At 40.8% G+C, this 60101-nt stretch overlaps 5 protein-coding genes across 10 annotated transcripts; 3 read left to right on the top strand and 2 right to left on the bottom strand.

Annotated features, from left to right (window-relative positions):
* Window positions 1–1624: 1624 nt before the first annotated feature.
* Window positions 1625–10965, top strand: trpa1a (transient receptor potential cation channel, subfamily A, member 1a). Its single transcript, XM_062480903.1, has 27 exons — window positions 1625–1753; window positions 1889–2039; window positions 2265–2440; window positions 2639–2746; window positions 3078–3186; window positions 3452–3597; window positions 3921–4057; window positions 4163–4211; window positions 4376–4475; window positions 4568–4668; window positions 4964–5133; window positions 5501–5665; window positions 5807–5921; window positions 6165–6331; window positions 6754–6853; window positions 7051–7110; window positions 7205–7303; window positions 7433–7503; window positions 7670–7829; window positions 7928–8017; window positions 8161–8330; window positions 8549–8678; window positions 8797–8979; window positions 9262–9330; window positions 9506–9610; window positions 10109–10218; window positions 10344–10965. Exons 1-27 carry the CDS (start codon window positions 1682–1684, stop codon window positions 10579–10581), a joined length of 3351 nt encoding a protein of 1116 aa, XP_062336887.1. The 5' UTR covers window positions 1625–1681; the 3' UTR covers window positions 10582–10965.
* Window positions 9996–18117, bottom strand: dnajb6a (DnaJ heat shock protein family (Hsp40) member B6a). Of its 2 annotated transcripts, XM_062480905.1 has the most exons (10): window positions 17949–18117; window positions 15729–15822; window positions 15498–15607; window positions 14871–14936; window positions 14575–14685; window positions 14010–14153; window positions 13662–13887; window positions 13452–13522; window positions 11377–11676; window positions 9996–11275 (listed from the first exon to the last, which is right to left on the bottom strand). In XM_062480905.1, exons 2-10 carry the CDS (start codon window positions 15791–15793, stop codon window positions 11211–11213), a joined length of 1158 nt encoding a protein of 385 aa, XP_062336889.1. In that variant the 5' UTR covers window positions 15794–15822; window positions 17949–18117; the 3' UTR covers window positions 9996–11210. The 2 variants fall into 2 exon arrangements, with proteins under 2 accessions (XP_062336889.1, XP_062336890.1); XM_062480906.1 differs by lacking the exons at window positions 9996–11275; window positions 11377–11676 and having other exon boundaries at window positions 12357–13522.
* Window positions 18118–26705: 8588 nt separating this feature from the next.
* shhb (sonic hedgehog signaling molecule b) lies at window positions 26706–30682 on the top strand. Its single transcript, XM_062481292.1, has 3 exons — window positions 26706–27193; window positions 28213–28474; window positions 28873–30682. Exons 1-3 carry the CDS (start codon window positions 26894–26896, stop codon window positions 29547–29549), a joined length of 1239 nt encoding a protein of 412 aa, XP_062337276.1. The 5' UTR covers window positions 26706–26893; the 3' UTR covers window positions 29550–30682.
* Window positions 30683–39663: 8981 nt separating this feature from the next.
* cnpy1 (canopy FGF signaling regulator 1) lies at window positions 39664–47815 on the top strand. 5 transcript variants are annotated; one of them, XM_062481683.1, is made up of 9 exons: window positions 39664–39808; window positions 41125–41215; window positions 41346–41380; window positions 41495–41543; window positions 41924–42029; window positions 42207–42322; window positions 45538–45747; window positions 46546–46642; window positions 47437–47815. In XM_062481683.1, the coding sequence occupies exons 5-9, from the start codon at window positions 41927–41929 to the stop codon at window positions 47475–47477; spliced, it is 567 nt and encodes a 188-aa protein (XP_062337667.1). In that variant the 5' UTR covers window positions 39664–39808; window positions 41125–41215; window positions 41346–41380; window positions 41495–41543; window positions 41924–41926; the 3' UTR covers window positions 47478–47815. The 5 variants fall into 5 exon arrangements, with proteins under 5 accessions (XP_062337667.1, XP_062337668.1, XP_062337665.1 ...); XM_062481684.1 differs by lacking the exon at window positions 41495–41543 and having other exon boundaries at window positions 41351–41380; XM_062481681.1 differs by lacking the exon at window positions 41495–41543.
* A 5057-nt stretch (window positions 47816–52872) lies between these two features.
* Window positions 52873–56935, bottom strand: LOC134036426 (homeobox protein engrailed-2b-like). The gene is made up of 2 exons (XM_062481378.1): window positions 56129–56935; window positions 52873–53965 (listed from the first exon to the last, which is right to left on the bottom strand). The coding sequence occupies exons 1-2, from the start codon at window positions 56592–56594 to the stop codon at window positions 53646–53648; spliced, it is 786 nt and encodes a 261-aa protein (XP_062337362.1). The 5' UTR covers window positions 56595–56935; the 3' UTR covers window positions 52873–53645.
* Window positions 56936–60101: the final 3166 nt, after the last annotated feature.

Here is a 60101-nt window from a genome sequence, read left to right as displayed (position 1 = left end):
TGCTCTCTCTAAGTATGTGAATGTGTCTGTTTTTATTCCCTGCAGTTACAGATCCTGTCATATCAAATTAGTGATTTTACAAGTCATTCATATATGTTACATACAAATATATTAATTAATTACAATAAATCACATTAATAAAATATTGTTAAGACTGTATTTCAATGCAGTTATTGTAAAAGAAGGATGATTAAGTGATGATTAAAAGTGTCTTAGAGATGTCTTGATGAATACATCTAAGCAAGCATATACCTCATATTGTACTAGATCAGCATAAGTATTTCCGAGCTAAGAAATTTGATGCTGTGGCAGTATCAGATTTTCCATTGAAAATGTAATAATAACTTATTTTTCCCATGAAATGGCAATGGGACAACAACCAGGCAATCAGATAGCCTATATCATTATTTCATCCAATCACAAGAGATATTTCATGACTGTGCATGACATGACGTGTGGGTTATTTAAACACCAACTATATTGCCAATCAAAGATTAAATAGTACATGTTAAGTACAGGGAGACTACCGTAAACCTGCCTATTTGATGATGAGGAACAATATTTACATCACCACTGCCTCAAGGCTATAAGGTTCAACTCAATAAATATTTACATGGATTTGACTCACTAATGAAGGTTTCTCCTTGATAATGAAAATATTGTTGTACCTATCAATAGATCATTACTCCAACTCCACAGACAGCATTGTTGTCGTCACCCAAGTGCATTAAACATCAGTGGTAGAAGAAGAAGGAACCAGCTGTTCCACCAACCTTTGACTGTTGAGTATTGGATATGAGTGTGCATTTCATGTGCAAGGGTTAAATAGCAGCCTTTGTCTATCTGCCAACGTGAGAAATGTAGACTAACATAGGCCTACCTAAATGTCACAACGTCTGTTTTGTCCTGTTTGCTACTTCACAATTGGAGTATTTTGCTAGCTAATGCTATATAAAGTACCAAACATTTACGAATCGGGGGACAGAGCATTTTGGAAATAAATTCCATTATCAAATTCACGTTGTAAAATTCAGTTATAGGCTATACGAGCCTTTGCAAAGTGACAATGTGTTCAGGCTGCTTTTTTCCTCATTAGCTCTTAGCAGAGCTCATTAGCTCTTAGCAGAGCTAATGTGTCTCTAGCTCTTAGCAGAGCTAATGTGGGTTCAGAAGAAGGATTTTTGTACAATTAGGTGCATTATGGAATCCATTAATACATTTGTGTTGGAGTCCTGTGGCTCTTGAGTGTCTGACCAAAGTTCACCAGAGTAACCATTGTCATTTGATCTGCCAGATGGATCCGTCTATATAAATGCCCACTCTGGTAGGAACTGACTCTCAAAAACTTTCACACCACTCCCAGTCAACCACAAGGTAAGCTGTATCAGAGATTGGTAACTTTATGGTATGATATATTTTGTATTTACATTGAGTGTTTTCCTATTCAAACTGCCACACCAAACTACACTTTGTATAGTTTTATGTGGTTTACTGTATTTGTGTTTTGTAAGTTTATATAATTAAGATTGTTGTGCACTGGTTTGAGAGGTGTTCAGATGCTACAATATAAATCAATGCGTATTTGTCAGAGCTACAATTGTAATCCCATAGTTTATTAAAGTATACACAGAAATGTAGCCATGAGCTGGAGAGCACAATAAGCTGTTCAAAGACCAGTGCAATGGAAAACAAGATCTACCACAGTTTGATTTCTGGGGATTACGCAAACGATATTTCTGCCAAAACATTCGACGTAAGTACAATTTTATATTTTTACTGACACTCAAAATGTATGTGACAAAGAAACATTTCAGTTTAGATTTTGCTTTTCAATAAAATAGCTATTTATACGGTTTTATTTCTAAAACATCCCTCCACCCCACGTCAGTGGGCTCGTCAGGGTAACACTGCTGTTCTGGAGAAATATCCTGAACACATGGGCATCAGAGACCAGTCTGGGGCCAGCCCACTGCACCACGCCTCGGCAGAAGGGCATGTGGGCACCATACAAGTCATAGTGCAAAGAGCAGGAGCAAAAGGTCAAATGCATTCTTCACAATACCTCCTCTCTTCTTCTTTATCGACTGTTGTACATTCAGTGTAACAATAAACGTGTCTTCAAAATGTGTTTGTGAACGGTTGGATGACATCAAACTCGTTAATGCCCTGGTGTACGTTCTAATGTACGCTCTAATGCACGTTCTAATGTATGGCTCTGTGTTTCTGCATACCCATATGTGCCTGTGGCAATCCCATGTGTGCAGAGCTCAACTGCCGTGATAATGAGGGGAACACCCCGCTCCACTGGGCAGTGCAGAGGAATCAGAAGGAGAGCCTGCTTTGTCTACTTGAGAAGGGAGCAGACCCCAACCTCCTCAACCGAGGCCTGATGTCCCCTCTGCACTTGGCGGTCAACCAAACATACAACACCCTGGTCCATGTTAGTCAGCTGGACCTTATAGTACAACACATTCTATATGTGTTTCACAGCCTCTAACTCTGATTCAAAATCAAAAGTTGTATTCAAAATTTATGTTTACGTAATAGCAGTAATCAGTTGGCTGTCATAGTTGACGGTTCTAAAGCATAACTGACTAAATGTGTGTGTGTGTGTGTGCGTACGTGTGTCTATGTACAGTTGTTACTCTCCCACAGCGGCACTGACGCCAACCTGGAGGGAGATCTGGGGAACACACCTCTCATGTTGGCCTGCTCGGTAAACAACCACAACGCCCTGCAGATACTGGTGAGGACATCACTCACAAACACTCACACACACACTGTCCTGGCACTCACACACATACACACACACACCTACACACACTGTGAGAGATAGAGCATGTTACATTACAAAGCAGGATATAAAAAGTCCATATTGACTCCACGATGGATGATTTACAGATATTCAAAGCTATCAGTTATTACACTGATAGGACTGTTGATGAAACCATATTAAATCGGAGCGCTGATCTGATTTCAGGCTGTCATAAAGCCTGTTTAATTACACGATTACTCCATCTCCTGTCCCTTCAGATCTTTTGTTATGCAGGCTTGATCCTATACCTGTTGTTTTGCAGTTTAAACATGGAGCCAAGCTGTGTCAACAAAACAAGCTGGGCCATTACCCCATTCACGCTGCTGCCTTTGCTGGGGCCAAGCAATCAATGCAGGTGATTCTCCAAAAGGGTAGGTCAATCATCCATTTAATATAGTCTGTAAGATTTTTCATTACTCCAAGTTACTTTAAGACAATTACATTGTACATGATGGTTTGGTCCTAAAACATTATTAAGTGATAAGCAAAAATAGATGACATATTTCCAATCTCAATTCCTTTGATTCGACAAGACCATTATCCGCCACTCTTAGTGCTATTGGTCATATCTGTAGTATGCATCGGGTGCAAAGATGGCCAATTAAACACATTTTCTTTCAATTCTCTCTCTATAAGGTGATGCAAACGGCCATTCCATAGACTCCCACATTAATTATGTGGACAAGTTCTTCAGCAGCCCACTCCATCTGGCTGTCCGTGGGGGAAACCTGGAGGTCATTAAGATGTGTATTGACTATGGAGCTCGCATAGACCAGCAACAGGTAGATTTTTCTCATATCAGTTTAACTGTTCTCGATAGTCCTGGGTTCAACAGAAAAAAAGCCGGATAAGTCAACTGGATGGCAATGCTTTAATAAGGAAATACATGATTAACAATAGAATGATGTAATGTATTCATATGGGAGGGCTCACTGTGGGCTTTTGAGTGGTAATGCCACATACTCAAGTACAGATCCATTATCAGTGCCTTATGAGATCTGGTTTCATCTATGGTCAACCACTCACAATCACATCTAAATCATTGCAGATTTACCTCACATCCGTATTCATCATAAGTGTGTGAGTGCGTGTTTTCCTCTCCTAGTGTGACAAGTCCACGGCGCTTCATTTTGCCTGTAACCAAGGGGCCATGGAGGCCGTCAAGCTCATGCTGTCTTCCTATGACAGGGTCTGTGATGTCATCAACATCACTGACGGAGCCTCCCAAACACCTCTACACAAGTACAGTCTGTTTCTACTGAAGAAAAACTTTGAAAATATAAGACAATTACGAAGCGACAATTACTTGGATTCTAACATTTTTGTTTTGTCTTATTCGAACTGAAGGGCAACACTATTTGACCACTTTGAATTAGCTGAATACCTGATATCGAAGGTAAGCATAATGTTCAAGGGTTTCAAGACACATGAATAGCTCTGACTAATAACCTGTGAAAGTTTTACACATTTATAGTAGTTCTTAGTCATTACAATATAAACCAAAATGTAACATACAAAGACATAATAAATGATCTTTTACTCATGATTTGACTGTAACAGGGGGCAGACATTAACTTCATTGACTGTAAGGGTCACACACCACTGCTCTTAGCAACAACCTGTGGGGCCTGGAAAACTGTGAACCTGCTCCTAACCTATGGTTTGACTCCTAAAACATACACCTACAATTGCCAACCACATTTTATGCAATCCTAATTCTAATAATCCCTGTTTAAACGTTCTTCTGTCTAGGGGCCGATTTGAAAATAAAAGACAAAACTGGCTGTAGTTTTCTTCATCTTGCCATCTTGCAGCCCAAAGGTCTTAAAAACCTCTCTTCTGGGGTTCTTCAGGTAATTGTGTATTTGTGCCCACAAAGCATTTCAATGCCAGTGATAAAGACTTCTCACTGATCAGCAGGTCCATGGCTTAAGGTTAGTTTTGTCTGAAAATGTGGCGTCTTTATCAAATCCCAAGACTAAATGCACAACACTGCCATCTAGTGTTCATTAGGGTGACAAACACATTTTCTCCAACACAATTGAAACACATGGAATACACTTTTCAGACTTTATACATTTCATTAGATAGGGACCTATGGTCTGGAGCTGAAATAGTTATGTTCTGCTCCCGTGTTTCCTGTCCCAGCTGAGCAGTGTGAGGGAGCTGCTGGGAGCGGAGGACCACGAGGGCTGCACCCCCCTGCACTACGCCTGCAGGCTGGGCATCCCCGACTCTGTCAAGAACATTCTGAACCTCAACGTCTCACTGGAACACAAGTCCAAACAGAAGAAGTCTGCCCTGCACTTTGCTGCCGAGTGAGTAACTGTATGAATAGGAAGATCAATGTGGCCGCAGAGCCCTTCAGACCAGGCGTGGAGGTTTGGTTTAAGATGTCGGTGAGACACACCGTGACTGGGATTTGTGAGGGGGACTATTACAAAATGTCTAGATTAGAGGTCAGGGGGCCCCCCTCTACCCCTGTCCCCCTGTACCCCTGTCCCCCTGTACCCCTGTCCCCCTGTACCCCTGTACCCCTGTCCCTCGGGTAATGTACACCAATCCTTCAGAGTGTTCAGTTCAATAAAAAAACAAACATTTCGATACGTGTCCAAACTTTTGACTGGTACTGTATTAGAGTCGATTGCATTTGAATCGAAAGGTTTCTCTCTTTCTCTCCGTCAGGTATGGGAGGATTAACACATGCCACAGGCTTCTGGACAACATGGCCGACACACGACTGCTTAACGAGGGGGATGAGAAGGGGATGACGCCCCTGCACATGGCGTCCCGGAGCGGCCATGTCAGAGTGGTGGAACTGCTGCTGAGGAGGGGGTCACTCTTTCAAAGGTACGGCACATTGTGAAGCACTTCGCTACAGCAGTCCCTGTCAGAAGTCAACTTCATTCACCAATACATTGTCACTGACTTGGTATGAATGTTACTGCTGACAATTGTTTGTGCGTGCATGTGTGTTTACTTGCGTTGTAGCGACTACAAGGGCTGGACATGTCTGCACTATGCGGCAGCCGAGGGCTACACCCAGACCATGAACACTCTTCTGACATCTAATAGCAAACTGCTGAACAAGACTGATGAGGAAGGGGTCTGGTCTCTCTCCTACCTCTGCTCAGGAATAGCTCACAAAGCAAAAAGGCTTCTGCACAGCCAAAGCTTGAAATGATAGAACGTGTACATTTGGATAATACACTCGTCACATACACAAACTCTATAATGTCATCATTAGTTGCAATACGGACTCGAGATTCAAATCAACAAACAATCCCCAAAGACGAGTTAATGGTTGTATCTTATTCACCCCCCCAAAACCCATCACTGTGTGTTCCAGAACACAGCCCTCCACCTGGCATCTAGGGAGGGTCACACTGCAGCCGTGATGTTGCTCCTGGAACGAGGAGCCAAAGTCTCCCTCAACAAGGCGGACAACAGCTTCCTGCACGAGGCCGTCTTCAGCGGGAGGAAGGAGACCACGGACAGTGTCGTTCTGAGTGCCAGGTGGGCCCACCGTCCTGGTGACACCACTCGTCTGCCATAACCCCAGTCTCCGGCTGCTTCTATTGGCTCTGTCATACCTTGCATGTCTGTAGGCATGTCTGTGTTAGGTTTCCTGGCTTTATGACGGTCACTTTCTGGCTGGTTGCTGGGCAACCAGCCAGCAGGGAGTGTGACCTTGAGCAAAGAGGAACAGAATGTGCTGTCCCATTGGAGAAATATTGTGTCTTGACTGAAGTGTTATGTGGAAGCCATGGTGTTTGGGCCCGCCTGATGAATTGTATCTTTTTATAGTGTCAACCAGGCAAGATCCAAATTTGGTCAGGAAATAACCTGCCTAAAGTTGACCGTAGTATGAAATTCAGACAGTAGGCGTCAAGGACAACTCAAAATATGGTGATTGTAATTTTGTTTTCCATTGGCAGAGGTGCAGAATCTCTGATGGTGCACAATTTTACTTCTGAGGACCCAAACAAAAGATGTGTTGTCATGGATATCATCGAGTTTCTGCCAGAGTGTTTTAAGGTCTGTGTAAAAGGATCTTAGCAAGTCATTCATACAGCTATGCTGTTCTGGAAAATAATAATAATGAAATGACTATCGTTACAATATTACAATATTGTATTTCATTGACTTTGTGAGTTTGAAATGTATGCTTTCCAAATCGTTTAACTTGTGTTGGGAGTATGACAAGTGCAATTGCTGTGCCTGATTCTCTGCAGACTGTTTTAGACACCTGTATAAAGGAGTCTGAAGATGATGTAAACAGCGCCAACTACTTTGTAAGTCTGACTTAAATTACTTATTTAAAATTCATGTTTTCATATAGCGCTTCTTAAGATGTCCATGTTGACAGCAAAATATTTCAATAAACAGATTGAATACGACTTTAGATGGCTTCAAGCTCCGATCCATGTCATGAAGTTGGCAAGAAAAGACCAACATTACACATTTGAACCTCTTGCTGCCTTGAATGTAAGCCCTCATATTCCATTGCTTTGAGGTTTAGAGTATTTGGTAATGATATTCAAGATATGTGTTTAGGTTAAATGTGTTGTTTTCTGTTGCATTTGTAATTGTTGTTGTGCGTGATTGTGAACGCAGCACATGGTCAAGTTTAATCGTGTGGAGCTGTTGACCCATCCTGTCTGCAATAAGTATTTAGAGATGAAATGGTGAGTGACAGAGGTCAGAAACCTGCACTTATAACCAGCATTGTTATAAGTTACAAGTTATTGTATGTTGAATAGGGGGATTATGAAAGACTTTGGTTTCATGAAACAAAATGAACACATTCTAGAATCCCTGTACATCCATAGTGTCCTCTCCCCTTTTCCCCAGGAAGGCCTATGGGGTGAAGATCCACCTTCTGAACCTGGGGGTGTACTCTCTGGGCCTGCTGCCGCTAACCCACCTCATCATCAACCTCAGGCCCGTCGCCAACAACAACACAAGCAGTAACAACACCTACCTCAGTATGGTCACCAACTCCTTTGACAAGGTAAAGAGTCCCTGTCCTCTGGATATTACCGATGTACTTATTACACTTGCATTTGAGATTTGAATTTCACCAAACATTGTTTTAATACTTCTTTGCAGCAATGTTATTATATCACAACCTGCATGTTTTTGGTTCTGGCTATGAACCTGTATGCAGTTGGTAAAGAGATCATGCAGATATTTCAACAGGTAAAAAACCCAGCATTCTCAAACTAACTCACTAACTTCAATATACGGTACATGTCTGCAAACCCACCTCTACAAACGATTGAACAATTGTCCAACATTATAGTTGTTGTTTTTGGGGACTGTTGTTGCTGCCATCTCAACAGCGTTCCAGGTACTTCCATGATAGGACTAACCTGCTGGACTGGTCGGCTGCTTTGAGCTCCCTGGTGTTTGTGGTTCCTCTGCTGCTGGATCAGAAGGACACCTGGCACTGGCAAGCAGGAGCCCTCGCTGTCCTGATATCCTGGCTGAACTTCCTTTTCTACCTGCAACGGTACACACACTCCACCTGCTGGCTCAAATATATTTGACCACATTTTGTCAACGTGAAATACTGTCCTGATAGTACTCTTTCCAAGTTACTGCATTCACGTTTTTATCAAGGTTGCAAATGTTGAATCCCTGCAAAACAACTTTGAATGTGGAACGTACGGTGTATTCTATGACTGGTTTAGGTATTTTGTTGGCTCATTTCTTGTCTGTCCTGTCCAGGTTTGAGCGTTTTGGTATCTATGTTGTGATGTTTCGAGAGATCTCCAGGACCCTCCTCAGCATCATTTTACTCTTCTCCTGTCTGATGCTGGCCTTTGCACTCTCATTTTATGCCTTGATGATAGATCAGGTACTTTAAATTAAGAATGATTTTGACCCTGAATCAACATGGTAAATAGCACATCACTTTCTGGTGAACCACTTCCCGTGGAATACAGTTGATGAATTCACTTGTTTACCATCCTCAGAATCAGGTCAACAAGTTACAGTTGTCGGTGATGAACACGTTTGTCATGATGGTTGGAGAGTTTAACTACCAGGAGAACATTCTGAAGCCGTACCTGGCGGATCATCTGCCCTTCCCCTATCTCACCTTCGCCATCTTCATCTGGTTTGTCCTGCTCGTGCCTATCCTGCTAATGAACCTGCTGGTAAGTTTATCACTAGACATGACAGTAACACATTTGTGTGTAAAAGTGCACTTGTAGTAAAGTCGTGCTGTCTTGGACTGGAAAGTCCCAAGGACCAGCCTCGGACTGGATGCTGTTTGGCCTATGGTTATTTGTGGGATGTTTGGTTATTTTGTGGAGTTGGCGAATTGGATCTCTTCTGAGACACCATTCAACAGTCTGAAATACAAACATTCGATACAGCACAGGATTCTTTTTTTGGTCATTTTTTCACCTAGACTTCTAACCTTTGTTGTAACCTAGATCGGTTTGGCTGTTGGAGACATTGCGGAGGTCCAGAACAATGCTGTGCTTGAACAGATTGGGATGCAGGTGTGTCTGAAACGTCAAAAATGTGCTACATTCAAAGTTTAATCAAGTAACCCCTACAGTAGACATGACAATCTGTTCCAACTAATAAGTTCATGGAATCACTAACTATCTAATAAATGATCTCCCGTTAAGGAACTCATTTTTTCCTTTTCCTCTTCTCCTGTTCCCCCGACAGATTGATCTCCATACCAGTCTGGAGGAGAAGCTGCCCTACTGGTTCATGAAGAGAGTTGACCAGGATTCCATCATCGAGCACCCCAACAAAGCCTGCCACGGAAAGGTGTGTGTGCATATAGAACTACAGTGTCCAGTCTTGCTGTACACAGAGGGTCCCGGTTGAACATGGGGGTCAAGTATAATAAAAAAACATTTCGATATATCAGTCAGTCAGGTGGCTAAGCGGTTAGGGAATCGGGCTAGTAATCAGAAGGTTGCCAGCTCGATTCCCGGCTGTGCCAAATGATGTTGTGTCCTTGGACAAGGCACTTCACCTTACTTGCCTCGGGGGGGGAATGTCCCTGTACTTACTGTAAGTCGCTCTGGATAAGAGTGTCTACTGAATGTATAGTGAGGGTTGTTTCTATGACTGGATGGATCTGCTAAATGACTAAATGTAATGTGAACACACAATACATTTGAACCAGTAGCAAAAAGGAAAAAATAGAAAATGTCAAACTATTTATTACAACAAATATAGTTAAAACACTCAAGACTGTCATCCCTTGCCTTAGTTAACTTTCCCAAACCCCATCTAGCTGTCCTGTCTTTTTTTTTCCAGAAAGGGATCTTCTGTTTCTGGAATTCTGGAGGAACCGTACATGCTCGTTTAAAGCCTTGCACTAATCAGCCCCTGCCACTGGAACAGGAAATAAACAAACAGAAGTACAGGTAGCCTCAGCAACCCAGAACCTCAGCTTGCTGAGTGATGTATTTGGTGTGCAGTTTGGAACACAGTAATGCTGTGACCTTGCCGGTTCCCCGTTTCACTATATCCGTCATCACACCTCCTACAGGCTGAAGGAGATCTCAAGCGTGATGGAAAAGCAGCATCACCTACTGAAGCTCATCATCCAGAAAATGGAGATCAGCTCAGAGGCCGAGGAGCACGACGGGCCTCAGCTGTTCCAGGGTTACCGCAACCGGGACAGGAACAGGCTGGGGCTGCAACTTTCCAGCAGCACAAGCCGTTGGGACCCAGTGCTACAGGCCATAGCCGCCAGAGAGTCACCTTTATGTAGGGGAGGGAGTTAGACATACAGGCGGGGCTGGAGGTCTGGATGGACCAGACTGATCTGGATGATTCACATTTTGCTTCTCTTCCCATGAAGTGACGTTAAATTAAAAAAAGAGTGTGCAGCAGTCCATATGGGTCCACCAGACTATGGGTCAGATGATGTCAAAAGTACATACTGCATGTGTTCTGGTCAAAGTATAATTCTCACCAAAGGTGTTGGAAAAGTCAGTCTTTCAGTGTCATGAGGGTTGGTGAGACGATCACAATTATATAGGTGTCAGTGAATATAGCAGGATCAGCCTTAACAGCCACAGATCAGATCATCTGTGACATTAGTATGAAGCTAGTACCTACCACCCATACATATGTGCAGCTAAGCAGCCTAACGCATTACAGTAGAACCTAAGAAACCTAGTACTTTTTCCACTTAAAGCATCATAACATTACAATGTGAATGCAAAATAATTTGGTCAAATTCCCTATGTAGGGTTACAATTGCTGTAGATAGGCAGTCGAGATTACAGAATTAATTGAATGTATGCATACGTAATGCCATTGCCCCTGTATTAAATCATGTTGTCTTGTTTAAGCAGTAAAAGTGTGTGTTTGAGGTGTTTGTATGCGTGCGTGTGTGCTAAGCTGTGTTTCATGTTCTTCTCTTCTTGGCATCTTCAGTAGACATGGTTCTCTTCCTCTTATGGTCAGGATTTCCTGGAGACACAGACAAGAAAGATGTTTTCAAAACGTTCACGCAATACTCATTATTGAGATATGACAAAAAATTTGATCCAGCTATGACATTTTGCTCCAACCTGACGCTGAGCTCCGCCTCTCATCTCTGTCCTGATTGTTTGTACAGGAAGAAGTCCCTGTGCTCCGCCCCTCCAATCTGTCTTGGTTGGGGGTGTGGTAGGACGTGTTTGAACTCCGCCCCTCCTCTCTGTCCTTACTGGGTGTGTGGGAGGAAGTATTTGAGCCTCGAGTCTCCTCTCTGCCCTGATTGGGTGTGTGGTGGGAAGTCTTTGCGTGTTGGACATGAGGGAGGGGGCGGGATGTGTGTGCGGGTAGCCCATCCCCGTCTCCCATTAAAGCAGGTGGGTTGCTGGGCTGGCCTGGGGAAGGGGAGAAGGGAGGGGGCATGGGGTTACTATAACATAGAGATACAGTGACCCAGGTCTAAAAGACCCACATTCATAGGCATAGGATATATGCTTCATGTTAGGGTCACATCCATTCATCGATCAAATTCATTGACAGTCATGGTAATAGAGGTGTGTTGTAGACCAATTGTAGTGCCTCACTGAAATGTGCTTGAAACCTGTTCCGAAGTGCTAACACTAGTTCCTTTAGACTACCAACAAATAGGGACACAGACCTCTTATGTGGGTTAGTTGGTCACTACATTATTTAAATTCTCAATACTGGTGCTACTCACTGTGGAGTGTGATCGAGTGCAAAGTCATCCATTTCAAACGTAAGGGTCCACATATGCAAGTTAGTACCAAGCTGGCATGCAATCACACTGAAGAATATGTTAGCAAAAGCATCACTGAATCCCAAAGCAACTCTATCTGACCCCAAAGAACATCTTTTTTTTCTGACATGCTGGATTAAGGCAAGTTTCTAATATATTTATTTTAGTTTAGACCTCTCAGATCTAGGGAAAAGGGGTTGATAAATGATTTAAAAGCCACATCAAGCAATTCTACTCCTTCGGAGGAAATTTGTGAATAGCTTTCAAGAGTAAAGTTGCTTCTTCCCAGAGAAAAAACAGCACAAGCCACCCAAGATCTCGACATCCCCAAAAAAGGAGGAAATTCCATATTTATTGATTTCAAATTGTTTTACAAAGTGCACAAAATTCTATGTATATATCATTTATATAACGACGACTCCTTAATTTGTGCATGGTTATGCAATAATAACATTAAGACTCAACAACATTTATTGGCATACATGCTTCTTAAAATAAAAGAAAAACACTTGCATTAGAACAAATGAAACAACATCATCAACACATTCTACCAGCATGTACAAAAAAGGAAATGTCACCAACAGGAGGTTAGAGAGACAAGCAGTAAAGTAGTAAACAAGGTTTGGAAAGCAAAGGGTTACGCTTTTTTTTTTTTTTTTCCAGTTCCAACACTCTATTCAATATCCAGACGAAAAAAGCAGTCATGCTTTAATCCAAATGTACAATGTGTCCCATGTCCAGAACATGATCAAAGGCTAAGCGCCAATTGGAGGAAAGAGAGGGCGACAAATAGAGAGCACTCCAGAGACAGACTGTGATAGGCTGAAGAGCATACAGAAAGACAGTGCTGAAAATCAAAATGTTGAGGGTCGCTCCATTAGGCAAGTCTAATAAATCAGCCAGCTAATTTTGAGAACTATTTTTTTCTGGGTAAATTATGAGTGATAACCTGAATATGATTTAATGGGAGTGTATCTTGTTGTCCTAATTCTACACAAAACGGTTCATCAACTCACAAATACAAATGTATGTCTATTTCAAAAGATACATTTTGGAAAATTAGCTGGTTGACCTTTCGACCCTGCATACTACAGTGCCCTCTGTGGTCCTAAAGAATACCATGGTCCCCAACGCAAGCAGAACACCACCCTGAGCCAATCACTGACAGCTCTAATAAATACATTAACAAAAAAAAATGCATAGAAAGTGTCATCTAAATAGACACCTTAACCTACCAAGAAACGCATAACTTGGGGGGGGGGGGGGGGGGGGGGAGAATAAAAAAACTAACATACATCCAAACAATGTCAATTTAGCATCTGTTTTTTTTTTAGCTCAAGTTTGTTTGTGCTGCAGCCAGGTAAAGTTCCAGGGGGTATTACTTGTTATCCAGTCGCAGAAGCTGTTCCTTACCATTGATGGTTAAAGATCTTAACTGTCCATCTTCCTCCACCTCCACTCGCTCCTGTCCATTCTCCACGATTCTACAAGAAATCAATTGAAGAGAGAGAGTTGTAACTATTTGTATGGATACAAATTAAGTAGTTATGTTTGGCAACAACCGCTCTGTTAAAGCAACACTTTTGGCCAAACACAGAGCATAAAGACAGCAGGTGGGTGTACCTCTTAGTGGTGATCTTCCTGCCATTGATGAACTTGGTTGAGGTGGACACAGAGCGGAAGTTTCCCATGCTGCTGACGCCTCCTCCTCCGCCCCCTCCCCCACCCCCAAACGAGCTGGAGGAGAAAGAGGTGAAGCCGCCGCCGCCGCTACCACCTCCCAGGTGACCCATGTGACTCATATGACCCATGGAGCCCATGTGACCCAGGTGTCCAAACGGTGTGAAGCCTGTCGTGGAGACAGAGTGGGACGAGATGGGCAAAGCAGAGGAGATGGAGACGTAAAATAAACAAATACACATTTACACAACTTTTTTTCTCCTGAATATCTGCTGGCTTGGTGTGTCTCACCTGGGTCGAAGGGGGCAAAGCCGGCACCAAAGGGAGGAAACCCACCAAACCCTCCAAAGAAGGGCCCCCCAGTCCGGCTCCGACTCACCCCCCTATGGTGCCTCCGACCTCCACCGAAAAACTCATCACCAAACGGGTCCCTGCCTGCCATGGAGAAGAGGGTAGCAGTACAGCGGTCAATTTAAACCCAGTTTCTCATCCCACCTGCACCTGCCATTAACTTAATAGCCCTCGCTCGATACAGTCTACAACTAAATACAGTCCTCGGTGGGTCTGTGTACATATCCAAATGTAAGCTGTTTATGCTGTGAATGGTAATCTAACCAGCCAAATATGATCCTGATCAGGGATGTCTTTCTACTGCATTCTTCTGATCCGACCTTTCCTGGTTCAAATGATCATCTCCCTCTCCCTGAAGGAATCTCTCAACTCCATCCAATGAAACTTAGTATAACAATAAATCCTTGTTCCTTGAGAAGAAACCCCTACTGAGGTCACATCAACATACCTTGGAATGAAATCCAACAAAGAAAACAGCCTAGTTTACATAAGTTAGCTCACTCACCAAAGAAATCTGCAAATGGATCTCGCCCTCCAAAGAACTCCCTGAAGACGTCCTCAGGGTTCCGGAATTGGAACCCTGTGTTAAAGTGGTCGCCATTGTGGTAATGCCCTCCTGCAGATGCACCGAACCAAATAAAACATTGACGAAGCTGTGATTACTTCACACACTGAATCTTCTTGGTGGCCTCAATGTGTAAGCTGGTTGAAACACAGTCTAAAGGTTACATCTCCCACTATAGCCTATAAGGGATCGTATTTAGACAATCAAATATGAGTTCCAACTGAAGCCATACATACCGCCTCCATCAATGTTTCCATTGAGTCCTGCCTTTCCATGGCGGTCGTACAAGCTTTTCTTGTTCGCTGCAAGATCAGGAAAAACAACAATTCACAACTAACACTTGCATATCACTTAATATACTCTGTTCACAAGGGGGTATCATTCTGTAAATCCTCCCTTAACTGCTCAAAAGATGCTGCTCTTCAGAGGAGCCTGAACTAACCCTCTGTGCATACATCAGTGTGTCCATGGGGATGGGGAATCTAGGAACCAGACGAATCTGCCAGCGCATGTTATTTTTGCTCTGGCAGATGGGTCTGGCCACCCTCCCATTCAAACACATTTCCTTTTCCGACCAGAATCTGGTTGGGTCAATCATTGGTTGGGTACAGGCGAGCACCGGTAAGGCATTTTCCTTAAAAACCAAGACAATGTTTTGGTGCATCTATCCAAATATATCCAATTGCATTCAGAGGGATTTTGGTCTGCGCCAGTTGATAACGCCCCTTGGAATTAAAAAGTAAACTGACAGGATCCAAAACAATTTGCGACTTGGTCTTGCTAAAAGATGGGTATTGTGAAAGCCTACTTTCCAATTGCAAAGGGACCAACAGCTAGGAATTTCATTATGGAGTTCTACCCACCATCTGACAGAACTTCATAGGCCTCAGACAGTTCTTTGAACTTCTTCTCTGCCTCCTCCTTATTCTCTGGGTTTTTATCTGGGTGCCATTTCAGGGCCAATTTTCTGTATCTGCATGGAGAGACGGAGACAGGAAGTGGGGTTGAGTGCCTGGTGTTGCGTGTGAGAAGGACACCACTTGAGAAAACAACAGCCCACCGATGAACTCTATAGGATCGAAGGTTAAACTCACGCTTTCTTTATGTCCTCCTGAGATGCATTTCTTTGCACTCCTAAAATATGGTAATACTCCACCATGATTTGGAGTGCTTTCCAAACCGTACAACCTAGGAAGGAAATCAAAAACTGTCAGATTAATTTATTGTGCAGTATAACGTACACTACCGTTCAAAAGTTTGGGGTCACCCAGACAATTTTGTGTTTTCCATGAAAACTCAAACTTTTATTTATCAAATAACTTTCAAAATGAATAGAAAATATAGTCAAGACATTTACAAGGTTAATTATTATTATTAGAAATAATTATTTTTATTTGAAATATACATTTTGTTCTTCAAACTTTGCTTTCGTCAAATAATGCTCCATTTGCAGCAATTACAACATTGCAGACCTTTGGCATTCTAATTCTAATCCTTCTAATCATCCATTAGTCGAACACATACAGTAATAGTTGCTGGAAATGGGCCTCTATACACCTATGTAGATATTTCATTAAAAACCAGACGTTTCCGCCTAGAATAGTCATTTACCACATTAACAATGTATAGTGTATTTCTGATTAATTTTACGTTATCTTCATTGAAAAATAAGGACATTTTTAAGTGACCCCAAACTTTTGAACGGTAGTGTATATTAAAACCAAACAGTGTTTCCCTAGAGCTTCCCCAAACTTCTGTCGCAAATTCATTTAACTTTTGAGGCGACGAGCAACAAGCGAATGGCCTATGTGTAAAAACAGCTTTATCTCGCGTGTCAGTTTTTTGGGAATATACTGCCAAATATATATTTTGGCATTCTTTTGAGGGGGAGGAAGTTGTTTTGGGGGGACAGGCCGCCCCTTCAAAACAATGGTAGGGGAAACACTGAAACATCACCCCTCAGCAAACAAACACACAATGGTGAAATTCCTCAGACATTAGTTTATTGCAAATCTTCCATGAGAATCCATTTTTGGTCATATCGGCAATTAGACTAACCTAGAACCAGTTCCTCATTACACATTCTAAACTGGTGATGATTGAAAAATAACACTCACTGAAAGAACAATCAGCAGGAGTTTAAACTTTACTAATCTACTACACCGGCATCACTAATCTACATGCACTGGGGCCCCTTTATGACTAATCTTGACAATGCAAAACCCAACAGTAGCTTAATTTATCGCCCCACAGGACAGTTGCCTGCTGCCCTAAGGAGTTAATTGGACTGTCAGCTGGATAGCGGGAGTGTGGGGTTAGAGGTCAAGGCTTAGACAACCCACAGCCGTGTGGCGCAGAAACACAAGTAACTGATGGGCCGAGGCACATCAATGCACGCAACTTAAAACTAGAACCAGTACACAGTGTTCCCCAGGTTCTGCCACAACAATGTGTCTCTTACACAGGCCTTGCACGATTATACAGCAACCTGACCAGTAGCATGTACTAGCTAGCAAATTACCTAATTAGCTAACTAACCTTCATAATTTGAGCTGTTATCTCTTTAATTAAACTGAGAAAACGACGCAATTATTTCGGGTTATCCATTCAGTAAAAGAGTAGCTATGGTTATGGTTGCCTAACGTTAGCTTGCACTGTCTAATCGTTTAAGGCATAGTTGGAACACCGTAAACCGTTATGTCTCCGTCGTCAGCCCGGTACTAGCATGTAGCTACATGATACCAAAACGTTAGCACGGCTAGCTTCTTGTATCCATTTTGGGCTGGGACTGATTGGTTATCCAGCTAGCTCGATAGCTGCAACTTAGCCTAGCTAGCTTCGTGGATTCCATGGTATTAGCCAGGTGACTTGCTCTTATTAACTATGTAACTAGCGAATGTAATACGAGTAAGCAACTTGAGCAAGAGTTTGTAATTACACAAATCAAAATTATCTGCTTACACACGTTAATAGGTTTCTAGTAGCGATATCTCGCGCATGATCTGGATAGCAAGACTCCCATCTTCGCGAATGGTCAATTACGCTAGTTGGCAGGCAGCTAGCAAGACATTTTTCTATTAACTACTAGTAGTTTGCTCGACAGATCAGATCCCTCCGTACAATGTAATTGCTAGATGTCGAGCTCTTAATGTATGACTGAAATCCCTCGTCGTAACCAGATGTTCTCGTTCGCCAACAAGCTAAAGTAGCTAACTGCGCTCGTGAAGCGTCCAGCTAATTAGCTAGCTAGCTGCAGTCCATGTATGATCATCAAAAGAATGCACCCCATAAACACAATGCAGCAATTAACTTACCTTGTTCTTCAGAAGTCTCCCTTTCCTTTCAGTTGAGTATAGCTATGGAAATCTTAGCTATTTGTTCGCTTGTTTCTAGAAAATACTATTATTTGGTCATGGTCAGCATCAGCCTGTATGGTTGTTTGTAGCAAGATTACACGCAACATCCGGTTACATCGCTCTTCCTCTGATTTACGTCGCTGTAGACAAAAATCCGGATGGCGCCCCCATGCCTCTGAAGTTTGCGAATGTAATTACTACAGCAGAATGAGCGCAGATTTCGTAGCCTGGGATCGATTCATGATTGATTATTGTTATGTTAATCTGAATGATGAGCACAATACAGGGGCATCATGCTCAGTAATTATTTTTTATTTGGAACGAGTGATTGCAGAAACTATACAACTCAATGTATACAAAAAATAGAATGGAATAGAATATTTTAGAACTGGGGAGGAATTTAGAGACATTTTACTTGTGATATATCACAACATTAATCACTAATATAGTCATCCTAATCTACAAGATATGTACAGTCTACTGTAGAGTGATTTGTGTTTATTGCTCTACCTATCTATTTGTACTACCCAACATTCTTATTACAAAACTACAAAAATATATGAACCAAGAAATGACCTTTAGACACCCACAAAATCTTAAACTGTTCTAATTTTCCCTTCTTAGCTCATTCAAACAAGGACTTATCTATTTTTATCTCTGGTCATTAAATAACAACTCCTAAGAATCTCCAGTCGGAGTCCGTCTGATTAATCGATTCTGCCATCTCTATTCTCTGGCAGGCCTATAAATAGATCTGCTTCCTTAGAGGGAGAGGGGCCGATAGAGCTGCATTAACCATGTAATAGAATAGAATTGTAAAATATAGAGCAAATATATTTATTTATGTTAAATAGACTGTGCCACAGTATAGATTCTAAAATTCCATGATGTGTGAAGAGAGTTTAGAAAATGCATTGACTATTGCAGCAATACCTGCACGGTTAGTTGTTACAGCGATGCGCAAGTGGTGCTTAAAGGTGCGCACCTGAAAACTTACTTGTGTAAATGCTATTCATTTCAAACTATAGCTTCCAGTCTTTATGTGAGAGACTTGAATGAACTGAGTTAAATGAGCTGCACAGTGAGATCCGGGTGACTTACCAGTACATACTAGGCTTGAGGCTGACAGACAGTGTGCTAGGAAAGACAAAATGGGTTGGACCATCTCTTTCTTTCTGTGTCTGTTGCTTTCTCTCTCTCTCTTCCACACACACACACACACACACACACACACACACACACACACACACACACACACACACACACACACACACACACACACACACACACACACACTCTTTAGCTCTTTCTCTGTCTCTGCTTGAAGGAGCAGACTTGCACATTGTGACAATGTGAAGTTATGCTAAGGGATATGGTATTTGGAAAGAAATCATTCATTCAACACTATATTCCATTGTCCCTAGAAAACATGTAATGCATATTTGATTGGCCATGTAGGCATAACTGATAGAAGTAGTGGTACCCACTACTTTGGCAAAAAATATTTCATGGATGTTAAAGCGTTACTGAATCACTCTGTCAGTCAGCCTACTCAGCGTACTATAGTTGTGGATCTCTCAATATTTAGATTAGCACTACTCGATTTCCTTCAACTTATTTGGGAGGTGGGAGGCAGGGGTTTAGGGAGTCTGTTAGCTTGTATTGATTGTTCCCTCTTCATATATTACCTTTGGGAGATTGAGAGAGGTGCAGAGGCACTTAGGATATTAAACAAGATGCCAACTTTAGTGGACCAGACCTTTTAGTGGTGCCATTAATTAAACTGCATTGTGTACATGGCAAGTGTCTGGCAGTGGAGGCAGATGGACATTGGGGTGAGCTGGGTTGAGAGCTAGCATTGCCAAGGAATGACGCATGCTGGACTCAATAGGCAAAAGATGCCAACTTGTAGTGAAAGTTTTTCAGTACATTCCATTTAAACTTTCTGCAGCAGGTTTGCTGACTGCCATGACACAGTAACACATTTGGAGATTAATCAAATATTCCTCAAAATGCATAAGATACTGACTAACACAACCTATCTAAATGTAAGAGGTTTAAAAGAATAGGGAATTGGACACAATCTATAAATATTAAATTAGGAATGTCAGAGTAAAATCTTTTTAAACCCAGGGCTATGGCAAGTTGCTATATTATAATCGCTCTGCCAAAATCCACCACTCTGTCTCTAAGTGATGGGAAATCTGTGGCTTTCCTGAGACAATGAGTAATCAATAGCTTTCAGGACCATAATAATCGAGACATTCCATCATATTTTTGCTGCTATTAAAGTGGCCAATATATACTCTATTTGCGCAAGACTGTGATGAAATATTGATTTCTTTCTACACTTCAAATGTTTGCCACCATAAATATTTGATGTGGTACATAATGGTTGTTTCTTTCTCATTTGTAAGAAGTTATCTCATCATAAAAGCCTTGACCAATAGGCTGCAATTAAATACAGGAGCAACTATACTCTCCCAATCAGACAGGGCTGCCTCGTAAGCACAGATGTCTTACTCTTGGTATAATGGTAGACAGTGCAACACAACAAGCAGTCGACCTGCAGATTCTGAACTAACACATGCAAAGGACTGTTTAGTACTAGACAGTATTCCTACACAGATATCAATATCTTGGGTCCGGAATGACTGCATGTTTTTGTGAGGAGTTGGGAGAAAGATTTCCCCTATGTCAGGTTTATTAGCACACCATTCATAGTCTGTTTAATATTATGAGCTCATTAGGATTACCTTTAGCAAGGTGACGGTTTAGGACTCCCCAGTCTCTAGGCGGGTAATTGCGAGGGCAACTAGAAATTAAAGTTTCTATGGGAGATGTTATGAGGTACTTGGGATGAGTGATAGATCAAGACTGCTGTCTGAGATGTCCTTGAGACTCCCAAAGTGGGTAATCTTTACAATCCATAAAAAGGAAATACGATGTCTACATTACAGTGATATATCTGATTAAATGGATGTTCCATGTCTTGATCCTCTTCAGAAAGGGTGAGAATGAGAAGCAATAACCACGATTCTTTCACTGTGGCTCTGTTCCGATACAGTAAAAAAAACTCTGGTTTCATGGAGCTACACATTCATGTAGGTTTGGAAGGTTATGGATGGAACAAATTATTGGAAAATATTGACGGTATTACTAGCCACAATAAGACAGAGGTCAACAATTAACACATATCAAGGTGCTCGCTGGTTTAGAGACCACAATCTTTAGCCACTGCAAACCTTCATTTGTGATTAGCTGACTCAGCTGGACTGCTATATAATTCAATGAGCTCACCTGATAGGCCCAGCCATGTATCTGTCAGATGGAATAAACTGTGACTGCTGTAATGGTCTGTCTGCTGAGCTGTCAGGAAAGAACATGAGCAGAAGCTTCAGTACAGTTGGAACTAAGGTCAACATATTGAAGTCTTCAAGTGGTTCTTTGAGAAACATTTTCAAAGATATTGTAAGGATTGGCTATATGTATTACAAATGTACTGATCAATCAATTTTAGTTTTTACAGAGGTTTTAATTTTCTGACAATACAACATAATAATGGATCATCTGTAGAAATGTCAGATTGGCACACAGTTTGGCTTAGCTTATTGTTGATGGCCATGTTGATTTGAGAGGTGATGAGGTTCACGGCATTTGTTCTGCATTGAGCCATTCATGGTGGCTGGGAAAAAGATTATGAAATAGAAATTAATCTCATTAGTGGACTGATTTACCACTAATTCCTGTACACATTTCCCATAAAATCCTCTTTTACCAGTTGCTCAGTGCATGCACCTTCATGTTGTTCCTTCTAAGGGGTCATGTAGACGACCCTAAATTCCCACTCGATGAAAGAAGGATTTGGATGGTTTAAAACAAATAACCGATTTATTACACATGAATTATATCTCTCTAGTAAATGTAAAAGTGTAACTTCATGTTTAATAAATAGTCATTGCACATACAATGTGCATGTTTGTTAGAGTAATAAGAATCTACATTTTAAGTTCAAGTTACCTGTGTGTCTGAGCACAGCACCCGAGTCTTATGTGTGTCCAATCTAAATATTAACCATTACACCAAGGATACATCACTGGTCAGAAGGCTCCATTTGGGCTTGCATGTACTGGTTACAAAACTATACTGTAAAATGAAGCAAAAATAACGATTGAGAAGGAGCCTACAAAACTAATGGAAATGTTTTGACTGAGCCATTGTTTGTATGTTGCAATTCTTTCTTGGCCTTTGTATACCTCCTGCTCATAATCATGTTTTAAGCAGCTTTTCTCAAAATAGTGTGATCTTGGCTGAGTATTTCCATCACAATCTGCAATTGTAAAACTTATAACAATATGCTTATGGCTATATTTAGACAATTATTACAAAATCGTTCAAGTTAAGATCAAGGCCATCAACTGAAAAGGCACTTCCTATTCAAGATGCAGAACTGACCGTAGATCAGCAGTCTTACATGGAGACGCTTTGCTCTGTCCTGCCATTTTTGGTGTCAAAGACAAGGGAGAACATGATCCGTGAACTTCGCAGTTACCTCAAAATCAGGTTGTGTTTTAGCTCATTGCCTTGGGATATTTCTACATTCACACAGTGTCTATTTCCTGGCGCTGAACTCTCGAAGAGACGACTGTAGTGTAGCTCCATGCAGTTTTACGAACCCACAACTCGCCCACATTGATATAGAATTCAACCACAGTGTGCAGTAACATCCAATTATCAGATTAATTAGCCAGTGTTTTCCTTAGTCTTAGCGTCTAGACTTCTCACTTTGCAAGAACGATTGACAAAGCCATTAGGTTTCTCTTTGCAAGAATACTGCCTCTTTACATAATAGGCCTACATGCAATATTGTAGCGACCGGAGGTAGCCGTCGCTGTTGTTGCTAGCTTTAGCTAGTTCCGTGATTGTAACGCAAGGAGTAACTGGACTGTTAAAAGTTTTTTCTTATTAAAATTATGGTTGTGAAATGTGGGATAGTGGTGTGCCTATAGTGTTCGTGTGACGTGTTGGAAATGTGTCACTATATGAGACGCAGGGATTGATCAAATCCGGTCAAAATGCATTCACTTGACGTGTTACTCTGCAAATAGCTCAAATGTTAGCTGGAAGTTATGTGGCGTATGGTCTATATCAACAGAACAAATATCACTGCCTCTAAAGCAATATTTCAACGCTAGTTCCCAATAGTTTAGTGCTACTGTAAACAACAGTAAACTAGCTACTGGTACCTGGTTATGGCTTCCCCACTCGGAGGAGTCTGTAACACCAGAGGCCAGGTTTGAAATCCAGCTGCCCGCACTTAGGCCTATGTCACACTTCTTTAAATTGCTTGTATTGTATGAAGTGAATATGTTGTAGTTCTTCCCGTGGTGCTGGCTTCAGCTGTAGAATGTGATACAAGACTCAACAAAGGACTGAGGTGAAGAATATGTAGAATGATATGGCTTAGCTGAAATCCTAAGGTTTCCTTAATTGTGGTTTGAAAGTTCCAGCATCAGCTATGGTAATCCATGACACATTTCTGCTCATGGCTGCGTATTTCATCACGCAAAGCAAACACATTAGATACATTAAAACCTAAACATGCAGCTCTTTTTGCCCTATTCTTAAGGGAGGTAGCCATGTATCCAGATGAGCCCTGAGGTCCCTGTTAATCTTCATTATCCTTCTTGGCTCATATTGATTGTCTGTCCAGCCCACTCCCTTCTTTTTCCTTCACCTTGTGGAATTGCCTGTCACTTTCCTCGAAGTGGTTACCATAGCAATAGACCGTTTGATCCAACCACAGGCCGAAGTTCTGATGGCTGAAAAATAGTCCCCGATTAAGAGAATGCCCTCTCTCTCTCTCTCTCTCTCTCTCTCTCTCTCTCTCTCTCTCTCTCTCTCTCTCTCTCTCTCTCTCTCTCTCTCTCTCTCTCTCTCTCTCTCTCTCTCTCTCTCTCTCTCCCTGCTCTCTCACTTATGAGTGATGTATGTGAGATAGGCATAGCTGGATAGAACAGAAAGCCACAAGTTTTATTAATCTGCATGAAGAAGAGCTATGGACTCTCCATATAATGCTTCAGGACATGAGACCAACTGCGGATTATTATAAAGGCAGTATCATAATATGTTAGGTAGTCTTAATATCCCTGACAAGAATACTTTTACTGTCAATCCTTGCAGAAAAACATTCAGAAACAAACTGTGTGCTGCCTGCAACATTCCAATTAAAGGGCCTGAAAGTCCCCGCAATTTGACAGCCTAGAGGCCACAGTTAAACATCACACTTTCACATCACATATCAACTAGAAATATCTCATTTTTCAGTATAAGAATGTATACATTAAAAAAGGAAAATGGTTTTGGTTATTTCACAAATTAAAGTCAAAGTACCAACAGTTTAATGTGGATACAGGATTACTATCAGTGTGTGAGAGAACAAAAACAACATAACAGCTTAACATTTTTGACCCGCTAATAAGGGTTATGACAGTGTGGAATTCTACCCTTAACTCGGTCTTGTTTTAGAACACAAATGAAGTCGTTTTAAAACACGATCAGTTGATCTTTGAATTTCAAACTGTCTGGATTTCTTTTCACAAAGAGTTCTTTGTGAAGCCGACTGATTGTTTGTAGTAGCTTGTTCGTTTAGACTGAGAAAATTATGGTGTGTTTCTGATCCTCGTTGCAAAGAAAAAAATCAGTTATGATATGTAGGCCTATCTTTCAAAGTCAAGAGAACCAAGATGGTGAAACATCACAGATGTCTCATATAAGTGTGTCCTAACTTTAAGGCCAAGTGTTAACTGAGTGCTGCTGATCTTTCTGTGTTTGCAGACTGAAGATAGCGTACCCAAGTTGGTGACTTGACAAAGTGTCATTGGAGACCAAGAGGTCTGAGGCAGAGTCTGGCTCTGAAGCAAACAGACTCTTTAAATCACACACTTACACAACAAATATACAATCTTGCAAATTGCCCTTTCTTTTTCTTTCTCTCTTTCTCTCTATTTCATTCATTTATTACTCTTTAATTAAGGGCATTATTGATTCGAGGTGAGGTCATGTGGCTGGACTAGAGTACGCAGTGGGACACACAACCAGTGTGATTTATATGAATGAAAATAGAGTAAATATTTTTGAAATGCGTCAAAGGAAATGGATCTTGGAAGTGGCAAGCAAAAAAGTTTTTAATTGATATCACTATACCAATACAAACTTTGGAGGTCAAAGGCAGCTGGTTACCTGGGGATGGTCATTGTATGGTAACACAGTGAATAACCTGAACAGGATCCTTTACTGTGAAAAGGATGGTCTCTAACGACACTGATTCAGATGATATGTTCTTGGTGACAAGTATCTTTTTTTCTTATTCTTTCTCGTACCTGACCTCTGACCTCTGTGCCTGACCTCTGTCCCATGTGTTGTACATACCAGCAGACTTTAGATTTTGTCCTAATTTGAAAATATTAAAGTATTTTGCGTCTGTCTTAAGACTCTTAACATAGTTTAGGGATCAGGATTAAAAACCTTGTGTTAATTCTAATCCTAACATTTTAGCAATTCATTCCTGAGGCCTACTTCTAGATTGCTTTAAATAATGGCCTTTTCTCTGAAAGTAAAGAAAGATATAGTTCATCAGACACAGATGTGATATTACAGAATGGAGATATACTGTATTGTATGCACAGTGCTTGTTACAATGTTGCTGTCATAGGAAATAAGGGATCCTTTTGGCGCTATATGATGTTCTTTCTAAGCATATGGTACATTCACCTTTTGCAAATTGTACTACTAGGCCTGCATTTTGAACTATTTGAATCACAAACATAATTGTTGTGTTGGGTGTCTTTACAGGGCTGGCTCAGAAATGTAACAAGTGAGTGAGTTTTTTCTCACTTACATGTTATTTTTCAGCAACCAATGTGAGCCCGGGACAAGCAAACGTCAGCAATCAGACTTGGCAAAACTCTGCCTTCCAACAAATCTATGGCAAAAGAGGGTAGATTATGTGGTTAGGGTTTCCTAACACTTTTCTGCTTGGGGCAAATCTCTAGGCTGCTACACCAACAATTGCCCTACAGAAAGAGAAAAAGTGTGACCCACTATGGGGTGTAAAGCCACAGATACTGTCCACGGTCTGACTTTGGTAGTTTGTACCTGTCTATCAACATGGCTGTCAGTCTGTCTTCCTGTTTTTATGCCTTTCAAGTTCTCTGTTGGTGATTCTTTGCCTGCCCACCCACTGATAGATCTGGTTGCAATCCTGCCAACCTACATGGCTTTCTGTCTATACCTGTCTGTCTGACTTTCTGTCTGACTGTGTTTCTTTCCACCTTTCTGACATTCTGGCAGTTAGTTTACCTTGCTTGTGTGTCTTCATGTCTGTCTGGGTTAGGGTTAGGGCAAACCCATTTCCTCTAAATTCCAGATACATGAAGATGCTGTGAAACATGGTGGATGGAGCCTAGGCATCAATCTGATAAAGAGCTGGGTGGGTGTTAGCTTAACAATCTATTTGAATACCAAGTAATTTGTCAAGCGAGCCAATAATCCAGTTCACTCTGTCTCCACACACTGATGACATACCGGCTTATAAGAAGGAAGCCAACTCACTCATAATCTTCCACTAACGCGTGGCACACCGTCAAAGCGTCTTCTCTCATCTCTCAAGTAGCCCACTATAGCAACACCCTGCTCCAATGTGCGCGCAGGGTAACGCAAGAGAAGTGTCGGATACGGCACCTGCCTCAATAGCGCTTGTATAGACTTGACTTCACTTCGAAAGGAGTTAAGTTGAAAGAAAGGGAAAGAAGATTAACAAGTAGTAACAGAGAAGACGATAAACTAAGAGAAAGGATATACAAGATATCGATAAAAAAGAAAGAAAAAATCTAACGGACGAGATGCTGATAATTTTAAGAATAGCGCTCGTGGGATTTGTCTGCCTGTTCCTTGCATCCGCTGGGTCTGCCTGCGGTCCAGGCAGGGGGTATGGGAAAAGGAGACATCCGAAGAAGCTGAAGCCTCTGACATACAAGCAGTTTATTCCCAACGTGGCAGAGAAGACATTAGGGGCCAGTGGCAAATATGAAGGAAAGATAACTAGGAACTCCGAGAGATTTAAGGACTTGACTCCAAACTATAACCCTGACATTATTTTCAAAGATGAGGAAAACACTAACGCTGACAGACTTATGACACAGGTAGGATATTATTATTACATATTAGTGAATAGCCTACCTAGGCCACAAATCCGCTAGTTTGAGGCATGACATGGGTCATCATCTTTTATGATTTTATTGCTTTTTTAGGTTATGACATCCATGTGGTGCCATTTATTGTAATGATGTCCTATTTTATTTAGACATGAATCAGTGTAAAATAAATACTTCGTAGAGCGTATCGGGTTGTTGCAGTGAACCGTGATGTAAGTCTGAGGTTAGGTTTATCGGAGCATGACACAGTGGATGCGTTGCGCACGAGGGCTAATGTGACCGGCTCTCGGTAGTTAATGGAGCTATAACTTTAATAGGCTGCCCTGTGCCCATGCATCTCTTTCTTTCTCTTTTTCCTTCTGTGTCTGTGTTCACACTCACGCTCGCACGCACACAAACTGGCAAGTCAGGCGTGCAGCAAAGGCTATTGATCCCGGAGGCATCTGTTCCGATCAAAATACAATGAACATATAGGCCTATCGTTCGATTTTAATGCAAACGAAACAATATTCAGACACAGATTATGTTCATAAGCTATTTATCAATGATACAAAAATGAATAATCGATGCATGATACAAGTCACGCATGTTCTATCGATAATGCAAATAGATGGCCTTATACTCTCGCCTTATATAGCCTAGACCATCTGATTATTCGAAAGGCCACGTACATTTTCAACTTTTTTGTTGCTTGAATCAGTCACTTGGCAACCTAAACCTGTTTTTCAAATTACTATATTAACCTAGGCTATCATGGTTTTTTATCAAATCTATATTTATCCTAACCGACAACTGTGAAGCACTAGCCTAAGATTAAACTTTCACCATTGCTACTCAAACTTTTGGTGGTGACCAGAACACTTTGGAAGTTGTCCTTTCACCTGGACATCTCATAGTCCTACTTAATAGCCTACTTGTTTGATTGGGGTTAACTAAGAGTAATAGTATAAGATATCGTGCTTTCACGAAATAAAATCCGTTTTCCGTGACCCGTTTTTCCTTTTCAGAGATGCAAGGACAAATTGAACTCTTTGGCTATTTCAGTCATGAATCAGTGGCCAGGAGTACAGCTCCGCGTGACAGAGGCTTGGGATGAGGATGGACACCATTCTGAAGAGTCCTTACATTATGAAGGGCGCGCGGTGGACATCACCACGTCTGACCGGGACAGGAGCAAGTACGGGATGTTGTGTAGGCTCGCAGTAGAGGCAGGGTTCGACTGGGTATATTATGAGTCCAAAGCCCATATTCACTGTTCTGTGAAAGCAGGTAAGTGGTTATTTTCATTCATAAATGATTGAGTGTCCTCATGTAGTCACACTAGACTACTCATAGCCTATGCCAAGTTGCCTTATACATGAATTATTAAGAATAATTAAAGAGGCTGATAATTACAACAACATATACGATCTTCATTTTATAGTCTAGCTATGGATTAAATCTACTTTTATAAAGTTAAGACTACTTCAGGCAGGCATAGAACACCTATTTAAACGTTCGATGAGATACACATTTGTTCATCATCTTTAAATGCATTTTAAACGTTAAACAGTAACAGTTTGCCTTTTGTATGATCAATAAATACTTTTTGCAAACGAATGTTTGCCTACTAATGTTCAGTTAGTTTTCGAGATAATCTATTTTTGTTTCGTTTTGTTTCCACACAGAAAATTCCGTGGCTGCCAAATCAGGGGGCTGCTTCCCAGGATTTGCTTCCGTTATTCTCGAGGATGGTCAGAGAAAGATGGTGAAAGACTTGAAAGTTGGCGACAGAGTGTTGACAGCGGACGATGAGGGAAATATTGTTTCTAGTGAATTTCTCATGTTTATCGACCGGGATCCAAAGACAATAAGAGAATTCTATGTTTTCGAGACAGAGGAGCCTCGTAGTACACTAAGATTAACACCTGCACACCTTGTTTTCGTCACCAACAACGGCACAGGCAGCGACACGACAGCTGTGTTTGCCAGTAACGTAACACCTGGGCAAAAGGTGCTCGTGGTGGACGACGCTCTGGAACACCTGAAGGCAGTAACCGTGCAACGGATTTTCGTAGAGGAATATGAGGGGTCTTATGCCCCAGTAACCTCGCATGGAACCATCATAATAGACCAAGTTTTGGTTTCATGTTACGCGGTGATAGAGGACCACAAATGGGCGCACTGGGCCTTTGCACCGGTCCGGGTTGGTCACGAGTTCATGTTCTTAACTGGCCTATTGAAGGAGCGCGAGTACCCTCCTACCAGAGATGGAATACACTGGTACTCGGACATTCTATACCACATGGGAACATGGCTGCTGGACAGCAACAATTTCCACCCTCTAGGAATGTCGAAAAGTTGAAAAATCAAGCCCTAGGCTATATATTTTAATTTCAAAGACACAAATGTGTATAAACTTTGGACCACTGGTCCCAGAAACTCATATTCATATCGTATTTATTCACGTACGTAGCTTAGGCTTCATTCATGAAATTTTTGCCTACTATGAACAGTTTGTGAAGAATCATTTTCTTAACCAATTTAACCAACAGTTAGGATGACTGTGCAGTGTTCAAATGTGTTCTGAAATCTCTTCAAATGTTATACGATTGTTATATTTTCATGGTTGAACAAAGTAGATATGGTCAATAAATTATATTTTTATACACTGTAAACCGTAGGCATACTTTATCTGGTTAAGTAGTCTAACATCCGACAGTTTCTAGACTATTTCCAAACGTCAAATGGGGCTGACTTGCGCTGACCACGCATGTAATTTAGGCTACACGATCTATAAACCTTTTAAAACGATGCTATCTATTCTGATAATTCAAGTGTTATGGACAATGAAATAAGTTTACAGGTGATTGGTCCCTTCTTTACAGCCCCTCTAATACAGGTTTGAACCTCATGTAGGGTTCGTTTATAGATTGGAACGGGGTATCCTGCCTTTAAACTTGGTGCAAGGGAGGCCTCTGGTGGCCATAGACCAAATAACAAATATTTCATCGAATTTTTGTCAAACGGCCCAATTATTACAAGATGTGTATGTAAGATTTTGATATTCATGCTGGCAGATAGGAAAGCTATACCTACGACTAGACACAACTAAAATTGAAATTCTGCTTTAAAAGGAGATTCCACTCCAGAGTTGTAAAGGTACACGCTAGTCATTTGACACAGAATAGGCCTACTGCTGGCAGTTGGAGGCAACAGATGTCTTGGCAACATCTTAATCCATAATTTACACAAATCAATAACTGCTTATCCCTGACCCATGCAAATGAATCAGAGTTTCAGAATAATTCTCAACCCCCATCTTCTATTAGACAGCAACGAAAGCCACCCAAGCAGAACCAATAGCCTAAAAGATCTACTGAACATTTCTTTTTAGATTTCTGTATGCTGTTGTTACTCTGGGCTTCTCACAAAAATCTAGAGCAAGGTAGTGTACTCATTTGCATTTGAAAACGGGAAAATACTGTGTTTCAGATGCATGCCTTAAATTCAATTAAACTAAACTTCTTCAACATGTTGACATGTCACATGCATATTTCAAAATTAGCTGAATGTAGTCGTATTGCCGCAACTGCCGAATATTTCAGATACTGCGTTGTGCAACATTCACCACAAGGTGGAGATGTTCATTACCGATAGACGTTCATAGAGAAATGTCGGTAAGGCCCTATTATGCTAAATACATATTATGAATGTATTATATTAACTATCAGACCAATTATAATCCAACAAAGACTATGTTGATTCATATGGTATTAGCTCAACCCAACAGCCTATATAGGCTAAAGATAACATGAATGGGCCAATTAGCGGCTAGAATTTGGCTACCACTCACATTTTGCTTACTTAATTTGAAAAGTTTCATGTTTTAATCAAATATGCATTGATCTTGAATGTTAGGCTACTGTTAATGTCATGAGTTTTCAACCTGTATGCGCGTTGGACATACAGGAAACAGAATTCGCCACCAGAAGGGTTAAACTCACCTGTTTTCACAGTAAATTGCACTGATCGTATCAACCTTCTCGAGGATAAAAGGCGGGCTGACAGCGTGAGCGTGATGCACGCGGGGGCAGGTTTGACCTACCTGAATGGGTCCTACTGAAGTCAGCAGGATTTTCAGTCGAACACTGGCAGTTGATGAATAAAGCCCTTCAATTGACACAACACGGACGGGCGAATGTCCGCTGGTCTATCCCCTAGCTCCCTCCCTCTCACACACTCGTCTGTTTGTCTGGCACCGGGCGGCGCACGGCCCATCTGGCCCATCATGGCACCGCCGCGCCCCCGCACAACGACCTGCCGCGAGAGCCAGGAGTGTGCTGAGCCAACCAATTTAGTTTGCCCTTCTGGCGTCTCGTGATGTTTCAATACATCAGAGATAAGATCATCTTAAACGGATATTCAAAGGTCATTTTTGTGGGCCTAACACATTTTTAGATTTGTAACTGAGATGGGCATGTCTATCTCTCCCCCCCTCTCTCTTTCTCAGTGCTTGTGTGTGCATGTGTGTGCTGTTTACATGGACTAATTATTGTTAGCTCACAGAGCTAAAGCCCAATTCATTAGCTCTTGTATCTCCGGTTTTATAAGTTTATGACTTCCAGTGCAGTCCCAGTGCAGTCTGACCTTCCTTTGCTATATGGCCTATCCTCCTCTGACTGTGCACCCCCTACCTGATCTTTAATGAGAAGGCCCTGAGCACTATCACACCACAGGACTCCATGTAAGCATCCACACAACCCCACTACTAACTCCACACGCAACTCTCAAGCCATATCCATTCACGCACAACTCTCTCACATACCACATCGCCACCTGATAAAGCTCTTTCCCGTCACCACATGGTTCAGTGGTCCAGGGTCTGGGAATGAAGTGTGTAGACGTTTTCACGATACATTTGGGGAAGGGATGTCATTTCTGTCTGTCAGAAACATAAGCTATCTAGAATCCTTTAGAAACATTCTCTTAAATTCTATTGAGCCATGTGAAACAGATATACTCACCTGGCATACAGCATAGTTTAAATGGTTTAATCCCCCACCCTTATGAAAAACCCATCACACTCCCTGATAATTCTAATCATATCATAACAAGAAAAACATATCCAGTAGAGACAGCTTGTGACTCCCCCCCCCCCCCCACACTCTCCTACTCTCACCCAGGGCTTGTGTTGTCTGTGAGACATGTATCATACCTGATGAAACATTAAAGACCTTTATCTGCTGCTACTAAGCTTCTCAATATAAATCCCCGGTAATGGCTGAGCTTTCTTTATTCTTCACTGCAACACACACAGATGCACATACACACACATACACACACGTACACACACAAACCCACACATACACACACACAAATAATAATTGCGCACCTTGAGGGGCTGACGCATATTGGTGTTTACCTGAAGGATATTTGCTACTCTAGAGAGGGAAGGAAAGAAAAGAGAAAAAAATAGAAGAAAAGCAAGGAGAGAGGGAGGAGGGGCGAGATAACATTGTTAAAGGCTGCTGAGACTGACAGTAGAACAGAACAAAAATGTCCCTAGGTAGCATCCTTACTCTGATCTGCCTCTCAGCAGCCTTCTACCTCCATGTCAGGAGAAACTCCATTGATTTGTCTGTCTCTGGTTATTTCCCATCACAGGGCTCCACGCTCCACCACTCTGAAGACTGACATAATGTTATCTTCATTGCCAGTCAAACACTGCCAGCCTCTTACTTATCAGGCTTCCAGACAACAATGGCTATTAATTAATTTGGGGACGTTTGCATACATTGACTTCAAGCACCAAATCCAACATGTAAAATCTCATCATCATCTCTATATCTCAAGAGAGGCTCTTTTGTTTCAGTAATTTGTTGGTAAGAGGATTATTTTTTGACGATGGTCCTTCATAAATCACAGTATATTTTAGGATTACGGATAGTTTACAATGATCTCCCGGTAAGTAATTGAGAGAATGAATGAGGGTGAAGAAGCAATGAAACATGAAGAGTGACCCAGGGAGCTTGAGAGTGACTGAGATGGTTAGCGGATGAGGAAGTACATGAGTGAAGGAGTTTCTCATAGGAGGGTGAGCAAAGCATGAATGCATGTGAGAGAGAGGCATTGCATATGACTGCATTGTCTTGAATATAGCTTTCAGTTCCAGAGGCAGGGGGAGACATGGCTGACAGTCGGCATTGATTGGCAACCCCGCCCACTGAAAGGGCTCTGACTGGGTTTATTGATCTATCTCCAACGCATTGTCAGAGCTCATCATTGGCTCTAATGATAAGGCTCTGAATCAGGCCCTCGACCTTGGACTGGACGTGCTGACGGAACAGGCCACTCACATCACCAGCCTCAAAAAGCACGTCCCCCAGAGCACACTGAGGACCACTGACTGCTTCGGGCTCTTGGAGTGCAATTCTTGCCTTCAATTAGTGTATATGATGATCAGTCAAATACTAGCACTTTAGTATATTTCAATGGAATTTATACAACTATTGTAGATACATAACATAGTGCATTTTCTATAAATCAGGAATGTCTATTTTCCTTCCATTTCTGTGGAAGTTGGCATGCAGACTGGGCAGATTGACTTCGGGTCATCAAAAGGACGGGGACTCCTCCTTGACCTTTCGAACCCCCAGATTCTCCCTGGCACTCAGGGCACTGACAGCGTCTTGGCAGAAGCTCCTTGGATTGGTGGAGGATAAAGGGCACCCATCCAATAATGGGCATTCCCTTGGCAGGAAGAAGGAAGGACAGCCCGCTCCCACACTGTTAGTGAGGCCTGGTGACCCCAAATTGCAACGTTTTAGGGTGTGAGCGGCTGTCAGGGTGTGTATGTTTCTGTATCTTTCTTTACTCTCAACGAAGAGTCCTGTAAAAGCTCTCTCAGTCAGTGTGGTGATTACTTTAGAGCAGCAAAGCTGTTGTTTTTCTGCACTAGAGGGCAGTATAGATCTTACCTAACTGTGGGACATGCTTGTGTTCTTCGGCATTGCAACGACAAAATTATATTTTAGACAAGGGACAGAGAGAGGCTTGCCATGTTGATCAGGGGCCAAGTCCAAGTGCTCACCCAGATCTTAGCCAGGGACATGGGCAATAAAGCTATATGTTTTGCATGTTTTTATATTGGGGTTCATTGCCGAGGAAACCCATGTGAGCACGAGGAGAACATGCAAACTCCACACAGAAAGGCCCGGGAGATTACCTACCTGAGCACTGGATGGAAGAGACTGGCTCCGGGGCCTGTCAATAAACCCCGTGCTGTCCTGGGAACCGTGATTCTTGAGCGGCAGAGCAGTAGACGAGGAGGTAGAGGGCAGGAAGTAAACATGAGGCGCCATATTGCTCCCTCTCTCTCTCTCTCTCTCTCTCTCTCTCTCTCTCTCTCTCTCTCTCTCTCTCTCTCTCTCTCTCTCTCTCTCTCTCTCTCTCTCTCTCTCTCTCTCTCTCTCTCTCTCTCTCTCTCTCTCTCTCTCTCTCTCTCTCTCTCTGATGCAAAGTGACAAGTATGCTTCTGGTGGCACCTTGGGTGCAGGACGACACCCCACAGGAGCCCCATGTGTTGCTCCAAAAATGTGAATATATGATTGAATACACAGACATTTGTGCTTAAATATAAGACAATGGTTGCCTCACTGTTTAAGCTATGTTTTATCTCAAATTCAACTGGACTCTCCAAGGAGTATGAGATGTGTAATATACAGAAATAGAGTAGAGAGAGAAAGAGACAGGGAGGGAGCGAGAAAGCCTCAGAGTGTAACCTAATTTTCTCCAGTCCCTCTTAGCAGTAATAAGCTTGCCCCCATAATGTGTCAATCAGAGCCACCTGATACCCAAACAGGCAGCCTGCACTACCTGCTTGAGCCAGACAGACCTGGCAAACACAAAATCACCCACACACATTTATGCACACACATCATGCGCGCACCCACACACACACGCACAAGTGACTAACTAACCATCCCTTTACTGAATCAGTGCTCTACCACACAAATAGATTTTGAGATTTTTCTCATCCACTTTAGCATTGAGAATAATACAATAACAATAACAACAATGACTAAATCCAATGTCCTGGCAGTTTTTCAGAAGAAATAGAGAGGATGCTTAACAAGAGCTCTTTACTGGAACATCTTACTGTTTGTGCCCATTGGTGGGGAATAGCTTGGTAGGCAAAACCCCTGACCTCTCATCCTTACAGAAAATATGTGATTAAGCCTCAATCAAAATCATTTTCTTCATCCTCTTCATCTTTTCATTCCCTTTTTCCCCAAACGGAATAAATCATTAAATCCCAGAAGCTCATATCAAACACTGCCAGTTGTGGAGGCAGGGGGTGGCCTATCAATGTTTACCTTCTCTCCAAACAGTGTTTAGCCATGGCAGGGTGTTGTACTCACGTTGTGTGTGTGTGTGCATGTGTGGGCGTGCGTGTGTGTGTGTGTGTGTAGACAGAGAGAGAGAGCAGCTGCTACTCTCTGGGTGTCTCTGGGGACCACAGCAGGCCTGTGTTTGCTTTGTGAGGCACATCAAGGGCACACCAATGAGAGGACGAACCAAACCTTTGGACACCCCTCTCAGAAAGACACATGCACTCAGGCAGGGACACGGTCTGAGACCAAAACAGAAACACAGGTACAAGGACAGAGACAGATACCAAGACACGGACACATACGCACAAAGGCAGACACAGACTCCCACAAAGAGAGACGGATACATGCACACTTATACAAACACACACTGATACAAACCGAGAGATGATAAAAAAAAAAAAAAAAAATGACTAAATGTAAAGCAATAGTCACAGGTAAAGGAAAAGAGGAAAATGCACGATGATAAATCGTTTGAGGCTTGTGCTACAGTGGGACCTATAATGCCAATCTAGTCCGGCTATTGGCATCCATGATTAGGTTGAGAACCACACAGACCATCATATATACATGAGACACCCCCGGGGCAAGGGTATTGTGTGTAGATTGAGCCCGTCGTGGGGGCGAGACAGTGGGGGCACACTTTGGCCTGTGGTGCTTAAGAACCCCCTGCAGCTGTCTGTGTGTGTTACTGCTGTGATGCAGGATGAGGCCGTAGCACACACACACACACACACACACAAATTATGTCTGGGTGTGCTTCTGTGATGGAAGACGAGGCCAGAGCTGGAGAATGCTCAAGAGATAGGACTGTTATTAATGACTCATCAGTGGATCGTCAGTTGACAGACAACCACACACACAGACACACACACAGACACACACACAGACACACACAGACACGTGCACACACACAGTCACATGTAATGATTCCGCTGGTTCTGTCTTATTTATGTATCATGCTTCTTTTGGCAAACATTAGCCAGCCAAATGAACATGTCTCTGTCTATGTCTGGTAACATATAGTACAGTAATGACCCAGTACATATCATTACTACCATGAACCCTGTCACAGGATCCCAATGAGCACATCCACAGCCTTTGAAGGAAGCTGCAGAACCATGACATGCAGTAACATCCCAGCCAGTCCTCTGTAGTGCGTGTATGTACCTCCTAGACCAGTCAGCCGCCAGTCTCAGGGAAATGTTAGGGTTCAGTGATACAACATGAGTGTATTCATCATTCAAACAGGGAATGTAGATGTTGACTACTCAGCCATGGTGCAGCAGCAGTCAAACTCCTGCAGTCCTCCAGTCTCACACACCCGGAAGGAAGAAGAGTCGCTCACCTTTTAGTTAAAGTCAGTCAAGATCTGCAGATTTAGATAATCTGGATGACAGTCTGGTGTGGGATTAAGTGGGAAACATTGAGCTGTTTCATGTGATTGAATCGTCATCAATAAGATGTATTGCAAAAAGTGGATGTTTATGTCAATTTCGTACGTGAAACGTACGTGCAACAAAAGAAATGTCCACCAACATTGTAGCCCTGATCATCTGCTTGAGTTTTTTTATCAACCCTCACTAGGAGTAAGAGCAACTAAATCTCTGACGAAGGCACAATTAAATTTCCAGTCATGGGCTCCAGTCGTGGAGCTGAGCCAAGTCATCCAGCATATAATCCTATGTATCAACATGGATAAGAGAAGACAAAGGCTTGGTTAATTGGCATTTTCAAAAAACAAACTCTGACTACATTCACAAGGACATGTCAACAGAAGGATGGAAGTTTCCTGAAAATCACAAACAATTTTGACAGAGAGGATGGCAAACATGGCGTCTGCCACTTGCACACAGCAACGAACATAGCGCCCAGGCTGTGGTTTGTGGCATCTGTAGTGATTTGTAGATATACTATGGTACAAGTCTCTTTAAAGTTCATGCCCTGGCACTATATTCTACGTTTAGGATGAAGTCCATGCAACGAGGACCAAGTAATACCATTCAAATCAATAACACAGAAGTAAAAATGGGAAAATAACCTGCTTTAGTGAAAATGTTGTTTGAATAGTAAGTAGAAGCTTGAATTCATAGTAAAAACACAGCACAATATCAAAATTGACAGGCAATCTTCCCTAATGCACTGAATCAGCAATTACATCCTTGGTACTAAATGTCAGATTTAATTCCACAACCTAAAGTAATGCAATGATTTCACATGACAGCTCCAATCGGTGAGTTTGGAGCTCTGCCCAAAAGAAAGAAGAGACTGTCACATAGGGTTAGAAATGAAGACAAAATAAAAAAAGGTTTTAAATCAAACAGAAATATTTAGCAGGTTTTTGTTTTAAGACTCATGTGAAGTCATAGGTAAAAACATTTATATACCTCTATTGCTCTCTATCTATGCATTATTTTGTCATAAATGATTTGAGGGGTTTTCATTCAGATAATCACCATTTTTGGTATTCACAGAATACACAATGAAAAAAGTAAAAGATGGCATTTACGTCAACAGACCTGCTTTAGGCTGTCACATTTGTATTGACACCAATCTCCCTCTACGCCCCCTCTCTCCACGCTCCACTGCCACCATTGCTTCTCACCCACCCCCAATCTCCTTCTCTGCCACCCCTAAAACTCCCCCCTCACTCACCCTAAACCCCCCCTCTCCTGCCCTCCCAATCTCCCCCCTCTGCCACCCCCACAGCTCCCCCTCACCACTCCTTCATTGCTCCCTGCCGATTCCTTTTTGTCCCTTCATCCTAGACACAAACAATATGGCTGCTATAGCCATGGATGCTTATTACAGGCTTATTACATCATAACAATAAAATGTGTTCATAAAACAATTGATTACATTTCTTCTACTTTTACAAACAAAACTTGAGAAGTGACTTTTGATGCTCATCAATGTAGAGAAGTGTCCTCATGTTGACTAGAAAATACATTTGATCTAAGGGACAGGAAGGAGGAAGTGACACATCTTTATCTCTTGTGTCCTTGCTTCCCATCCTGATAACCATGTAACAGAAAATAAATCGACCACAGTTGACAAATCTCACTCCACCATCTCCAGGTTAATTTAATTTTCCTCTGAGAGCATAAAAACAAAAGTTCAGAAGCAGCAATTATCTCATCACATTCAAGCCTCCTTATGCCTTTCCAAAGAGGTCAATAATCTTTTCACCAATGTAGAACTCTATCAGATTTTCAGTCCAGTCTGGATAGAAGCCCTTGTATTACCTGTCACTGATAATTGGCGGTGGATATCTTCCACACAATGCCTGTTTTCAAAAGAGACCTTGCTCTCAAGGTCAAAACTGAACTTGCCAAGGAGGATGGTCAGAGGAAAGCAGACTGCTGACACACTGTCAGCACAAACTTTGTCATTTTGGTTGGACATGAAACTGGTTGAACTGAAAGGGAGGGTTAATGGATATAATAGCACCCAAACACCTCTATCCCTCCATTCCTCATCCATCAGCCCCCCACCCCAACCCCATTCCCTCTGAAATAGACCTGAGATCTCCCCTCTGTAAAACGCCAATGCAGTGTTATCTTTAGTGATTGTAATGATAAAGGGCTCACTTGAAAATTCATTACCACTAATTATTGATTTTGATGTCGTCTGTTGGTGGATGTGGTCTTCTTCAGCGTATCCATGTGGTTTGCTTATCAGGCCCTGTTGTTTCTCATTTTGCAAGCATTGCAATAGCATCAGTTCAGCAATGACATACATCAACTGTATTATATATCGTGAATTATATATTATATTAATTAATAATTAATTGATATTATATATTATATATTGTCATGATGTATAAATCATGTCCTACATGCTTCTGTCAAGACTAGTATTGTTAGATCTCCACAATGTCTGGCAATCCATGCATCAGATGCCAGATCTTTTTGGGCTCAAGCAGATCTAACCACATAGTTGTTCTGATGTAAAGCTAACTAGGAGAAGTACTGGTGCTAAAGGGCTGTTTGAATGTGTTTGTGTGTGCTTTCTTCAAAGCAGGCACGTCATCCCTGTTTGCCGATTTGTCAGGAGTAGATAACATGCCATGTAGTGTGTTTAGGCTGACCTTGTTCTAGAGAAGCTTCATGAGGACACAGAGAAGCAACCTTTATAACAAACTGCTTACCCTTACCTTTGACAGCCGTAGGAGCAGGAGAAAAGTTCAGCTAACCTCTTAGTTTGGGTCTCATAGCTCACCAAAGTAAAGGTCAGTGTTCATCTTGTCATCTGACATACCGACTACGGTTCAGGCTTGACAATATTGCAATATTTTGGTTTGTTAATGTAATTGTACTTCATGATTATACTTAAAATCCAGTGTAAAGTGGGGCTGCATGTATACGAACTCATGAAGTAAAGACATCCATACATTTCACATGGACATTAAAGGATGGTTATCTGAGAAGGTGGATCCATTGTGTTGTCATCGTGATCCTTTGGATAACATTCTGCTTGAGGAAAACAGGTCAGACGTCCCTGTGTAGACACCACCTGTCACTATAACTAGGGGTAGAAGGTGCAAACGCTGTCTAGCTCTCATGTGATGCTTGGCTACAGTGGACAGCATCTATCCATTATTTAAAGTGAAGTAATTTACATTTTGGAAAAAATGTGTCAATAACTCAATTTATCTACCCAGACTTGATCTTTTCCACCGAGCCTTTTTGAAACTACAGTACTGCAATTATGATCAAATTTATGATGTGTGCAGAAATTAATCCATTAGTTGGTTCGTGGTCATGTTAAAAATCCATAAAACCTATGAAGTAATTTGTTTTGAAAGCTCTTTCAAAGTTTGAAAGAGAAAAAGGTCATATAAATCATTGATTAAATTTGGTCTATGAATATAACTTATTCATCAACACTTTTGTGTAGTACAGGAGGGTTCTTATTACAAAGGACACAAATAAATGTCAAGAGTAAGCATGATCTTGCCTGTATGCAAACAATCATGCTTGAATCAACACAAACAATGGCATATCCCAAAGCACAGGAAAACAATTTAGATAAGCTAACATGACTAATTGTTAATTTATTAACTGAATGCATAGGGGTTAAAGGGTAGGCTTAATCCTTACAAGCAGACACTCTGGTGCCGAGGTGGTTTAGAACTAGACTAATGTCTTCTTGGTCTAAAGAAGACTTGGGCTGTGTAGGTGTTCTCTTGGTTTCTGCAGGAAAACCTAGGTTAAAAAGGTCACAAAAAGCAGGAGGTCAAGATAATGAATTTATGCTACATTATTAAACCTAGTGGAGATAAGAAGTTGGATGGATCAGACCATTTAAGATGAGCAAAACTCAAACTAACCCAGAACAAGCTTGCAAATGAGAGTTTCTGAAATATGATCTTGAATGCACTCTTTCTAGTGAGTCCAACCCAGTTCCCAGGCATTGTCATTTCATACTCGTTAGGTAGCAACAACAGAGTGTGTTGTCCATTCATTGGATAGTTTCATGTGTGTTTTTTTCTCTATCCTTTCTTCCCTCCGCAACACTATTGGCTCAATGCGCTGTCATTCTCAGCGGTTAGCTCTTTCCTTGCTGAACGTGGCGACGCCGAAGGCTAGCACGTATATGAGAAGACTACTGTCGATATGATCGAAATTCAAAGCAGGTAACGATTCCAAAACGAAGTTTAGATGAGACATTCTATCCCGTAAGAAATACAGCCAATTGTTGTCGAGTCCGACCTTACGTCTGTTCCATTCTTAACTGTTTGATTCAACTTTTGTCCTTCACCATAGTCTAGGCTACACATAGAGTCTACCCTTCGTGAAAGGTAAGAGCGGCATACACGTCAGGTGTGTAAGCGCACAGGTGTTACACTTATCAAGCAATTGCTGTAAAAGTAATGGTACTTGTGTTGGTTAGCTGTCCATTTCATTTCGCGCAGGTAGCATTTAAACCGAATTGGTTCGAAGTCATACTGAACTGCAATAGAGGCATTCTTTAGTTTGTGTGACCTTTTCATTCTTGGCTCTTAACGTCATGAACGGGGGGTTTCCCTTGTCAGACCATATACCAGCCTATTCAGCAGGAATAGTAAATCTATGTTTAGGTGATGATTAATTTTGTTGGACTGTTTAGGAAATATTGGCACTCACAGCAAAACACACACACACCTATTGGAGAGTGCCTGACTTTAGTAAAACTACACGATGAGAAGTTTGGCCCTCCTTTTTGTTTAGTGTGAAATAAAGCAAAATGTGTTTGCCTCAGAATGTGTACTTTAATCCTGCCATTCTCAATAGAAAATGCTTTTCTATACATGTCCATTGTGAACTGGCTTTGATGTCCTGTCCTTTACATATCTCTCTTATAGAATATGAATATGGCACCATGGATTATCCTAATGACTCTGGTGACTTTGTCTACCATTTGTCTACCAACGACTGAGGGGAAAAAAGATGAGATTGTGTACTGTTCTGGTAAGAACAATGATAAAAGTCATAAAAATGTACCTTTCAGATGTTCAAAAAAGTTGTTGCCTGCACATCCAAAACCAGTTTTTCGAAGTGCAATACATCACCGTGTGGTAACATATAGTGTTGCACCAGGAATACTCTTAATAGCCCTCTGGTTTTTTTAAATCTTGTTTTGTTTAGCATGTAGAGCTATAGTGGATGAGCTGAACTTTTCCATCAGTCAAGTTGACCCAAAGAAGACCATTCATGTTGGAAGCTTCAGACTAAACCCTGATGGCAGCATGGTTGATAAAAAGGTACGGTGTCATATACTTCACTGAACACTCTAACTAAGTCAGTCTTCTGGAGGAATCCTACATGGTCATTACCAGGATTTATAATGCCATGACAGCTTTTGCTTATACTGCAATTTGGACCATTGCAAAACATTTATATTTTGTTACGTATTTTCATGCATTTCTACATAAACTGTAAAATAGACATCTGCATGTTTGGTATCTGATGGATTTTCCATACCAGGTATCGTAGCTCTTTCTACATCCCCCAATGCCCCGGCCAAGGCCAGTCTCTATCCACCAGTGTCCTGGCCAAGGCCAGTCTCTATCCACCAGTGTCCTGGGACAGAAAATGACTGAGTTATTAGGTGTCCGGCTCACCTATTGATCTTCAGGGTTAATCCCCTTTTAGACTGTAATTGATAGGTAATAACATGCCTTCTGTTTGGACAGTTGGTAAATGTTTCCTTTCAAGCCAGACATATACCTTTTGTAGGACATTTACATACCTAGGAAGCAATCTGTACATTTGTGATTATAGTATCATGAAAAATAAACAAATAAATAGGCCAGCTCGGCTATCCATTAGAAATTGGGATTGATTATATCAAATACCACAAATGCTACATTAATAACAGGTAATGCAACATGCAATTAAGTGAATCATAAATGTTTCAAAGCCTGTCTGTGCACAGAATAAGAATCTCCCTGCCAAAACAAAGGAGAGCCCTAGCAGGGTATGGATCTGATGGATCTGCATGTCATATTCATAGACTCTCATTAGGCAGCCCTTAAAAGTGGCTTCATTTTGGTAATAAATGCTAATTACAGTTCCTATGCCCTTGTGTCCTGCTCATATTCCATTTGGTTTATGCCCTCAAGCTCTGTGTGGGTGTGTGCATGTGTGTGTAGAGGGTGGGGGGTGGCTAAGTACAACAAAATGATTAGATTTATCATTAGTGACTAGATATATAATTTAGTATCATTGCTAAATTAAAGGCTCGTGTTTCTAAGAAACGCAAATGATAAGTTAGTAAAAAACTACAAAAATTACAAATCACTAGAATGTAGATGCCAAACACTCTTGCTGAACCATTAGAGGTACAGGCCCTTACTGTACTTCTTGAATCACTGATTATGTCAATGTTTGGACCAGATAGGGAAACAACCCCCAAGTGGCCTTTGAAGGTGTCAGAATCAGAGAGGGGAGGGATGCGAGAGCTTAGAAACATCATCAGGGAGATTTGCTCATTTAATTCTTTGCTCTTTGCTCTCTCCACAGTGGGGTTCCAAAACGCCTCTGTTTGTCACCATAAAGTTAAACCTGACACAATGTAACATTTCACCTTAGACATTGAACTTTAATGGCAATATTGTACACCGTAAGCAAGTTTTGGTGATTTATTTGCAATCTGTATAATGTTTCATTGATTGGGTTTTTAAGAAAAGAAAAATATTGTTTTGTTTTCAGTTTTTGTGCTGTTGTACACAACCCTGCCACAATCCCTTTCCGTATAATTCTGTACCAACGCGGAACACCACATCACAAATATGTTTATTAGATTTATTATTATTAATTTATGTGTTTTCATAGGCCCATATCGCTCACACAATAAACTGAAAGGCCCTGTCGTCAGTGTTGCAATAATGGCTGGTTTTCCAATGGGAATTCAATGGAGGATAGCATCCCTGAGTAGCCTATTCTCTGGCAGGCCTTCCCGTTCCCCCCTCCTCATTCTCTTGGTCTGAAATGATTGACAGGCCCCTTTCACAGCCCTCAGACTGCCGAGGAAAGAGTTTAATTCCAAACCATTTTCAGGATTGCATGATAAGGACTAGAAGCAGAACCAGATCTTTCTTGCCGGACACTTTTTTTTCTTCTGCTCTGAGCAGTTAATTTCAGATTTGATTTCAATCAAGCCAATATCTCATGACTATGAACTAGACTACACACCACTGATAGAATTGATATTAATGGCAAAATATATTGTACTTTGTTATTGTATATTATGACAATTTTTTGTAGGTACCTATACTTTCTAAGTAAGTTACTTCAGCTTTATGTTGTTGATGTTGAAGTGGTGATTTTTTTTGGTCAGTAGGCCATCATCCATTATATCCAGTGGTCTTGTCAATGGCTAGTCCCACTATATTCAACTTTTAGCTCATGGTACACCCGCCTTAATATATCCCTTTTTGCAGGCTTGCTTTGCCAGGTCCCCCTCCAAAAGGAGGTTTTCCCACCTCATGGGATCCTTCCTGGTTAAATAAAGGTTAAATAAACTAGCTTCCTGACAGTGAAAAGGCAGAGATTGTGTGGCAAGGTTCAGGCCATTCCCCAAGACCTTTTTATCTCCCTGCTGAACAGATGGCAGTGAGGCACGGAAGCCCCCTTTGTGTCACCCAGAGTCAGATATAAAAACAGAGAAGGGGGGGAAATGCTTCTATAATGTAATCAGGAGGGCCGGAAGGGTCCATACTGAGCCTCAAAGGGGACAATAGGGTCAGGGATATATCTACATTGCAACAAAATCCAGTTCATCTGCAATATGCCCCCCCCTCTCCCCTTTCCTCACCCATCCCTTCTCTTCCCTTCCCTTCACCCCAGCACCTTTTGACCGGGCTTGACAAGGAAGACTTCCTTCTTTGATCACTCGAGGGTGGAGGGGATGAACGGCCTAAAAGGCACCAAAGGATGAGACTGAGCTGTTTACCCCTGCACTTGGCTGCTGTTTAGGCCTCCCCTTGTTCCTTAACCTCCCTCTCTTCATCCTTCTCTCCCTCACTGCCCCCCCCCTCCATCCCCCCATCCCTCAACCAAGCTTTCTCACTCCCCCTGCCACCCTCCATCACCCACCCAACCCACTACCCCCACCTCTGTCACCCTTTCCCCCACCCCCTTCCGGACAGGCCAGAGGGGCCGGAGCAGAGTGCACCTTGACCTGTCTAGACACCACTACCGCTGCTGTTTTGTCCTGTTTCCTAGGGGAAAGGAAAGGGGGTCTCTGCCTCTACAAGAGAAGGGGATACAGGTTAAATGTCATAGTTACAGCGTATTGGGGATGTTTGTGTGGATCACGTAGCCATCGGAAGCTAGGGGTCACACCCAAGTGACCTAGGTGCCATGCAGTCTCATGGAACCAATCACAGAGTACAAAGTAATTACGGATTAGCTTGTTTATTTGATGTCTTTTTAGATTCTTTTTAATTCATTTATTTTGATTGGATTGGTCCAGGTTCCTTTGGCTAGGTCTGAGACTCACCTCAGTGATCTGTTGGAGGGGGTTTGCGGCAGCATGAGTGACTATGCACTCTATGAGGACCCAGACACCCAGGAGAAACAATACAGGAGGTTCGCTCCCAGAGACGGGAATAATGCGGATTTCCCTAATTTCAACAACTTCAAGTTTGATGGGCCTGACGGTTCCACTGCCCTGAAATTTGCTGTAAGTCTCACTAATTTATTGACAGTGTATTCATTTTGGATGTAAATTATTTTGTGATATACATTTTCAGACATGTATGCTTACATTGCATTTGAGGAAACCAAGTTTGTTTTACGGTTTTCTGAGAATTATTGTGTCATATCATTCATTGTCTTGTAGAAGTTCTTGAAATTCAAAATTAGTTCCCAATATTGTGTTGGGACTATGTTGGGACATACATTTTATATATTAAAGTATATGTTTATATATGTTAAAGTAATTTTAACATTCCTTATTTACATTACATGTCGTGAGCTCAAGTAATCCCTTGATTGTTTTTGAAGGAAAGGCCGTTAATAAGTTCTATTGTTTTTGAAAATGGTGATTACTTTAATAGCTGGACAACAGCTTTTAATTAGCCTAATCTATGTAGAGTTTGTATTTGATGCCAATATTATTCAAAATTGTATTGCAATGCACTTCCATTGAACTGTATATTATACTGTAGTTCTCACTTTCACATTGACTATCTCCAGACTCCATGTCAGATGTTTTTACAGTTGTTTAAAATAACAAAGTAACTAAATATCGGGTTGTTGTGGTCGGTTGCTGCAGCCTGAGCCCTCAAGATGGCCGAACGGCATGGCAAACGAAAGATGGCCGTCGCTATCCAACCGACCATGCCCACCATTGTATAAACGACATGCTTGTGTGCCTCTAATGTGTGGAGGGCCTAGCTTTGCCATCTGTGGATGAGTAACTCTCCTCTCGTTTTCTCTCCCCCTCAACTCTGCTCTCCTCTTTTCTCGTCTCTTGAAGTGTGAGAGCATCGTTGAGGAGTTGGAGGACGATATCATCACTCTCTTCTCTCAGAACTCAGACCATGTGGTTGACAAGTTATGCAACAGGATTTCAGGTACTCAGACATGATGTTGTGATTTAGCTCACCCTGTCACCAAGCCTCCTGTTTGCCCGTTGTGGCATGTACAGCTCTGGTAATGCTTGCACCTTTGCCAGAATCGTACAGCATGCAGATCACATTTCTGCATTTTCAGTGACCACCTTGATGCCCAAAATATGAAGTAGCTTGTGTTGTCTCAAACAAAGACCTCGAACATGTGACTACCTAATGTCATGAAACAATTTGCATTGTTTTTGGGTACTGTGCTATTGCATAACTCATCTTTCCGCCGCCATTTTGTTTCATTTCATTGAGAACTTTTTGCAATATGGAGTGTACATAGAACGGGCTAGGAGAAAGATGTGCCAAACAGATGTCCTAAATTTTGTTCCATGTATTTGGGAGCATACCTGATTGTGATTTATTTTTTCTAATCCTGAAACAATACAGCGATTTTAATTTTGTCTTCGCAAAAAAAGAAGAAAATAATATTAAAGCCCGACGATTTACTACAAAACTACATGTTTAATGGTCTCCTTGCCTCATTCAAATGTTAAGGGTATTTTCAGATTAATTAATTACAATTCAAATTATAGTTTACTTTCTTTTTTGTTTATACTGCTGGGCACATTCTTTGTCAACAGAATAGTGTACATTGTGTCATCAGTGTTGAGCTGTAAACATGTACAGTATGTACATTGCAAAATAAACTATATGATGTAACGTGAAGTGTAATGATAGCATGTTCAGCTGGGATTAAAGTAAGATATATCTAAATACTAATGTAATTTTTTTGTTTTCATTTGCAGATCATTGTAAAGACCCCAAACTCAAGAATGAGGAGCTTTAGTTACAGGAAACATTGTTTACAAAGATGGGACCACTTTGGATTTTTACTTTTACAGAGGCCTTGCATAATAATCTGTGACAATCAACTTGAACCTTTTAAAATAAAGTTTCCTTTTTTGTATTGGCAGTTGTTGCTGCTGTTATAAAAGCCTCCTTGAGGGAAATGAAGGAAACAATGATGTGCGATTTGAGAAGTTCTGTAATACTCTCCTGTTTTTGTAATACTAGTCTCACACAGCTATGTATTACTTATTTCATGCAGACCTACATTAAAACGTATACATCATTATCACTTCCATTTGAACAGTTGACTCAAATTAAAGAAAAGGTTCAAATGTTCCCTTTCCATTCTTTAAATCCAGATGAATATTTAATTTGCTAATTCAAAAAAATTTCATTCAATAGATTTCAAACTTAAGATAGCGTACTTTCCCTACTGTTGACTGGATAGTTGTTTTGATTTGATGTTGGTTACAATCTTTATTGGGGAAGTGGCCATGTGTTTCAATGAAAGGGACTGATTCCAAATGAAGATACTAAATGTAGAGTGTTGTACTATAAATGCTGTATCAACAACTGTAAAATCACATAAAGATCTCTTGATCACACCATCCACAGAAATAAAGAATTACTCAAGGCTGCAGTGAGAAAAAAAGAAGTTAAAACTGTAACTTGTGTTGCTCATATCAGGCAACAGCTCATATCCCTTCTAGTTTGTATTTATTGTATTGATGAAAATAGTTGCTTGAAACACCACCTCACTATTGCAAGTCATTTAAAATATTGCAAAGAAATTCTGTTATTACCTATCACTACTGCAATGTAACATGTTTATGAAACCCCTTTTAGCTGTCAATGATCAAACTGACTTTTATCTTGTATTCAGTTGAGAGCGGATCTAGTCAAACTCGCGTGACTTTTACATTAAACGCCTTATGATATAGTTAAATGACAGATTGGTTTTGTGTTGTGAAAAAACCTGAAACCCATTTACCTTGGATTGGTAGAGGAAATGTACAGACGTACATTGTGTCTACCATCAGACCAAGGGGACACCTTTGTAGTCTCACAAGGACAATTAATGTAGTCTTACAAGTCTCAAACAAGGCTAGCTGATCACAGAATATTTGTTCCAAACCATATCCACCACAGTCACGCTTTTTTTACTTTCTATATTGTAGAGACTCATCAAAGTCACGGCAGCATTGTCAATGTTCAGATTGGACACCGGGGCAACAAAACGATTGCTGTAGTTTTTAGCAGTTTTGCTATTTTTGGGGTGATATTTCTAATAAGAGTTTAGTGTGTGGTCAAAATACTGCAGATCTGCAGAGCTGCAGATTTTAAAGCAAGTGATCTAAATTGCAACTGTTTTATGATCTGTCTACTTGTGGTCTGAATAATTGATGTAGTTCAGATTTTCATTTGGTTTATCTAAAGCCCAAGATAAATAAATATGGGATCCCGAAAATCAATGACTTTTACCTTCAGTTCCACTTCCTATCCAACAATAAAAGTATTTGACTTGTTGAATGTTCCTCACACACAAACTGTTGCGAGTGTGAGTTGAAGTTTGAGATCCTGAGTCGAGTGTGTCAGCAGCTTTCCTTTGTGTGCCTAGCTGTCTCAGGGTGTCAGGGCCTGCAGCTTAGGCTCATGACAGATCAAGGGTTACCAAGGTACTGTTGGGTAGGGAGCTCAGTGGAGGGACAAGCTCTACTCCTCCACTAAATGCTCATTTCCTACGCACATAAGTTCCTTTGCGCAGTTTTCTGAGTAGACTGCTGGAGTATATTCTTTCTCTCATTTTCTCCTCAGATGTAAAGCACCCACTCTGCAGGTAATGAGCCCGGGCGATAACTCATTCTTCCAAGCATTTTTTTTTCTCATCAGACGCAAATTTCCGATGGTGCAAGGCCACCACCTCGTTCATTAAAATATTTGAGAAAATGGATCTTTAGCCCCTATACTATATAAAGTTCAGTCTTTGAGCTGTGGCATTAACTTGTATTCTAACAAGATTAAAATATATTTGTCCTGCAGATTAGCATACTTAAATCCCCCTTTGCCTTTTTGGTGGTGGCAGCAGACTTTGATCTGTGTTGCATGGCGAAGAGCTGGCTTGGGCCAGGCCATCCCAGTACCAAGTGTGAAATCGGCCTGATGTCATCCTCCATTCTTCACCTTCAACATCTTTCACCAGCTTAATTATATTTCCGCCACAAAGCCCCAGTGCTTCATTCCATATTCAAGTTTGACTAGGAAGCGTTTTTAAACTATGGCTAAATAACTCAGTGGGGGGAAGGGACAGGATGGGTCTTTTGTTTGAGAGAGACACAGGGGGCATCAATACTTTTCTGATCAGTATTTTTCTATTCTCTCTCAAGCTGCCCTTTGCCTCCACCAATTGGAGGGGTTAAATTTATGACAAGAGATGAGTGAACTTATGATAACTAAGATGTTTTCCATTTCTTTTAATATCCAGTGTGTTTGTGTGTGTATGTGTGTCTGTGAATGTATTTTAAATCAGCTTTTCATGAACTTTGCATGACTGGCAAACCGGATATGAAATTATCAATTACAGAAACAACACTTTGGAAAAACATCCTACTTGAATGAACTCTCCAAACTTCAAATGTAAGTTAATTAACTTTCATTAATGACCTGTACTCGTTTGTACTAGTTACTCTTAAGTTATTTTTTTTTTCTAGAAAGTTAAGACAAAATTATTTTATTATGTTATTATTGTAAAATATACATTTTTTCCAATACATACCCTAACAGTATTTTTTTCTTCTTACGGTTAACCATTCTTATACAGAGAGGAATACAGTGACAAGGTGAAAAACATAAAGACACCTGAGGCAATGTGTGTCCCAGCCTTATAGGAGCAATGACTTTGCTCCTAGTTCTTTCTGTGTCAGTCCAGTCAGTCAGCCCAGCCCAGTCAGCCCAGCCCAGCGTTTGAGAGTCAGATAGAGAGGCAGCAGTCCTACTCAGCCGGGGCGAGCTCATCAAGTCAGTGGCCGTTGGGCGTTACTTCCACATACAAGCCGCCCAAGAAAGGGAATGCAGATGAGACTTCTGGGGCCATGGAGGGAGCAGGTCAATGCTGCAGGCAAATGGCCCGATCAGATAACTGTCCTTTTGTCTCGGATCTGTCTCTTCTTCCTCACTTTCTCTGTTTGTGTTGTTTTACGGACTTTTCTGTCAGATAATCAGCGTCAGGTAATCGAAAAATAGTCAAACTAGTACAAGTTAAAAACTCAGAGGGGAAATGTTGTCGTCTGAAAGGACTTTCTGAAGTTTGCTTGATTTTCAAAAGTGGCTGTTTTCGTCTCCATTTATTTGTTGGTTCCAAGAAGGTTGTGTTGTGCTCATCAGAAAGTGGATTTGGGGTAATGAGGTGGTTACTGGATACCTTTTCCCTTCCCATCTCTAAACTTTGAGGTTGGCTTTGTAATACAGTAGACCTTAACTTGGTTTATGATTCAGTCTTTTACGCTCTAGGATACACACTCCAGAGACAAGCGGTCTTGTCAGAAGTGGGTATATTCAACAGACCACATAATATTTCAATATTGTTACATATATTGGTATTGTCTGGACATGTAGGGAGTATGGTTGGAAAGTATTTATGATACGATAGTATAGAATGAATTGCTCTGTTCTTTCCTCACTGGCCTGCCCTGATATAAAGATGTGTTTGTTTGTTTGTTTGTATGCTTGCTTGCTTGTTTGTGTTGTTAATATTGTGTCTTTTGGGTACCATGGAGACACAATCTTATGCTATTATAACGGTTTTGAGGGACATTGTAGTTGTGGCCTTGTGTTTTCATGCATTGTGTGTCTCCTGGCATGGACACAAATAATTGTCTTTGCCCTAGAACTAGTGCAATCTTATGCTACTACTATTACAATAGTAGAGATGAAAATATAGTGCACTTTAAAATGACTGGTAGGTTAAAAAAAATGGATGGGGGGGGGGGGGGGGTTGTGACACCTAGACTGAGGTAGATTGCTTTTGATTGTTATCTTCAATAGCTTGCTAATTAAGTTATACTTTTCACCATTTAGTCCTGCTCGTTAGGAATAAGTATCTAACCAAGCCGAGCCTGAAGACAACCTCTCACCATTTTACATAATCAAAGAATAATGTATGCCTCTATGGTCTTATTTACTTTAGGGTCCACCTTAAACACCCATAGCAGAATATGATCCACACATGTATTATAATGCTACACACTTCAGATTATTTTATCCAAGATAGAAATAGATTTCATAGAGTTACACAAACACCCCTTTTACTACAGACAGTATTTGTGTTTTGGCTGAGCCTCAACTGTACTATTGCTGAGTGGAATCCACTACCATGTCTCAACATTCAAGAGAAGTCTGGGATTGTTATGCAAATTGCTATGAGGTTGTTTCTCCACAACTGTGGTGTAGCTATAACACGTGTGCTCATAATTTTTTGGGACAGAATTTACCTAAATGTTTTCATCTCTTTTGAGCACCGGTTGCACAGTTTTTTTATTTGGAATGTAAACAATCAAAATGAAATGTAAAAGCTCACGTTAGTATTCTTGGTGTTTATTTACGATTAATTACACAGTTATGATACACGTTTTACACCTGTCTCATATCAAAACATGAAATGAAATAAAAATACAACTGCAACTTTGTCCTTTTTATACACAGAGTATCCTTAGAAATTTAGAAGTAAATAGTATGCTGTTTACCTCTATCATCAGTTATATAATCCTTGAATTTGATATTCCTTTGTAACATAGGCAAAGTTCACAGAGAACTTTTAAGGCAAAGTGTGTCAAAGTTTGAATTTTAATTTACACACTTACATTATTGACAATGAAATATCATTCACACCACCTTAATTAAGACCACAATTTGGCTTGGATACATCAACTTATGTTTGATAGCCCATACATGTGACATAATGCAGCCCCCCATGCAAGGTCCCAAACGTTTCATTCAAAAAAAGTTATTGCAAGATAAATAAGTTATGTAAACATTTCCAGAGCCTCACCTTAATAGCATGGCTATAGACTTTCAATATGGTTATAAATATGAATACTATGGTCTTTTGCAAATAACAATAAATGTAGCCTATTTTACTATGGAATGCATACCAGTGACAAAACGGTAGGTAGCCACACGCTCAATTGATCTCATATCGGCACTATAAAGCAACATATCATGAAAACATTACATCTTTCCTTTTAGGAAAAAAAAGAGGTTTTCTGTAGACAGGTCTACAGAGGGGTTCCAGAAAATGTCCGTGATGATATCAAACTGTTTAATTTCACTGTTTTAATTTCTGTCCCCCCCCTCACCCACACCTCTTTTCATGACATGAGATCACTTGAGGTTGTGGATCGGAGATGAAATGGAAACAAAGTCTCGCGGTGAGTGTATACTTTTTTTTGTACGGCGAGACGAGACGAGAGCAGATTCGAACCCGACTAGTTTCAACAAAGGGCAACTGCATTGTACCGAATAGTTCTTGTAGAGACGGATTGGATCGTCAAAGAGTCACTATGTTGTTCACGTTAAGGCTTACGTGAGTAACCCCAATTTGCACAGGTTTTTATGCAAAAGAAATGCCCCATCACTTTACCTAAATGTCAGTTGAAGGTTATTTATGGTCTTTAGTTTTTCTCATTCATCACTGACTGAATTATTACTATTCCCTACTTTCACGATGTGTATACATAAAGTTCACATACATAAATGCATTGTTTTTAGACGCTGGCTATATATAAACGCGAATGTGCCTCCATGACAAATCAAGGCTTGAAGGCTGTCTCTTCATACAAAACAGATAATGCAATATTTTCTACAAGAGCACCAAAACAATATGCTATAAGAAAATCATAGAATTGAAGTATAGAAATTATAGTAAAACATAGATAACACAAAGTAGGCTAAATTCACAGTCTCGAAAATGCAGCAGAAAAAAATCTTTGGACTTCAGCACAGTTTTCATATGGTCAATGAGTTCAAAAGTCAAATAGGTCTAAGCCTAAAAATCAAGCGCTCAAGAGGCAAAAAAAAACAGAAACATATAGCATACCGTCTTCCATTCACGTTTTTTATGCTGGTATTCTAGTACACTGGCCCTTACTTATTGCATCATATTTTCATAGCATCAATCGCTGTCAGATCTGTCGTCCTTAGACGTTGCGGCGTGATTGTACAGTCCTTGTGCCATCAGGTGCAAGGCCAAAGAGTTTTTATTTCCGGTGGCCTTCTTTATTTTGGCTCTTTTATTTTGAAACCAGATTTTTATTTGAGATTCGTTGAGTCCGAGTTCTTGCGCCAGACTTTGTCGTCTCTGTTCGGTCAGGTAGCGGTTGGTCTGAAACTCCGTTTTTAGTCTCTGGAGCTGTTCAGCAGTGAAGGCTGTTCTCGGACGCTTGTCATCCTTGCTAGGTGGGGTTGTCTTCTTTGGTTTACGAGATCTTGGCCCTGTCATGGAACACAACGAACTGTTAAAATGATTGACTCTAACAGCAACACGAATGTCTGTGTCATATTGCGCAAATACTAGGCCACAGTTGATTTTAAACAGGCTTTACATGGACTGACGACAGGCAAGGAATCTTGCGGCTATCCTTTTATAAATAGGATGGATGTAACCCAACACATGCAGTAAGCTAGGACCATTAAATAAGTAGGCCGTAGCCTATATTCATATCTATCGTTCATGATCCGTTGCAATAATTTACAGCTATGGTTTAGTCCTCTATAAAATCTACACTTAGTGAGCAAGCCCGATTCTAGGTGGGTCTTTTTGCTTTGTTCTAGAGTCAGATTTTAAACTACAAATAGTCTTGAATATGCAGTGCATTAGATTTGAGCAGATTCTAAATTGTTGCGGGGGTTTGTGAGTGGGCTAGGGGGGAGGATGGGTGAGTGATGGGGGTGGGGTTAAAGGGAGGGGGTGGTTAGGCGCCTCTTTCTCAGCCTGTTACCATAGGAACTATTTCAAAGTTCAAATTTTTATAAAGCTGCTACATGGATATATTGTAAGTTGACTTGAGTTGTCTTCCATAAAGGTTATGTTTATGTGGCTAATAAGTATACTTTTACATGAAACTTTGAATTAATCTAAGCACTGCAATTTTATCCGTGACTCATCGTTCCCATTGCCAAATTCATTATTAGTCTGGATGATATGATGAATAGCACCCGCATTATGAAAGCATCAATTTTTACAAGTCATATTTGATAAAACAAGGCAACGTGATCTTGTGATATTCTTCAGATATGAAAGCTTGTTAGAAAAAAAGCCTATAGGCCCACGGGCTATTCCAAGCAAACTTTTTGTCTGGACAAAGAGCATTGATGGGTCTACTTTCTTTGTCATTTCATGAAGTTGTCTTGTAGCTATTGAAATGCTTTCGTTAGATTATGAATTTTCCTGATTTAGCATTATTCTAATCGCGTTGTGACTAGATGTATGCTGTGTCAACACTTACGTAGGACCACACATCGAAATTGTAGATAAATATAGCAGCACAAACCTGCAAATGGCCTGCATTAACACAGGCTATTCTAACACAACACAGGCTGCATTAGCATAGGCTATTCTAGAATCTGGATAATGTTAAGAATGGCCTATCATAATTGGCTAAACTTAGCTATAATTTGATTAGGCCTATTGTAAACACGGTTTTTCGAAGACATCGAAAAACTAAGCAATGAAAACTCTTTAAACAGAAGCTTTGATCTGTTTCGGGTCAAGAGAAAAATGTGTAGATAAAGGTTTGAACCTAAAGTGTCAAAACGGGAAAAGTAGCCTAATAGGTAGACTATAATTCCTAATTAGCTTAGTCCCACATTTTTCTTTTATCAATAACCTTTGCACTCATTTCGCCATGCATCTAATTTCGAATCTCATCTTGCAATTCGATGGGACATGGTTATAGCCCTATCTCTGTTTAGTCTTGCTCCATTGTCAAAAAATATGCAAATGAAATATTAACAAAGACAAGTCAGGAACAATGGTGTTAAACTTGGTTTTAGTCGTGCTTTTAAAGTTCAAAACTTCGATAATTAGAAGGCAACTGATGGTAAATTGCATTGATATAGGCCTACTTTTTTTTTACATAGCCTATTGTGTAGCATCCATCGAGTCTGACAAAAATACTTCGATACAAGTTTCATGTAGGCCTATAAAAATTGTAGAAATAGAATAACGTTGTTTCTGAGTAGTGTAATAATAATGCAATAATAACTTTAATAAATATGAGAAATAAGATAATAAAAGTAACCTATAATTGATCTGATTCGCATGTCATTCATTTCAAAATAGTCCATTAAGTGTCGGCTTTAGCTTCCATGAAGTGCAAGTTTAGATTGACATTATTCAAAATTTACTGAAACTGTATAGCCTACTTCATTGAGCCTACAAATTGACCTAAAATAGCGCATATTACACTAAAACGTGGAATATTTTAACACTTGTTCCATTTAACGTGGTCACTAGTTAGATGACTAGATCAATAGGGTTCGAGTCCACTGTTTCATTTGACTGTTGCGCACAAATTTAGGCTATCACATAGCAGTCAAGTATTATAGCCTACTACTACTCACGTTTTCTCTATGCAAAAAAGAATATCATTTTACCTGCTGATGGTCGGTCCGAATATCGTGTACAATACACCCAGGCAGGCCAAAGCATAGGCTTTGACGAAGGTGCAGAACTGGCTTGTGAACTATCCGAGTCCGAGCTTAGGCACTGGTCTCCAGTTTCCCCTCGGGGCTTCAGAGGCGCATCAGCAACAATTTCGGCTTTTTTGGGCTCCCCGTCTGGACGGGAATCTGAAGATCCATCCCCTGCAACAGTCCGACCTATCTGTACAGTTTTTGGGGCAACGCGAGAAATATTATCTCCCCCATCGGCATTATTCACACCATTGTGAAAAGTAAATTTCTTTCGGCGTCCAAAGTCTGGTCGTAAAATATTGTCAATGTAAAAGTTGGTGATTCTATGAGGTTGTTGGTTTCCAGGTGCTTGTAGAGGGAGAATAGCTTGGTTGGACTCTTCACCCGAATTTTGACGCTCTCCGTTTCGATGATCGTTTTCTTCCATGCTGATATTGCCTGGTCAGTGTTTAATTTCAACACCTTTCCCGCTTTCCTTCTCCAAAATAGGAATTCCAGTTAAAAGACTCCCCAGCCGTTACCTTTACTAGCACGTTTTCAATTTTTACCGGTAATAATAATAAAAAAATATTTTAAAAAATCAGTATAGACTAGTGCCTAGTTTGGATATATGATAGCCTACCAGCCTCTTGTCCCTTTCACAAAGAAAAATCATACCTTAAATGCAGCTTTTTCTCCGTTTGCCTATGGATATTTGTTGAGAAAAAGCCAATCAACTAATGATAAGAAAAGGTTGCTGTCCAAAACCTATTCAACGTTGATGCTTCAACAAGCCCTCTAAAACTACAATATAGATAAAGAGGCGCTAACTGCTTCTGAAATACTTTCACTGTGGATTTTGTTCTCATTTTTAATAGGCTACGAGTACCCCCTGATGACGTAGCAGTCCATATCTAAGACGCGTGCCTTTGACCAATGAAGTTTGTGGGATGGTACCACCTGACTTAGAGGCTCGAGATAGATAAAAGAACCCTAATTCTCAAAGCGGTTGTAGGCTAGTTCAAATGCTTAAACAAGTGAGTTATTAGACCACGGTATACTCTCTCTATCACTTGTAACCAAACAAGTCATACAAATAGTAATTCATGTGAAGTGTTTTCAAAGGTGTAATATAGAAGTTGCCACATAGCCTTATAGGTGATTCAAAAGAAAGGGAATTATCGTTGATTGAAACGAAGTAGGCTATCCTAAATAGGAAAAGCATTGAAACCTGAACTTGATTTTTAGGTTTGGCTCTTTAAGGTGTCCATTAAGTTCATTGTTAAAATAAAAATACTAGATTTCTTCTAAAACGTTGTGAGGATACAGCTAAGAGCATGTGAGGAGGGGGACAGAGGAGGTGTGGGGGGGTGGGGGTGGGGGGGGTGAAGATGGGGGTAAACAACACATTTTTCAGTCATTTGAACCTTTTTCTCAATAGGCTGTTTAAATGAAATTAGCCTGTATGCTACTGCCATTCAAGCAAATAGCTTAGTCAGCCTCCTAAAAGTGTCCATAAGAGATCCATCGTTAGTTAAACGGATTTGGGCAACTTGTATTAGGCAAGGTAAGGAAGGTAAAGAATGATGATTCAAACTGTTTTTTTTTTCCACTCAAAGGCATTTTTTTCACATGCTTTCAACACATACAATCAATGCGTAAATGTTTGAAAGGTTTTGTTTTGGTGCGTAAAAGGAACATAACGCTTAAAAACATGTCAGGAAACAGCTGAGGTGACACCTTTTGCCAAGTATCAACTACGCCCCTCCGTAACGTCTGAGGGATCTAGGCCTATACACAGGCTATATTGTAAGCGTTTGGCTAGTTCTAAAGGCCTCCGTGATCTTAGACATGTTTGCACTGGGATACATCCGTTGGCTGTAGCCCAATACCTATTATTCTTAATCAGTTACCATCTTTTTTATAGTCTGAACGGTCGAAAAACATGTTGAATTGTTGCCATTAGCATCAGGCCACAATCGGTTATCTTATTTGTAGTCTGACGTAGCCCAAACAAGACTGAGATTGCTTTTACTGTAATAGCCATTTAACGAATGTTCCCTGGATCCATGCGCAATTGACGTGTAGCTACAATATTTTGTCATTGCTGTGGACTTCAAAGCCTGTTTTGCTCACTTAAATCCTCCGCACGGCACAACACAGTTTTTGCCTTTACCTGCACCATCAGTGATCTTGGATTGTAATCAGAAAGCTTTTCTGGCACATTTTAGACCATTAGTATTATTATTAAGTTCATGCTAGCATAACATGGCAACATGAATTTACTGTTTGCTTCTATCATCTCGTTGGATCTTTAGTTCAATTCAAAGTCCAATTTGGACACGGATCTAAATAATTCGTTTTATGTGAAAACAACGTCAAACTAAGAGCCCACGATAGTCCACAGTTCACACTATGTGCGATGGCTGTGTGTTTTGGGAAACATTTCACTCAGTTTTGAACCAAATGTAACAGCAACAATTAGTTGCAGGGTCAGGTGCAATACTCAAAACCAAAAGACTGAAATGTTTTAATAAAACACGCAATCATATGTAAGTGAAAGTGTCATTATGATTCAGACACTCGGCTATTTGTTTCTTTTCTCATTATTGTTTAAAAATGTGTTTGTATTCGATATACACCAAATACACAATTGAATAGAATTGCCTATACATTGTAATTCCAGTATAACATGAAAAGTTTTTATAAAGAGGTTTAAGACGCAGTGTAGGCAATAGATTGATGTGAGCTAATGGATTGGGAGGGTTTCCAGAGTTTATTCTGAACTCTTGGTCTAATTGAAATGGATGTATCCTGATGTTTAAAATGTTTTACGCTGCTTGTGATGCTTCTTTGTAATTTCAGCTTGACTCAATGGTCAAATTGAAGCCTATAATTGAAAAGACAGCTTCAAGTTGTCAGAGGTCCAACCAGATGTCAGTTATGTTTTGTTAGCCGTTATTTTTCAAAGGTTGTATGGTGCTTCTAAAAAGCCTACTCTAAATGTTTTATGTATAAGGAACCAAGCATTTTCTTAAGCATCTGTGATTTCAGCCGGCAGGTGAGAACTTATATTTAGAATATCCTATCTCGAAAATACACATTTTGTTGGGCACAAAATAGCCTTGTTGTAGGCTCCATGAATGTTGTTCATGCAGTGTATTTTTTCGTTTTTCGTTTTTGTGTAGGCTTATAACCTAGTGTATGGATGTTAGTTGTTTGTTTGTTAAAGTTTATTTGCGCTAGCTAAATTCATACAAAAAAATCACAACAAAAAAAGCAAATTGGTGTCAATGGACATCATCGTACTTCGCTCTCATGGGTTTGTGCGAATACAGTTTTTAAACTTGCAATTAAGGAAAATTCTGCCTGACACATCTGAATTGTTTAGCCTACATTTGTTTACAGTCTCTTACATTATCGCACTCCTACAGCCTATAGACGTTGCATTTGGAAAATATATTTTCCTAGTATATAGGCTGGTTTATGTGTTTAAAATATTTCAGACATGAGGTGCCTTCTTTGAAAAGCTTTCATTTGTCCGTTTTAGTGAGACGTTAGAATTTCTTGGATAACCCGTTAATTGCCAAACTTTGTGCTAACCTGCACGTGCGTAAACTTTAGAATTTCTCCTCTATGCTAAAAATGCACCCCTCTCAGAATAATATTATGTATGTGTGAGAAGTATTTGTGAATTGACAAGTTTGGCAACTCACGGATCATAGACGGGATCACCAGATGTGCAGCGTTGAATGGCTGTGATATTGGCTCTACAACAATGCAGGGGTCATTCGGGATCTCCTCGCTTCCTGTCCGCCTTTGAAAAACAAACTGAGGAAAAGAAACACAAGGGGGTCCCCGAGGATGAGGAGAAAGGTTACGGAGCACTTCCTACTCCAGTCTGGATAGCATGGGGGAAAATGTTTGGCACACTTGTTCATAACTTTTGCGTCAT

This window comes from Osmerus eperlanus, chromosome 16 (assembly GCF_963692335.1).
Source record: "Osmerus eperlanus chromosome 16, fOsmEpe2.1, whole genome shotgun sequence".
NCBI lineage: Eukaryota > Metazoa > Chordata > Actinopteri > Osmeriformes > Osmeridae > Osmerus > Osmerus eperlanus.
Note: the sequence above shows the minus strand (reverse complement) of the source record. Positions and strands in the feature narration are given on the sequence as shown.

What these genes read in the sequence shown, in the direction of transcription:
- dnajb6a (XM_062480905.1), bottom strand. Translation starts at nt 15,793, where the DNA reads ATGGTGGAGTATTACCATATTTTAGGAGTGCAAAGAAATGCATCTCAG. An exon ending in CTTTGCCCCCTTCGACCCAG is followed by an intron (nt 13,888 to 14,009) that starts GTGAGACACACC and finishes TCTCCACGACAG; the next exon opens with GCTTCACACCGTTTGGACAC. An exon ending in AAGATCTTTAACCATCAATG is followed by an intron (nt 11,677 to 13,451) that starts GTAAGGAACAGC and finishes CCCCTTCCCCAG; the next exon opens with GCCAGCCCAGCAACCCACCT.
- LOC134036426 (XM_062481378.1), bottom strand. Translation starts at nt 56,594, where the DNA reads ATGGAAGAAAACGATCATCGAAACGGAGAGCGTCAAAATTCGGGTGAA. An exon ending in TTCGGACCGACCATCAGCAG is followed by an intron (nt 53,966 to 56,128) that starts GTAAAATGATAT and finishes GTTCCATGACAG; the next exon opens with GGCCAAGATCTCGTAAACCA.
- cnpy1 (XM_062481684.1), top strand. Translation starts at nt 41,927, where the DNA reads ATGAATATGGCACCATGGATTATCCTAATGACTCTGGTGACTTTGTCT. An exon ending in CCACTGCCCTGAAATTTGCT is followed by an intron (nt 45,748 to 46,545) that starts GTAAGTCTCACT and finishes CGTCTCTTGAAG; the next exon opens with TGTGAGAGCATCGTTGAGGA. An exon ending in GTTATGCAACAGGATTTCAG is followed by an intron (nt 46,643 to 47,436) that starts GTACTCAGACAT and finishes TTTCATTTGCAG; the next exon opens with ATCATTGTAAAGACCCCAAA.
- trpa1a (XM_062480903.1), top strand. Translation starts at nt 1,682, where the DNA reads ATGGAAAACAAGATCTACCACAGTTTGATTTCTGGGGATTACGCAAAC. An exon ending in CTCGCATAGACCAGCAACAG is followed by an intron (nt 3,598 to 3,920) that starts GTAGATTTTTCT and finishes TTCCTCTCCTAG; the next exon opens with TGTGACAAGTCCACGGCGCT. An exon ending in TCCTGCTAATGAACCTGCTG is followed by an intron (nt 8,980 to 9,261) that starts GTAAGTTTATCA and finishes GTTGTAACCTAG; the next exon opens with ATCGGTTTGGCTGTTGGAGA.
- shhb (XM_062481292.1), top strand. Translation starts at nt 26,894, where the DNA reads ATGCTGATAATTTTAAGAATAGCGCTCGTGGGATTTGTCTGCCTGTTC. An exon ending in CTGACAGACTTATGACACAG is followed by an intron (nt 27,194 to 28,212) that starts GTAGGATATTAT and finishes TTTCCTTTTCAG; the next exon opens with AGATGCAAGGACAAATTGAA. An exon ending in TCACTGTTCTGTGAAAGCAG is followed by an intron (nt 28,475 to 28,872) that starts GTAAGTGGTTAT and finishes GTTTCCACACAG; the next exon opens with AAAATTCCGTGGCTGCCAAA.